General features: G+C 48.1%; 1 long non-coding RNA gene and 1 other non-coding gene across 2 annotated transcripts; both read left to right on the top strand.

The window, feature by feature from the left end:
• Window positions 1–18,246: 18,246 nt before the first annotated feature.
• LOC116658973 lies at window positions 18,247–48,296 on the top strand. The gene is made up of 3 exons (XR_004314206.1): window positions 18,247–18,657; window positions 20,372–20,504; window positions 48,072–48,296. It is a non-coding gene; the product is annotated as an uncharacterized LOC116658973 (long non-coding RNA).
• A 14,343-nt stretch (window positions 48,297–62,639) lies between these two features.
• Window positions 62,640–62,711, top strand: TRNAA-GGC. Its single transcript has one exon. It is a non-coding gene; the product is annotated as a tRNA-Ala (tRNA).
• The last annotated feature ends 9,378 nt before the right edge of the window (window positions 62,712–72,089 follow it).

Below are 72,089 nucleotides of genomic sequence, written 5' to 3'. Positions count from 1 at the left end.
TTCTATTTTATAGACGAGGAAACAGGTTGTGGGGAGGGAACCTGACTGTCCAAGGTCTCAGGACAACTTAAGTGGTGCAGGCTGCTTCTGAAAGCCAGGCTCCTGTTCCTCTAAGTAATTTTGTAACAAAACTTTTGTTGTTGTGGCTATTTCTGTTCGCAACTACCTTCAAAGGAAAATGAAAAGGAAAAAAAAAAAAAGGAAAGAAAAAGAAAAGGAATGGATTCTGTTAAATGAAGCAAGAACTGGATACAAGTGACGTGGATCCTTTTAGATGAAGTGGAAGCTGAAGAGAAGTGAATTATTCCACTTCACGGAGGGAGAAGATTTTCGAGTTTTCAAAGCAGCTCAGGAGGAAAGGAAATGATAGGAGGGTGCGGAAGGTGTGGGGCGGTAAGATGGAGGGGGTGGGGTGGAAAGGATGTCGGCAAGGACCTTGCTCTGTTCCAAGCAGAGCTCCCCATCGTGAATAAAGTCTCCTTTACCCATGAGATAGGTGCTGGTAAATGTTTATTAAATAAATGAATAGATGAACAAACCAACCAAATGATGAACACTTCACAAATGCACATCAAGAAAGATAACTTGAGGGTTAGGCAAATTTCCAGGTGATAAACCTTGAAGGTGTCATTTTCAATAAGTGAGCAAGGGTGGAAACCCATGCAAATGCTATTCCCAAATGTAGATAAATCTTCCTACAGCTGCACCCTAATCCCTTATGCCTCAATAATATGAAGATAGAATGAGAGCAATGGAACTGAAACTGACACCAGGTCCCTCTGCATAGACAGCCACCAGCCGCTGACTTTACTTTGCAGATGGGTTTCTACCTAGAGTGACTACTCTGGAAACTGCGAGTCCCCAGGCGGGAGCAGAGGGGAGGGGCTTGATGCTTAAGGGACGCACCACTGCAGAAGGATAGATGTGTTTCAGGACAGAAATTTATGAAATTCATTCATTCGTTCAACCACAGCAGTGTATAAGATGTTTGTAACCCACACACTCGTGGTGCGTGCAGGCGGTGGGGAAGATGACAAGCAATTATAAGAATAAATGTAAACATTTAAGAATTTACTTTGTAGAAAGAAATGATAAAGGTCTGAAGAAGAATGGAGACAATGTCTGCATTCAGGGGCACCAGCAAGTTTCCTTGAGGGAAACGGACAGGCCCACATTGTGGCTTTATGGGCCCTAGGCACTGCCACCTTCTGGGTCTCTTCCTCCATTAAAAAAAAAAAATACACACACACACACACACACACACACACACACGTACATGCATAGAAATTTTTTATGACTATATTGGTATGTTGGTATAAAAATTGATATAATTCAGAACGGATTGATAATTACATATTCATTTATCATATCCATTTTGTTCTTATTTTAAAATACATTAAAATGAAATCTTTTTTCTCCACAAGTTTATGGTGGACTATTTGACAAATATAATTTTATATATTTGAAGTATACAACGTGATTATTTGATATACATGGTGGAATGGCTACCAAGGTCAAGGTAACTGGCTCATGGGTCACCTCACATAGTTAACTCATTTTTTTTTTTTTTTTTGGTGGTGGTAAGAATGCTTAAGATCTAATCTCAGTAACTTTCAGGAAACAATCCTGTATGATTGACTACAGTCACCACGGTGTACATGAGATCCTTAGAGCTTAAGCTTCTTATAACTGAAAGTTTATACCCTTCGACCTACATCCATCCATTCCACGCCCCCCCACCCAGCCCCTGATAACCATTCTATTGTTTCTAGAAAATTGGTTCATTTTCTTTTGGTCTTTCTGCATCTGGCTTATTTCACTCAGGGTAACGCCATCCAGGTCCCTCAAGGAGGGGTTTGATTTGATGGAGCTGAATCCCACTCCATGATTTAGCCACTGTGTAACCCTGGCTGTGCTATAGGATCCCTGAGAGATCTGGTCTGAGTATTGACCGGCTCGCGGAGCACACGGGGAGAGGAAGGGCGAGAGCTGTAGCAGGAACCCTTCCCAGTTGCCCTCCCGGGCACCGCTCCTCCCCCAGCCCCTTTCCAGCCCCCTCAGAGAGGAGGGGCAGCTGGTCCCTGAGAATCAGGGCCCGCCCTGGAGCTGAGGGGGCCCTGTGCCTCCCAGGTCAGCCCACAGGACACGCGCATCCTGGCTTGAGCCCGTGAGTACCTGCTCCTCTTTCTGCCCACAGGAGGCAGCAAGGGTGCATGTACTTGGGGGCCGGGCTTTCATTTTCTCTGCGATTCAGCCCCAGCTCATGCTGGTCCAAGATTCAGATTTGCAAGTGGGAAATTCTCCAGTTTCTGATGGGGAAGAGGCTTATGAAGGCCTCCCACCTAAGCTGTGTGTTTCAGCCCAGGTTTTGCCAGAAAGCTCTGCTCTCGGGGAGGTGGGTCTTGGGAGCTGTTGGTATCAGACCGCTGCGCGGTTAATTAAGCGCTTCTTGCTTCCAGCTCAGTTCTTGCTGCATGCACACTGCTCTCTTGCTTTAGAACCCTGCGGCGGGGAAGGTGACAGCAGGGCTGGACTGAAGTGTTCCCGGACCTCTGCCCTGAAGCCACCTGGGGGCCAACAGATCATCTCTCACCTCGGGCAGGAACTGCTTCGCTATCGCTACCAGCCTCGTCTGCATCCTCCTCACCTGGACCTCCCTTTGTAGACTGATCTGTCTTAACCACCACCGTCTACACAGGGTCCAGAGCAGAGTAGGTTCTCCAGATGCTGGAGGATGGGCAAGACTCAGGTAGAACTACTCTAGTGAGGGGTGGGGACAAATAGGACCCTGTCCTGGAATGTGACCCCACTGGACTGTTGCAGGGGAGGGGATGGCCTTACACATCATTAAGGAAGGAGGACTCTGAGCTGTGACATCTGTGTATTGGATGGGATTGTGTCTCGGAGCCGGGGTGGACCTGGGCTTCCCTTTGTCTTCCAGGATGAAGTCAGACCCCTTTGTTTCATTATCAAACTGCAGCTCTTGGCGTCTTTTCTGTTCATTGTGAGTTTAATGGACTGAGGGACCCGGGGAGGTCCAGTGAGCCCCAGCGACTCCCGCACGTACTGTAGCTTTATGAAGGAGGACAAGGAGGAAATGGATAAAAGAAGGAAGGATTGGAGCATTTCTGGACTTTGGGCCCTCATTCTCGCTCCTTGGAGGATTCTGAGATCAGTGAGGCTTGATCCACGCTATTGTAACAGTTGTCATTCATTATGGAGACTTCCTGTTTGGCTGGGATGGTTGTGACAAGCTCAGGAATGATGAGACTAGATTGGATGTGCTCCATTTTGCTCCTTGGGTGGGTGGCTCTCAGGGCTGAGAGCAGAGACCAGTAAGACTTGAACTTCTTTTGGAGACTCACAAAGTCTCACTCCTTGGCTCCGGTTGACCTTGAACTAAGAACCCGTATATCCAGTCCTACCCAAATATCCACCTGCTCTTTGAACTTACTATGTGCAGACCTGAATGTCCATCATCCCACCCCCATCATCTTCTCATGGGTTGATGGAATCACCATGTCTGTGGTTGCTCAATTTAGTAACTGGGGAATCTCTGATAGAGATTCTTCTTCCTCATCTTCTGAGGCAGTGGCGATGTTCTGCGTCCCTGCTCCTCCTGGGCACACAGCTTAGATACAGGCTCCCCTGCAACTGGGTATAGTCATGTGACTGACTTCTAGCCAATCGGATGTGATCAGAGTGATGTCATCACTTTCAAGCGTGTCCCAGGGGAACCCTTTCTCATTTTTCCCATTCACCTGCTGGAATAGAAGGACTCTGAGAGCCTTGGAGATGGTGGGAGGGTCTGGGTCCCTGCATGAATGTTATTTCTTAAATACTCTCCAAGTATAATCTGACCCCAAGGCTTTAATTAAGGTAGAGATAAACATTCTTGAATATGTTCTCTCCTTGGGATCCTTTCTAGCACGAGCTCACCTCAGGCGCCAACCCTGCTCACCAAAGTGTTTTACCAGCCACCTGTCTTCCGTCTCCATTCTCTCTCCAAGTCCACCCTGCACCCTGCCTCTGAATTTGATTCTCCTGTGCCCCTCCGCCCCAACTATTAAAACCCTTCGAGGACTCTCTGGCAGGCAGGACAAGGTCCAGACTCCAGGCTGGCTCCAAATGCTTTACACAGTGCAGACCCATCGACCTCTCCAGCATCGTCTCCAAGGACAGTCCTCGAGGCTCCGTCACACTCAATTACCTCCTGCCTCCGCGTCTAGAATGCCTTTTCCTTCTTGTCACCTAGACAAGTATGCATATTTTAAAAACCTGTTTAGAAATCGCTTTTCTCTGATGTCCCAAAATAGAAATAATCACTTACTTTTCCTGCCACTTGTCTCCTTGTCTTAGGACAAGTCCCCCATGCCATATCGTTTTCTGTGCAGGCTTCTCCTCCGTAGACAATGTGCTTCATTTGTATATCCCAGGTGCCCAGCTTGCTGCCTGACATTAGCAGCACTCAGTAGAAATTTGCAAGTGAATGAATAGATGCGTGGGAAACAGAGATTCCAGCCTGGGTTGCCTCCTCGGCTCAGTTTTGGCCAAGCCTGGACATCTCTGTGACACTCACAGGATGAGCGGAACAGACATTCAGTGGCTGGAGATAGCCGCCCAGTCATTTGAGCTAACAACGGAAACAGGGTGGGATGCTGGTACGCTGCCGAGGAAGTGTGCCTTCCAAGGTGTGCTCTTGAGCTCCGTTGTCCTGTAGCTGCTCTTGGGTCTGAATTCTTCTCCCCTTCCCCGAAGTTCATCTAAAGAAAGAATTCGAGGTTCATCCTTTCTGCTGGGATCATATATGGATCATGGTTTCCCAATCAGACAACACTGAACCTATCTTTTCCGGGCTGACAGACTCAAATGTCCACAGAGGCCTCATAGTAACCAGAATGACTGAAGAGGGTCTAGTGTAAGGTAGTAGGGAATGGTGGGGACTGGGGCAAACTGGAGAGGGCAGTATACCCCATTCAAATAGGGGAAGCCACCTCTTAGCTCTCTAGCTAATGGCTGCTGTGAAGAAATACAGGCAGCTGTATTATTAGACTTTCTGATTTCTTCCTTCATTTTGGGGGGGGGTAATTAGGTTTTTATTATTTATTAATTAATGTATTATTTATTATTATTTTTTTAACGGAGATACTGGGGATTGAACCCACGGACCTCAGTGCATGCTAAGCATATGCTCGACCACTGAGCTATATCCTCCCCGCCAGACTTCCTGATTTTTTTGGCTGGAAGCTCAAGAGAGCAATTATTTGAGGGGGGTCAAATACCATACTTCGTCAAATTTAAAACATCATCTATTTTAAGTTGCACTGTCATTTTATATACCACTGAGAAAATGCAATTGGCTAGTTATGCTATGACCCAGGGCTTTCTTATCACTTCAAGATTAATTTTATAGCATACAGAAAGAGCCATTTTAAACTTATTTAGATGCAAAACCTTTATGCCACATCAAGCTTGTGCATATCTGGAAAGGAAATCTCATGCAAAATTAATCAGTTTAAAGTTCCCCTGAAACATCTTCCCGCTTAAAATCTGACTGCTTTGCGTTGCTTCTCCAGCAGCGTGGTTGAAATCTGCGTCTTTCCCACACTGTATCATCCTCTGTGCCTGCTCTGCTGTTGCCTCCAGGATCTTTTGCAAGCTGCTAATACCCATTCTGCAAGCCTTGATAAGCAGACACAGACACTGACGAGTTATGGCTTATGCCTTGCCAGCGGCATCTTTAAGATGCATCTTGATTTCAGGGATGCTAAAATGAGAAAACAGGGAAAAAAAAAAAAAACCCCAAAGAAATACAGTAACTCCAATTAAAAAACAAACAAGCAGAGGCAGTACTGACATTGCGTGGAAAGAAATAACACATCTCTGGGCCAAACTGGCCAGCAGCTGGTCCTTTGGATGCCCTGATTAGCCTTAGAAAGTCTGTGGGTTCTTAATAAAATGGTATCCTGCCTTCATCCAAGGGTTTCTCCAGCCATTATGATTCCCTCTTCAAGGGCAGGCCCCCTGGACTCTCAAGTAGCATCCAAAGATGGCTCGCTGGCAAGGGCAAAGAGCCTACTCTAGGTTGGGGCAAGACAGCCCATCGGGAAGATGGGAAGGTTTGGAATCAGAAACAGCTGCGTCTGTGACCTGGCCCTGCCGCTTACTGGCAAGGCGATCTTAGACCACTGCTTCCTCACGTAGGAAATAGGGAGGAATAAGCGTACGTTCCTTTTAGGTTTATTGTGAGGATTAAATGAAGTCTTGCACGGCAAGCATCTGACATTTACCAGATGCTCAGTAAATGTTAGCCTTGCTCTTCAAACCCAGAAACTAACACAACGTTGTAAATCAACTACACTCCACTAATAAAGCTTTTTTTGTTTGTTTGTTTTTTAAAAAGAATATTTGGCTGAGTAGAGGAGATCCTGGGAGTCAGGATCACATGCGATGGGTCTCGTTTCTTGTCTTCGGCTGCCATGTGCCTCTCTGCCAGGCGTAGGAAACTGAACCCCGTCTCCCCTGATGGTCACGGAATACGCTTTCTCTTTACATCCAAGGGCAGTGTTTCCTTGATATGACAAACCTTGCTCCTGGGGTTACTTTGAGGTCCTTGTCCAGGACAGGGGGTGAAGAACCCATTGGAGACAAAGTATCAGGCAGTGCCAGGTAGCACTGGCTGACACAGGAGGACACCTTGACATCTAAGAAGATTCCTCTGTCCCTCTAGAGACCTGGCCTCACTCTGGGGATGCAGGGGGCTTTGTCCCTGTTCCTGAAGTCCCCTGGCAATCTTCACCCCAATTATAAACCAAGCACCCCATCAGGCGGTAGAATCCCAATGAATGAAACAGGAAGAAATCTGCTCTGTTCAGAGAGGAAGTGGCTCTGTTCTTGGACGAGACCGAACGGGAGTTTGTCTTCTTAACCACAGAAATCTAATTATCTTCTCCCCAGAAAGTGCACGTACAGAGAACACTTTCTCTAATTAATTGGTTCTCCTGCCTGTGCTGGGCCTTTCAAGGGGCCTGAGACGAGGGTTCTGCCTGGGAGGCAGATCAGGGATGTGAGGCTAAGGCCGACCGAGGCCTTGCATCAGCTGCGCTCAGCGAAGCAGTAATCCCAGGTCAGCTTTGCCGGGATGGCCTCCTGCTCTCTGCTCTAAAACATGAGTTGCCAGAAGAAACAACCAAACAACCCAATCTAAAAATGGGCAGAAGACCTAAACAAGCAAGTCTCCAAGGAAGACATACAAGTGATCAATAGGCACATGAAAAAATGCTCAGTATCACTAATTATCAGAGAAATGCAAATCAAAACTACAACGAGGTATCACCTCACACCAGTCAGAATGGCCATCATTCAAAAGTCCACAAATGACAAATGCTGGAGAGGCTGTGGAGAAAAGGGAAACCTCCTTCACTGCTGGTGGGAATGCAGTTTGGTGCAGCCGCTGTGGAAAACAGTATGGAGATTCCTCAAAAGACTAGGAATAGACTTACCATATGACCCAGGAATCCCGCTCCTGGGCATCTATCCAGAAGGAACCCAACTTCAGGATGACACCTGCACCCCAATGTTCATAGCAGCACTATTTACAACAGCCAAGACATGGAGACAGCCTAAACGTCCATCAACGGATGACTGGATAAAGAAGGTGTGGTATATTTATACAATGGAATACTACTCAGCCATAAAAACCGACAACATAACGCCATTTGCAGCAACATGGATGCTCCTGGAGAATGTCATTCTAAGTGAAGTAAGCCAGAAAGAGAAAGAAAAATACCATATGAGATCGCTCATATGTGGAATCTAAAACAAAACAACAAAACAAAACAAAACAAAACACACACACAAACAAAACATAAATATAGAACAGAAATAGACTCATAGACATAGAATACAAACTTGTGGTTGCCAAGGGGGTCGGGGGTAGGAAGGGACAGACTGGGATTTCAAAATTGTAGATACTGACAGGCATACATAGAATAGATAAACAAGATTATACTGTATAGCACAGGGAAATATACACAAGATCTTATGGTAGCTCACAGAGAAAGGAATGTATATATGATCATGTATAACTGCAAAATTGTGCCCTACACTGGAATTTGACACAACATTGTAAAATGGTTATAAATCAGTAAAAAATGTTAAAAAAAAAAAAACCCATAAAACACGAGTTGCCAGGCCTTCGGGGGCAGAGGCCCTGTCTTCCCCTCTTCCCTGACTTTATCCTGAGACCTGGGAAAACGTCTCCACTCTGGAGGTCACAGGCTGGTGGTCAAGGTTAAGTTACTGGCTTGTTACCATTGCCCAGCTCGGAAGTACACTTATCTGTCCCTTCCGCTCCTGCAAGCCCCTCCCCTTAGCCCCTCACCTCTGATTTCAGCCCCTGGATTCCGGAGGTGGGAGATGCCTTGGCAACGATTTCTAGTTACCTCTGTTCCTGGAGGAAGCAGCGCATTCAGAACCTCCAAGCCTCATGTGAGCAGGGCCGGAAGGACTCTGGGGAGACAGGGCTGAGCCCTGTGTTGGCGGGCTTCCTGCTAAGAACCAGGAACCCAGCTGGTCCTGGTCCCCGAGGGCCACACTTAATGGCCAATGAATTGGCTTGATCTCCCATAACACACTTTGGGGACTTTTTCTGAGAACTCGCATGGGGACATCTTACGTTCTCCTGATGTCCCTTACTGCCATTCCTGCTCCCAGCAGAAGTGACCTCCCCCCCATTAGCCTCTCTGCCCGAGGCTGCGGCCCCTCCTCCTCCCCCCAGCCCTCTAATCCTGACTGCGCTGTGTTCACAGGCTTGTTCTGAAGGCTTGGGCCAGGGCAGGGCTGTCATAAAGGAGGACCTTGGAAGAAGACTAGGAACCAGCTCATCCAGTCACCACTCTTGGACCTTCCTCCTGACTGCCTACTTCGAATCTCTCCTGGGGCCATTTTCTCCCTAAAACCCAGCCTGCCCCCACTGTGGCTGGAAACGTCTCTCTCTCTCTCTCTCTCTCTCTCTCTCTCTGGGTTCCTCTTCCCTACCTCCTGGCTGCCCAGGGCAGGCTCCGCGTTCTGATGCAGAAAAAAACGGACGTAGGAGATGAGGAGGGCCGTGTCCCAGGCTTCGGTTGCGCCCCTGGGATGTGCCCCCCCAAGTGTGGGTCCTTGGCTTCGCGCAGTAAAGAATTCAAGTGCGAGCCACCGTTGAGAAAAGGTAGATTTATTTAGAGAGATACACACTGCATAGAGTGTAAGGCAAGAGAAAGGCAAGGAAAGAGGTGTGGGGGTTGGGCGCTCAGGTTAAAGTAAAAGGAGGTACACACTCCATAGACAGAGTGCGGGCAATCTCCAAAGAGGAAGGAGCAGAAAAAAGGGGCCGCTAGGCTCGGTGTTGCCAGGTTTTATGGGCTCAGTAGCTTCACATGCCTACAAGTGGGACCATCCCAAGTGCCCTGGGGAAGGGGCTGGGATTCCCAGGAATTGGGGCCCCGCCCATTCTTTGGCCTTTTGAGGTTAGCCTTGGGGCTGCCATGGCGCCTGCGGGCATGTTATTTATCACGCTGCTACAATGAGCTTAGAATGAAGCTCAAGGTCTACCAGAAGTCAGACCTCTTAATCCTCAAGACCAGCTGGGAGGTGAATCTTCCACCATTTTGCTGTTAAACTGCTGTCATTCCTTGAGTGGCTGTGCCCTGCCCCCTTCCCTCCTGTCTCAGTTCCTGTGACTCGATTATGCAGAGAAACACAGCCTTTCTCCACCTCAGACAAGGCTCTGGGCTGCTTTGACTTCAACTCCAAAATAAAAGTCATTGGCCCTGAGCCTTGGCCTGTAAATTGTGGGAACCGGAAGTCACTTGGAAAGCGTGTTTGCGTTTTATTTCTACCAGTTCAAATTCTTAGACAAGCTCCTCCTTCACCAATCAGACAGAATCCCCCCCAGGGAAGCTGATGGGGCACCACTCCCCCCCCCCCGGAAGTGGGGCTGAGCTGGGTGTAGTGGCCTGAGGCCTGGGGCAGCACCCCCCCCCGGGGGGGGCGCCAGGGTGCCAGGCAGAGGTAGGGGCTTGAGTACAAGCCACAGGGCAGAAGCTGGAGGAGAGAAAGAAGATACAAGGTCAAAGATGGCAGAGCCTAGAGAAAAACATCCCAGAACAGGAGCGAGAAGATAGCTGGGTTTTGCCCCTGAGACAAGCAGAGCAGATCAGAACAGTGGATTACATTTGAACACGGGAGGGGTTCACCTGGGGGACAAGGTGAGGACAGACAAAGGATCAAAGACAAGCCATGTGAAGGCAGAGGGTCTGGAGAAATACGCTTCACAGGAAGGACTGTGTGTGGCTCCACACTGACTCAGCTGTTTGCTGGCCTGGAAAAAATGAATAAAGAGAAAATCCACAGCCGGGCTTTAAAAGCAGTATCAAAATTGAAATCCATTGAAGTCAGGGGCCTTCAGACGCCAGGCAGGTAGGCGGTGCACGACCTGACAGCCCCTGGGAAGGCAACACTGTATCTAACAACCTTCAAAGTCAAAATACTTAAAAACAGTGAGTCATGCAAATAAACACATGGGATTGCAAATTGGAGTCACCGGGCCACAAATACAACCCCAGTTTAAAAGTGCATTTAGTACACGGCGTAGATGACAGCTGTGAGCTGTTTGCTTCATAGGAAATCATCGCTCTGAGCCTCAGAGATTCCGGCTGCAAAGTCATTTTGCTGCAGGGGAGTGCCCGGCTCTGTATTAAACAGGCGGATCCATTCTGATACGCAATTTCTGATTTAAGAATTAATTGTTCAGGAGGATCTATCAGTGTGTGTGTTGATTTGTATTCAAGTAACAATCACCACCACCGAGTTTTCTGCATCCTCCCCTACCCACCTGTCGTTGCCCCGGCAGCCAGCAGCACATTTATGGATATCGACTCAAAGCTGGATCCTAGTGGGGTGGGGGAGGGAGATACTAACTCATCCCCACTTCTCAGAGTGGGCAGCTGCCGTGATGGGGACTAGTGGAATGAGGAGACGGGAGTTTGAATCCCGGATCTGGTACTTACCCTTGGTGTGATGGGCTGATGGGGCACCGGTTGCTTCACCTCTTTGAACCTGGTTTTCTCACCTGTACCGTGTGGGAGCAGTAATGCCAGCTCCCCAGGCTATATAGGCATCAAATATCAGATAAGATAAAGGACCGTCGGTGGCATGCGAAGGTCACAGCTTTGGCTTTCAACGTAAAGGCAAATGAAACATGCTTGAAACTGGTCTCAGACGCTAAGTTCCAACCAGAAGTAACATATTTAAAAGGGCTTCAGTTAAGTCACAGAATCCTGATGTTTAGTTGCTTGGGACAAAAGATGACATGTATCTAGTTGTCTGTATCTTGGAACTAGGCAGGTCATGGGACATGAGTGGCTGATAAACTGAGCCGGGCAGGGAGCCCGTTGCCTCCCGATGCCCCCCACCCCTCATATCTGTTTCCTCCTATTGCCCACTCAGGATATCAAGCTGTAGCTACAGCATCCACCTAGGACCAGGGCGTAATGAGGAGAATAGATGCTACATGCAAGTTTTTAATGACATCACACCAGCTTTGCATACCCACCCCCCCCTTTTTTTATTTGTGAAAGGGGACTGTACGTCTCTCTTTAAAGCCATTTTTTGCTTTTCTGTTATAGCAGCTGATCATCATACTCACTGGTAGTCTGAAGGTGTGTGGTTTCTGCCCCCAACATCCATTCACTCTTCTTGTAACCACCCTGCAGTTTCCCTCTATGGGGCCACTTCCCACTCGACTTTCAGTCCATATGTTTCTGGTGGCATTGACTGGCACAGGACTAAGTAACCAAAATGCCGTTTCCGCTGGCAATGGTGACTGATTGATTGATTCAGGTGTGAGCATGGATCCTAAAGCTTGCAATCAGAATGGACTCTGGAATTTGCTGAGAAGACTGCTCACTGAGGCTCACGTATTTCGGCTGGCTTTGAACTGGAACACACGAGCCCTGGGAGCTCAAATTAATCCTTTGTGACCATAGCTGGAGAGCCTGCAGAGCAAGAAGCCACACTGCAGGAAACAGGGCTGATAAACGAAAAGAGAAGCCCATCCTAGTCACATGATTTTAGCCCTGGATCAAGCCTTGCCTGAAGGCCTCCAGACTGTTTAGTTACGTGAGCTGATAATTTTTAATTTTCACTTACATGCATCTGGGAAGAATTTTTCTGTCACTTGTACCCCCAAAAATCTCCAACTGATGATACTGTAGGGGTGGAAAAATTTTCACTTCTCACTTCTACCTTATTTGGATGGTTTAATGATTAAAACTGACATAACATATTAAGAGGAGAAAAAAGAAATTTAATTTCATACATACTGGAGCCCCATAAAAATTTAAGACTCAAGGAAGTGACCAAAGTAGGAAGCTTCTATACCTTTTAGACAAAGAAGCACTAAATACATTTATGAAGAACTGACAATACAAGGGGTTTGGGCTTGATAGTAAATTGGTAAAGAAGAGACAAGGTGTGTTTATATAGCTTTCTTGGCCCTAAATTCCCTATCTCTGATGATAGAGATGCCTTCTACTCCCCTGGTACAGGGAGGGCACCTCTCACCAGGGATATTTATCCCCTGCTTTCAGGACAATGAAGGAGCCTCAGAGCATCCTTCTTGCACTGGCTGTTTCTCAAATACCTTTAATTAAAAGTAATCAATCCGCAGAGAACGGGGTATAGCTCAGTGGTAGAGTGCATGCCTAGCATGCACAAGGTCCTGGGTTCAATCCCCAGTGCCTCCATTAAATAAACAAACAAACCTGATTACCTCCCACCATGAAAAAAAAATAATAATCAATACGCCAAAGGGGCTGGTGTTTCCTCTTCTCTTTCAATACACTAGTTCAAAAACAAAATAGTGTTCCAGTAAGCCAAATATAAGAATTCCAAAGGAAAAGTGCTGTGGTCCACATGGAACAGCACTGGGAAAAGCAGACCAGTGTGGCCTCCTGCGTCATGGGACAGCTGCAGATGTCTGAACTACAGCTGTGGTGTGGGTCCCAGGGCCTCCCATGATGCACTGTGACCTCGGCAGGAGGGGACAGGTCTCCCTCCAGTTCACCCTTTCAGTGTACACAAACCTCAGCTTACTAGGCAGTATGGGACTTTAAAGATGGTGAGGAGACCGCTCTGCCCAGAGACAACGGGGAGAGTCTGGGTGGGAGGCAGTAGGCTAAGGGAAGAGAATTACCAAGCTCTACAAAACTCCAACCATCGGTTTTCTGGGAGAATTCTCTCCTATGCAGATAACATCACAGTATTCCCCAAAGCTTGGCTTACATAGTACCTGGCTGGTTAATGGGGTGATTTGGGGTGGTACATGAAATCTTTTTAAATTAAGTTTTTGGTTGTGTAATTTAAAAACCGTTTTTTTCCTATTTACAGTAAGACGATAGTCTTTTCTCTTAAAATATATTGATTAAAAGGAAATATTAAGTAATTAATAGCAAAAGAGGTACAGCACTTCGGTAAGATTTGGGATAGCTACGGGCTGGTGATTAAAGTTTGCCAAGGACCTGACATCTTTCAGCCTTTCTGCCAACCTTGCTTTTCTGTCAATATCATGCCCATTTTACAGAAGAGGACAATGAAGCCCAGAGAGATGAGTGGCAGAGCTCATACCGGACTTCAAAACCCTTGATCTTTCCATTAGCACCCAGTTCTAGGACGCAGGACCTCTGTCTGCTACCCCCAGGAGAAGCCTGTCTGTGCAGAGCGCTCCCCTGGGAGCCAGGGATCTGGGCCGGCATCGGACCTCCGAGCCATGCCTGCGAGCGTGTGGGCCTGCACAGAGGTGATAACTTGAACTGCTGCAGAAAAGAATGAAAAAGCTCGACCTTCCTAGAGAAATGTGCAGTCCTTTGTTTGAACAGTTTCCAGGGAAGCCTAATTAATCCCATTGTTGATGCTAATGCGCTCCTTTTTTAAGACTCAGAGTTGATGCTGCAAGCAAATTTCTCTTTGATTTAAGGCTTTGGAAAGAAGACAGAAGTTTTATTAAACGTGCCTGGATTGTGCTCTGGGCTCCACACGCTGAAAAAGAAATGAAGGCCCATTTAGCTGTGACAGGGTAGCCAGCCCCCGTTAAAAACACCGCTTCCTATCCTGGCCACTCTCCAAAGACCTTTCTCTGGCTTTTCTTTGATGCATTTTCACTCTTGTTGACTGGCTGTACAAATATATGAACTAAGAGTCAGGCAACCACACAGATTTTGTACACATGACAGCAAAATCGTTGTTATAATAATAGTCGCCACAATGATAACAATAGCTACCATTTATTTAATTCTTACTGCATGCAAACATTTAAATATTTGGAAGTAGTTGAAACATAAGAATGTTCCCTGAATGTTGATTTTATGCTGGGCATAAAGAAATGATTAGATACAGCGTTTAGGGAAGAATAGATCAGAAAGGAAGGCGAATACATGGCCCCCTGACAAAGTCAAGGAAGGTTTCCCCAAAGCGGGGCTATTTGGATTGGGTACTGAGGCATGACTAGGAGTGTGTTCCATGAAAAATTAGGATAAGGGGCTTCTTCCAAGCTTGGAAGAAGCTTATGCAAAGGATCAGAGAGTAGAAGTGTAAGGTCACATGGCTATTAAGAAATAAAACAGGGATTCAGTTTCAGGTTGGTTTGACTCCAAAGCCCAGGCTGATGAGCAGCTAGTCTACTGAGGTAAGACTGACACAACTTAAGGGGGAGCAGCTGAGAAGGACCGAGATTCCACTTTGGGTGACTGGATGGATGTATAGCAGAAGCTGTACATAATTATCCTAATACACATTCTTTTCCTTTTCTTTAGTAATAAAACCTCCAGTTTTGGGTTGGGCATCTGGAAGAGATGCTGTATTTCCTGTCATGCCAGAACGTAACTAAGTTCTGGACAGTGGGATGTAAGCAGAAGCATCATGTGACAGCTTTTGGAAAATATCCGTAAAATACAGCTGGCCCATTTGTCTCCTTTCCCTCCTTTCACATCCTGCTGTTTGGAATGCAGTTGCGATGGCTGGAACTCCATCTCGGACCAGGAGGCTGAGCACAATTCCTGGGGGATGATGGAGGAGGAAGCTGGAAAACAATCCATGGGCAAGACCCAGGTGCAGCCACCCCACTAGCCCTGGATGGCTTATTCTCTACCCGAGAGAGAGACACAAGTTCTCGGTCAACTCCCAGCTCCCTCTGCTGAGCGGGCATGATAGAGAATCCATCTTTCTAAGTTGCTCTGGCTTTCTTTTTCTCTCACACCCCCTGTGCAAACTGCTGGCTCCACTTTCAAAATATATCCAGAATCCAGTCACTTCCGTCTACCTCCATTGCTATCACCCTGGTCTGAGGCAACATCCCCCTTATCATAGGAGACTCCTAAGCGGGTTTCCTGCCACCACTTCTGACCCCTGCGGTCTATTATCCTTGAAGCCAGTGTAGTCAGATCCTGTCTCTCCTCTGCTCAGATCTCTGCACGGCTCCGCATCCCATTCAGGGTAAAAGTCAAAATTCTTAAGATCTGGCAGCGCCCTACATAATCTCGTCCTGGTCCTCTAAACCCTCTGATTCCTCTTCTGAACTTCCCTTCTCCAAACTCACTCCACTCCAGCCAGAATGGCCTCCCTGATCTTGGTCAAACTTAGCGGACACACGCCTGCCTCGTGGTCTTCACCTTGGTTATTCCCTCTCCCAGGCATGCCCTTCTCCCAGGTATTCGTATGGCCAACTGGCTCATCTATGTCAAGTCTTTGCCACAAATGTCTTTACCACCCAGTTTAAAATTAGAGCCTGCTTCCTCCCCAGCTCCCAGCTTCTCCTGTGGACCTGTGGTCCATTCACAGGTTTTTCTATAGCACTTTTAACATACTATACACGTTGCTTATTTATCATGTTTATTATTCAGATTCTGTCTCCTCCCCACCTGAATATGAGCCAGGAAGGTGGGAATCTGTCTGTTTTGTGGCTAATGTATTTCAGGCAGCTAGAATAGTGCACCGCATCTAGTAGCTGCTAAAAAAATATTTGTTAGTGAATCTTGTGGAAGACATTATTTTTCAAAGTTTTCAAAACTTATAGTATATTTAGAATTTATGCAAGTTAAGTCAACTCCAACATCTCCATCACCCAACTTTGACAGTTGTCAACTGTGAACCATCTTTGGTCATCTAGAACCTCCTCCGTCTTCACCCAAGATGATTTTGAAGTAAATCCCAAACAGCCCATCATTTCACCAGCAAGTATTTCAGTATGTATCTCTAAGAGCAAGAACTCCTGTTTTATTTTGTTATTTTTTTAACCGCTTCATTGAGATAGCATACAAAACTTGTAAATATGTTTAAGGCGAACAACTTGAGGTTTTTATACAGGCATCGTGAAGGATTGCCACAAAATAGCTATTTAGTATCTTTCAAGCACCTCTGCATAATCAACGTTTGTGGGTGAGATTTGATTTAATTTATGATCTATCTTCTTAGCAAATTTCAAGTATGCAACACAGTATTAACAACTGTAGTCCCCACGCTGCACATTTGATCCCTGGAAATTACTCATCTTGCAAAACTGAAACTTTGTACCCTTCGGCCAACATCACGCATTTCCCCCTGTCTCCAGCCTCTGGCAATCACCATCCTACTTTCTGTTTCTATAAGAAAAATTCCTCTTTAAAAATATAATCACAATACCATCATCACAGCTTAAAATAATCAATAACAATTTCTTCATATCATTAAATATCTAGTCAGTGTTTGCACTTCCAATTAGCTCTGTGCATCTATACTCCTCCTGAGTTCTCTGAACATCTTTGCCATCATTACTTTAAACTCTTTCGCAGATAAATTGCCTCTCTGCTCATCACTTATTTCTTCTGGGATTTTATCTTGTGCTTTGACCTGGGAGATATTCCTCTGCCGCCTCATATTGTCTGTCTTTCTGTTTGTATTTTTAGGTAGGTTACTTACATTTCTTGACCTTGGAGAGGTGGCCCTCTTTGGGAGACGTCCTATGTGTCCCAGCAGTACACTCCTCTCTTGTCACCCAAGGGCCAGGGTCCAGACAACCCCAGTGTAGAGTCTGGCTTGTGTTTGTGGATTCCTTCCACAGGCTTTGGGATTGTTTTATTTTGTTTTGGGATTTTCTTATTTCTGGTATCTGCCCCCTGGTGGATGAGGCTGGACTAGAGGCTTCTGCAGGTTTCCTGGCAGGAGGAGCCAGTGCCTGCCCACTGCTGGGTGAAGCGTGGTCCTGGACCTTTTATGTGTAGGAGTCTTTGTGGCTCAGGAAGCCTGCCGATGGGTGGGGCTGTGTTCCCACCCAGTATGCTGTTTGGCCTGAGGCTTCCCTCATGCTGTTGGGTGGGGCCAGGTCTTGATGCTAATGATCCAATCAAGATGTCAGCCTCCAGGAAAGCTCAGGTAGATGAACACTCCCAGAATGTCCACCACCAGCTTTTGTGTCCCCTGAGTGAGCCGCAGCCGTCCCCTACCTCCCCAAGAGGCCCTCCAAAACCAGAAGGCAGGTCTGGCCCAGGTTCCTGTGAAATCACTGCCTCTGCCCTTGGACCTGGAGCATGTGAGATTCTGCTGCGCTCTTCCCAAGAGAACGAAGTCTGCGTTTCCCCCAGTCCTGTGGGGCTCCTGGAGCTAAGCCCCATTGGCCTTCAAAACCAGATATCTTGGGGTCTCCTCCTCCTTCCAATGCCAGAACCCCAGGCTGGGGAGCCTGATGTGGGGCTCAGAACTCTCACTCCTGTGGGAGGGCCTCTGTGACTTAATTATTCTTCTGCTTGGGGTCCCATTATATCGGGAACATGCCCCTCCTACCATTCCTCTGTGGTTACCTCTTTATGTTTCCATTTGAAGACTTTATTTTTTTTCCCCTTCAAGATTCCAGTCTTTTTTCCCCTCGATGGCTGTTTGGCAGTCAGTGGTTGTTCTGTTGTGGCTGCGAGGAGAGAGGTGGGCTTGTGGTCCTACCACTCCGCCATCTTGATCTAAAATCTATACTTCTGATTGCCTAACAGATTATTTGTTTGAATTGAGACCTTGTGATCAGTGAATGCGTCTCCTAAGACTTTTTTTTTATCTCTAAATTCTTTCTTCATCATCTTGCAGTTTGTTGATGTTACTGAAGGAAATGAGTCATTGGTCCTCGAAGTTTTCCACAGTCTGGACTTCACTGATTGCATCCCCCTGGCAGCTCTGACTGCGCTCCTTTGTCCTCTGTATTTCCTGCAGGTGGGTTCTGGGCTCCGGAAGCTTCTCTGTCTGGCTTGGCGGCTGTGCCAGTCCCACTGCGCATGCAGTGCTGGGCGCAGGAAGCAGCTGAGACGGGACTGTCTCTTTTCTCCTGAGGTTAACGTCCTTCCATCGTCAATGCCAAAATTCAGTATTTCATTAGGGGTTGCAAAACGGCGACCACCGGAGATACCTTCCTTCTTCAACAAGATAGAAAGAGGGACTTCCTCTTATCAGCTGTGGGGCAGTATGTGCAGAACTTCTTAGGACTTTTGCTCCTGTCCCAGCCCGAGCTAATCATCCAGATGGCGCGACCACTACACACACTGTGAGAGGAGCGAAGTGAGGATGGGGGCCGCAAGGTGATGACTTCAGGGTTGTGTGTCACAGGTAAGTGTGGGCTCATTTCAATGTGGAGCTGGGTAAGGCCAGGGCGAGAGGCAGTGCAGCTATGTCCTCAGTTTCTGGTTGGCAGAAGCCAAGGAAGTGGCATTGTCCAGTCCAGAGCAGGTATCCTCTGTTGACAAGGGGTGGGACAGATGGGTGGATGGATGGATCGAGGGGTGGGTGGATATAATTGGGGATCACTGTCATGCACAATGTGGTTATAATCAAGAGATTGTCTGGGGAGAGAGTGATTAGATAAAGTTATCCACATTCAAACTCTAATGCTCTTTAAAACAACTTAGCAGAATAATAGCAATGACCTTTTGGTGTAGGATTTTTCCACTCAGAAACTCAATATTCTTTATCTTATTTTTTCACTTGGAGGAAAATCATCTGTAACATTTCCCTTTCAAGGGGCTGTTTAAATTCCCAAGGCCATGAATGCTGCCTTGACCGGCAGGGGGGCTCCCGGCTTGGCCGCAGCCCCCTCCCTCTTTGGAGCTCCTGATCCTGTGGTGATGGGAGAGCAGACGCTGGCCGGAAGCCTCTGCAGAGTCCCCGCTAAGTAGTAACAGCTTGCTCGCTTTGGGGAACACTTGGCAGATTTGCAGCCTGCCCGATCTGGAGGGAGGCAGAGAGAGAGAGAGAGAGAGAGATTTGGGCTCAAGTGATGAGCAGGAGGTCAAAGTATCCTAGTCATCTCTCTGCTGAGGGACAGCCCGGCCCACGCTGGGCCTGGAGGGAGTGTCTTTCCAGTACCTGCTCCTGGGGGTGGGAGCTGACTAGCACATGCCGAGAGGTGGTGACAGCGAGAAGTGCCTGCTGTGATCTGGCAGTGGGCCAGGTATATCGACGTGCATTGGGAAGCCACGAAGCCCGGTGGATAAAAAATCTGAACTCTGGATTCAGATTCTCCCTTGCAAGGACCTACTGTATAGCACAGGGAACTATATTCAATTTTTATAATAAGCTATAATGGAGAAGAATCTGAAAAAATATATATATATATGTATGTGTATGTATAACTGAATCACTTTGCTGTGCCCCTGAAACGAACATTGTAGATCAACTACACTTCAATAAAAAATAAAATAGGAAAAAAATTTTTCCTTGAACTTCCCCACGTTGTGTGAGTTTGGACCAAGCACTTAATCTCCCCGAGACTGGTATTCTCATCTGTAAAGCTGAGGAAGTAACTCCCACGTTACAGCGTTTTGGGGAAACTCAAATAAGAAAATGCAAGTTGAACGCCTAACATGTATTCAGTAAATAGAAGCTGTTTCTGTGCCTAAATTGTACATGTCAAACGGGGCTGCTCAGGTGCCCACAATAGGATTCTGATGGCGTTTTTTGAGGCTATCCACATTTGTAGGATAAAGCTCCTTCCTGGAGCTTTGGTTTCTGTTTAAAATTGTGTTTAGGGAAATTTTCAATGATTAAAACAAGTGTGATGTATTACGGAGGGGGACGCGGACGCAGCTCAGTGGTAGAGCACGTGCTTAGCATGCACGAGGTCCTGGGTTCAATCCCCAGTACCTCCATTAAAATAATTAATTAATTAAAATAAAACCTAATTACCCCCCCCAAAAAGAAAAAAAATGATGTGTTATGAACTGGAATGCACATTGTGCACATTTATGTTCATTTTTAATAATAGCTTGGGTTTCAAGGAGAGTTCGTATATATATGGCTGTAAACTGTGCCCCCGACTTTTCAGAATTGCACATGCATCCTTCCCTGCCTACTGCTCCCAGGAAAGCTTGAAAAATGGCCTCACCCCAATCCGATGCTTGCGGATACCACAATTGTCCCCATGCTGCAGGTGACGGAGGCGTCTCAGATTTGAGGAGGTAGGAGCCAGGATTCAAAACGGGATCTTTTTCACCACACAGTCTATGCTGTTTCCCCATCTACCATTGCATCCAAGCTGAGACAGAGGATAATTAAATGTGACGTGCATTGGCCAGGGTTCTCCAGAGAGACAGAAGTAATAGGATATATAGAGAGGGATAGAAAGAGACTTATTTTGAGGGATTAGCTCATGCGATTACAGGGGCCAAGAAGACCCAAGTTCTGCTGCCTGCAAACTGGAGGCCAGGAACGCTCGTGGTGCAGTTCCAGTCCGAGTCTGAAGGTCTGAGAACCATAGTTACCAATAGTATAAAGTCCTGGTCTGAGTCCAAATGCCTGAGAACCAGGGGGCACTGATGGTCAAGGGCAGGAGAAGATGGATTCCCCAGCCCAAGCAGAGAGAAACTTGCCCTTCCTCCACCCTTTTGGTCTATTCAGCCCCTCTATGAGATCAGTGATGCCCACCCAAACAGGTGAGGGCAGTCTTTACTCAGCCTTCCAATTTAAATGCTAACCTCTTCCAGAAATAGTCTCCCCGACACACCCAAAAATAATGCTTCACCAGCTCTCTGGGCATCCTTTAGTCCAGTGAAGCTGACACATTAAATTAACCATCACATGAAGCTGTCCTGATCGAGGCCCCCCCTGCCTCTGGGCTGATTCACTTGGCTTGTGTCTCAGCTGGCATGGCCCCAGCAACACCTAGCACTCTTTTCACTGGCCGATGGCTCAGCCTCTAAGCTGCTTATGGTCTCTGCCTCCCTCCATCACGCCCTCCATGGTGCCCATTGTGGGGGGAGCACCCAGGTGCTAGCGGTCCGGACTCACGCAGGCTGCCAAGGCCAGGTGGTACCACCTAGAAGAGGAGAGTTAGAGCCCAGTGAGGGATGGAGATGGACAGTTGAACTGGGTCTCTCTCCCAACACTGATGGAAGCTTCTGAGACACAGTGGTCCCACACTGCCTTTCTGGAATGCTCCAAGTGACCAAGCCACGGGCTTGCTCTCCTGCCAAGCCGTGGGCTGCTGGGTGGTCGTGAACCAAGTGAACCAACCAGCTTTGCCTCTCCCTCCTTCGCTGTTTCCCTTCCATTTACCCCTCATGGTACCTCTTTGATACTGCAGCCTCCCGCCTGATACAGGAAAAATGGGGCAAGAGGATGCTATGTCCCAGGTCTTGGATGAGTCCCCGGGATGTGCCCCGCCAAGTGAGGGTTGTTGGATTCACGCAGGAAGAATTCAAGAATGAGCTATAGTAGAGTGAAGGTAGATTTATTCAGAAAGATGCACACCCCACAGACAGAGTGGGGGCTGTCTCAGAAGGTCAGAGAAAGTCCAGGAGGTGCGGGGTGGTTAGCTTTTATGGGCTCGGTAACTTCACATGCTAACAAGTGGGAGGATTATGCAAACGACTTTGGGGAAGGGGCTGGGGTTCCCAGGAATTGGGCCATCACCTGCTTTTTGACCTTTTATGGTCAGCCTTGAAACTGTCCTGGCGCCTGTGGGAGGACCATTTAGCACACTCTTGTATTTCAGTGAGCGTATATTGAAGCTCAAGGTCTACTGGCACTTGCGTCTTCCCCATCTTGGTGTTAATTGCTGTGTCATTCTTTTAACGGCCGTGCCCTGCCCCCTCCCCTCCTGTCTCACCCCCACCGCACTCCCCGAATGTTAGCACAGAGCTTTGCCTCCAGCTCCGTTTTCTAGGAGACCTTTTGTTCACTACTGAAAATTGAACCTTTCTTTTCTAACTCACATCCTCAGGCTGGTTGAAGTCACCTCTAGATTGTTGATGCTTTACATACTTTTTGTGATATTTGAACATAGTAAAATATGCATGATTACGGAAAGAACAGAGTGTTGTGGGAGCTGGGGATCGATCTTGTCCTTCTGCCGTTTACTAGCTGCACGACCTTGAGCAATTGTCTCTTTTGGTTTCCTCAACTATGGGGGGAGATAGATGCAGGTTAGAATCCTGGTTTCTTCACCTTCTAGCTGTGGCAGTTGAGCAGGTTACTTAATGACTCTGATCCTCAGTTTCCCCTTTTATTAAAAAAAAAAAAGATAACCAACCAGCCTCTGAGGTTGCTGAGAGGATTCTATGAGACTGTGCATGTAAAAGCCTGAACAAACACTGGAGAAATAAAGGGGTTGGGTGGCATGAGTGGTTTTGAACGCTCCATCAAGAACCCCTTCCATTTTGTTTTTCCAACTTATTTTGAAAGATTCTGCCTGCAAAAGATATCTACTAAACAGGAGTAATCATTACCGCATTTATTCATTTTTAAACACGGATGCTCTTTGGAGCTTCTGGTTGGCATGAGATTATCAATGTGACATCACAGAGAACATAGGCTATTTCTAAGCCACAGCAGGAGTATCTCCCTCCCTCTGTCTCCCAGATATCGTTGAGCAGCTGCTCTGTGCTGGCCCTGTGCTGGACGCTCAAGATGCAGGGATGAACGGAAGCAGACGTGGTCCATGTTATCATGGAGTTTACCATCTAGAGCAGAGTTAGATTTTCATCAAATGATTCAGAAACCAGACTGTCACAAGTCCTGCAGAGAAGGGGGCATAGGGGCCAAGAGGGACTGGAATCCTGAGACCTGATTAAGAGTGCCACATGTAACAGAGCATGAGCTGGGCTCCCAAGGATGAGTAGGAGTTGACTAGACAAAGAAAGGAAGGAAGAGCATTCCGGGCAGAAGGAACAACATTGGCAAAGGTGGAAGGGATCCTGATGCTTATGGGGAATTGATGAAAAGCCAGAATGGCTGGGACACAGGGAGCAGGGGGTGAGAAGCGAGGCTGGAGCCTGGTCTTGTAAAGCTTTGCACCCTGGTGAGCTTTGGGTTCCTTATTGTGAGATATGAAAACAGTAATGTGATTTTAGGGGAGGTGAGGTGTGGTCAGAATTGTCTTGCCAAAAGTCTACTTCAGCTGCAGCGTGGGGAGGAGATCGGAGCAGACGAGGGGGAACAGAAGCAGAGACTAGGTAGGAAACTTTACAGTTGCCTCTTCAAGTGATTCTTGGCGTGGAGTGGTCATCAGAGGAGCTGGAGAGAGCGAACGGCTTATGAAGACGTTAAGAAGGGAGAATTGACAAAGAAAGGGAGAGAGCATTGTCGAGGGTGATTTGTAAGGCTCTGTTATATGCAGCTCAATAGAGAAAATTGCCTTGTGTTGCTTGAGATGGGAATGCCAAAAAGGAATTCATTTGTGGGGCCAGGGAGGAGATTATATTTTTGGGTTTGTACCTGCTAAGGCTGAGATGCCTTGAGAATCGCAAGAGGGGATGTGGTTTGCACAAGTGTTGATTCAGATCTGGATTCTGGAAAAGGGGTCTGTGCTGGAGGGACAAGGTGGTGAGTCACCTCTGTGGAGGTGGCAGATGAAGCTGGGGTGGGGGTGGATGAGATCACTGCCTGACCTTTCGGGGAGCATTCAGTACGTGGAGATGCTCTACTAAGCTTTGTGAAATATTTAAAAATAGCTTCTGTTTCACCACCTCCTTTACCTGCATCACTTCAAGAACTTAGAAAGATCTCGGAAGGTCAGATCTGAAACCAACAACATATTTGGTTTTCCAACTTACTTTGGCTGTGTGATCTTTTATTCATATGAATACGCCAAATAAATAATAAAGCCCACAAGGTAAAAATGAAACAGGTCTGGTTAAAGCACAGCTTTAAGGGCAGGATCCCTGCCAATCAGACTTTTCCTGCCCTTAGGTACCTCTGTGGACCCCCAGGGTTCCAAAGAAGTCAGCTTAAAATCCACTGGCTTATACAATTTCCCGATCGCTTTCATCTCTAAAGCTTTCCAAGTCTCTGATGGTCTGATGGGGGTGCCGAACATTATCAATACATCCATGATGGTGCACAAGGGAGCCAGCATCTCATCCAAACTCTGGGTCAACTTAGCAACCTTCAATTATCCCTGAATTTCAGACACTTCGAAGACTTCCTGCTGACAGAACTCCAAACAAGCCAGCTTTTTACGAAGGATGCAATTTAAAAACCCAGTTTTTGTCAGTTGAGAGTTTCCTTGACAATGAAGCCTGTTGGGTTTCCCCAGTGGCACTCTCGTTAAGGAAATGCAATTTGACTGTCAGCGGAACTAAGGGCATGAGTTGGATCCCGCTGAGCGGCATTTATTCCGCAATGACAAAGACATGGAGGATGCCAAGAGAGGCTTGTGGGTCTGGGAAGAGGAGGGGAAGGGTGGCATTTGGGGAGTGTGCGAGTGCTAAATGGCTCCATCTGTTGCATTAATAACCAATCAGTCCGGGGGTGGGGAGGAGTGCTGGGAAAATGGGTAATTGAAGCATACGGTACCTATTAGGACCTATCTGCACATATGTAACTGCTCATTTCATCTGTACAAACGACTGCTTACTTATGCAAATGGCAGGTCTGAATGCCCACACTGGGAAATTCTGCTGCACAGGCATTTCCTTCAGAAAGGCTTTATTCAAACCCTCAAGATGCTGAAAACTCTAGGAGCAATAATGTCATGGTGACGTAAGAGAAGGAGCTATAAGCAAGGTAGGAAGGGAAGAGTTCTGTTGGAAGGCTGAGAACTGGAAGGCTATGATTTTCCAAAAGGGGCTGGTGAATGTGGTTTGCACTGGCCACAGAGTGACGAAGACTAACTTAAAGTAACAGTGCTCAAAACAAGAATCACTGATGGAATGGGGGTCCAAATTTTGGAAGAGTTTAAGTCAGATAGCCCAGCTTAATTTGTGGCACAGAAACAGATGTTAGAAATAGTACTGTAACTAGACATGCAACCCAGATATAACCTGGGGCTCCCTACTGCTCAGGCACCAAAATTAAGTCTAATGAGAATCAAATGTCTCTGTTTGATTTGAGGGTAAACTCATGGGGAATTACTTGTTGTGGGTCTTTCTGTTGTCATACGCTTGCTTTTTCGTTTGCTGTAATTGCACCCTCTAACCTCCTAGAGACCAAAATCAGCTCTGTCCCTGGTTACTACAAGTGGTCCGCTTTCATTAGCATTTTGTGATTTTTGTGCACTGAACTAGACTGGGGAGACGTGGGGGGCTGCGGGGGGGGGGTGTCCAGCAGAAGCCATGACACCATGTGGCTCCTAGCTCTCTGCCACCTCCTGGCTCCCTTCCCTCTTTTCCCCTCTTACGCCACCACTTCACACATCCCAAGCAACAAATGATGTCCTCGCCTCCGTTCTGCTCAAGTTCAAATGCTCTGCATTCTCTCTGACCTCAAACACATATCAAACTATTTTCCCCACGAAGACAGCTATCACTTTCTAAGAGGAGATTGGGTGAATTCAATTTTCTCCAACTTGTTATGTAAAAATGGACTCTGATCCAAACTCTAAATAAGCTTCTACGTACAATATGAGTGTTTTGTTTTTTGGTTTTTTTTTTTTACTGTTGCTGGAAGGAAAAGTGGTTTTGGCTAAGCATTATCAGGTCTCAGACAGGAGGTGAATTAGGATAATTTTGGCTCTAGTTCAAGCAATAAGGAAATGTATTATTTCACATCCTAAGAACTCTGGAAGTGAGGCAGCTTTCTTTGGGTTGGCTAATTCAGTAGGTCAGGTATCTAATTAAAGACCCGTATTTTTCCACCCTCCCCTCTTCAGTAATGAACTTTGTTCTTTTGTCGGCTCCCTCCCGGGAGAAGGTCTCACTCTCATCTCCTGCACAGCTGTCACATTTGTTAACTGAATTCTCACAGCAATCTTCCTAGGATGGATATGCCCATTTTACAGCTGGGGACACTGAGGTACAGAGAACTAAATAGCTTGTGCAAATCCATGCAACAACTCAGTCCGTGTCCAGGGCAAGCCTGAAACCCAGAACCCAGTCTTCTTCTGGTCTGGGGCCTTTTCTGGAGTCGACGCTGCTTTTCTCTGAGGAACCATGTGGCTGGAGGAGAGGAGGCCATCGGAACAGAAACACGGTGGCACAAGGCAGGTGCCAGAGATGGAGAAGCTGACACCATGTCTGCTCCTGGATTTCCCAACTGAGTTAACGCTCTCCAGATCAAGACCAGTTAGAAATGAGGGAAGATGCTGAGATAACAATCTGCGGTTTGTCCTGCCTTCGTATCACTTTCTGCCACTGAAGAGCTAGAGGTTTCTGATTACATGATGTGTAAGTTACTTGACTAATTAGCTTTTCCATTTCCCTCCCATCTCCCAGCCATCAGGAAACTCCCAGCTAAATGAGTGCGTGGGGGCCCATGAAATGCACCTTCCTGCTTCCTCCCTATTCTTGACTTTCTCACGTGATGTATATTTTCTTTGGCCCTGATTTTTTTATTTATAGCCGCGGCTTTACTGAAAGCATTCTTGTAAGCTGCGTCTATTCCACTGTGGATTAAAACAAGGTAGCAAGAAATCAAATATTATCTTTTTCCAGAAAAAGGACCTTTTGGAAAATGAAAGTCCTTTTTTTTTTTCTTTTTTTTTTTTTGATGATAGAAACGGAAGATAACGACAGAAAGATTATCCAATGTCACAGGCTTTGTGCTCTGGGGTATACAGGACTATGATGCTTGATAATAAATGCATGGGCTACAATATAAATTTCTACAATTGAAGTAATTGTACTGATGGCTTTCTCATCTCTATGACCACTTCTATATATTATGATGGGGGGGGGGGGAGAAGAGCAGGATCTGAATGCTTCCAGTCCTTTTGTTCAAAGTTACGTTTACTGAGATATAATTTACAAACAGTAAAATATATCCTTCTTAGGTGTACAATTCAATGCACTTTGATAAAGTTTAGAACTATGTAATCATGACCATAGTCCAGATACAGAACATTTCCATCACCCTAGAAAGTTTTCCCACGTTGTCAGTGCCCTCCCCTCCCCTCCTCCCAGCCCATTCAGCTGATTTCTGTCCCTCGGGTTTCGGTTTTTCTCTCCAGATTATCATACAAATAAAATTGTACTGTGTGTAGCCTTTTGTGTCTGGCTTCTTTCTTTTTCTAAAAATAAACTTTATTCTTTTAGAGCAGTTTCAGGTTCACAGCAGAACTGAGCAGAAAATACAGAGTTTGCATATAACCCTCCCCACCAACACATATATACTCCCCTCCCTCAACACCCCTCATCAGTGTGGCGTATTTGGTACAATCGATGAACCCACATGGGCACATTATTATCAACCAAAGTCCATAGTTTACATTAGGGTTCACTCTTGATGTTGTATGTTCTATGGGTTTTGACAAATGCATAATGACATGTAGCCACCACTACAGTATCCTACAGGAATAATTTCATTGCCCTAAAAATCCCTTGTGCTCCATCTGTTCATTCCTGCCTCCCTCCCTCTCTCCAAACCCCTGAAAACCACTATCTTTCTACTGTTTCTGTAGCTGTGCCTTTTTCACAATGTCATTTGGTTGGAATCATACAGTTAGTAGCCTTTTCAGACTGGCTGCTTTCACTTAGTAATATGTCTTTTAAGTTTCTTCTATATCTTTCATGGTTTCACAGATCTTTTTTTTTTTTTACTGCACATGTATTTTTAAATTTACATGTATGTACTGTTCATTGTTTTTAAGAACGTTTAGAGCTTTAGCTTTTTAAACTTATACAGTTAGCCAAGGCATAAAGAGTGTCTGGCTTCTTTCAATTAACTTAATGTCTTTGAGAATCATCCATGTTGTTGTATATATCAGTAGCTGATCTGTTTTTAGTAGTGTTGCATTGTATAGATGTACAATTTATACAACAGTTGAAGAATATTTAGGTTGTTTCTAGTTTCTGATGAATAAAGCTGCTATGAACATTTGCAGATCGGTCTTTTGTTGACACGTGTATCTTTATTTCCTTTGGCTAAATATCTAGAGTAAGATTGCTGGGTCACATAGTAGACATGTAACTATATAAAAAAAAAAATCACCAAACTGTTCTTCCATCATGGCTGGATGTAGCACTTTGCATTTCTGCCAACACTGTCTGAGAGTTCCCGTGGTTCTGCATCCTTTTCAGCGCTTGGTATTTGTCTCGTCTGTTCAGGCTGTTATAACAAAGTATCGCAAACTTGGTGGCTCGTAGACAACAAAAATTTATGGCTCACAGTTCTGGAGGCTGGAAGGTGGTCAGGTGAGGACCTTCTCCCAGTTAGCAGACTTCTCATTGTGCCTTGAATGGCAGAAAGGATGAGGAAGCTCTTTTTTGGGGGGGAGGGGGGGTTCTAATTTTAAGGGCACTAATCCTGTTCAAGAGGGCTCCACCCTCATGACCTAATTACCTCCCACAGGCACCACCTCCTGAGACCACCACCTTTGGAAGTTAAGGTTTCAACATAGCGGTGTTGATGGTTTCTGTTTGTTTGCTTTTACCATTGCAGTAGGGCGTGCAGAAGTATCTCATTGTGGTTTAAATTTGGATTGACCAAATCGCTGGTGATAGTGAGCATTTTTTCATGTGCTTATTTTCCATCTGTATCTTTACTTTGAGTAAATTTCTGTTTACTAGGGATTGAATCCAGGACCTTGTGTGTGCTAAGCAGTGCACTCTACTGCTTGAACTATCCCCTCCCCCTCAAGAAGATGTTTACTTTGAATGAAGTCCATTTTATCCATTTTTCTCTTTTGTGGCTTTGGCTTTTTGTGTGCTGTCTGTAAAAATTTTTGCCTAAATCAAGGGCACAGATATTTTCTTCAGTTTTCTTCTAGGTGTTTTATAGTTTTGGATTTTACACTGAAATCTATGACCTGTTTTGAGTTGATTTTTGTATATAATGCAAAATGAGTGTTGAAATTAATTTTTTGCATGTGGACATCCAGCTGTTCCAGCACCGTTTTTTTGGAACCGTCTCCTCTTTCTCCTTTGAATTTCCCTGGTGCCTTTGTGAATTCTCTCATTCTCGACTTGGAATGAGATGCTACCATTTCCATTCCCCCTCGCTTTCCAAGTCTCAGCCTGGCATTAAGCCTAGATGGAGATTTTTATTGCAATAGGTAACCATCTGTAAAGGGGAAAATGTTTGCTGTAAGTGACTAATAAAAAAAGCCTCCTAAAGCCTGATGGATTGGCCTCAGCGTCTAAGTGCTTCCCCCAGGTTTTAAAAGAGAAAGCTGAAAGACATCCAGTCTCACCTGCTCAAACGAAATTCAACTTCCTCTGATTGGATGGCCATAAAATCTGCTTTTATCTGCCGCCCCAGCCTTTTCTGAAAGCAATCCAATTTAGCAAGTGGAATATAAAGCCATTCCAGCTGATAAATACAGCTGGTGGCAAGGTGTGGAGAGCCCCTCTGCTTTGGCACCTGCAGACCGACTGAGATGAAGGCAGAGTACCTGAGGAACCTGAGCCCACTGTGGGCCATTCCTGAGACCAGTGTGGCCACCATGAGCCATGGACCATGGGACCCTCAGTGTCCAGGGAAAAGGCAGGGGGGCTTGAGAGTCGTCCCGTTCTGTTATGAATGCATTCTCTGATCTCAGGTAAATCACTTCCCCTTTGCAGACCTCAGTTTCCTCACCTCTAAACTGCAAGGGAAGTGCCCATGTGTCAGGGTGAAGAGAGGCGGTGATACCAACGAGGTAACATGAGCACCAGTCCAGCCCTCAGCCCTGGGGAAATTCCCCATGGTGATAACCTGGCAAAAGGAAAAATCAGGTGGACTTGAGAGAGAGGGACCAAGGTTCAAATCCTTGAGATATGACTTACTAAGTGTATGACAACGGGGGACTCTCTTCTCTAAAGTCTCCTCTGTAGGGTGGCTGAGCGGATGAGAAACAATCCCAGCCTGTGTTTTCTCAGCAGTGGGAGGGTTTGATTAAGGGAAATACTGTTTTGTTATTATCATTTGTCATGGGCTGAATAATGCTCCCCTCAAGTGTCCGCATCCTAATTCCCGGAACCTCTGAATATGTTGGCTTACATGGCAAGTGGGACTTTGCAGATATGATCTGTTAAGGATCTTGGTGAGGAGATTGTCCTGGATTAGCTGGGTGGGGTCTAAATGTAACCAAAGGGTTCTTATAAGAAGGAGGCAAGAAGGTCATGGCCAGAAAAGGTGATGTGATGATGAAAGCAGAGAGAGAGAGACTGGAAGGTAAAACATTGTGAGTTTTAAAGATGGAGGATGGGACCACGAGCCAAGGAATACAGACAGCTTCTAGATGCTGAAAAAGGCAAGGAAATGGGTGCTTTCCCCAAACCTTCAGGAAGAACACACCTCTACTGACAGCTTGATTTTTAGGACTTCTGACCTTCAGAACTGTATGAGAATAACTTTGCCTTGTTTTAAGTCCCTCAGTTTGTGCTAATTTGTTACAACAGCAATAGAAAACTATTATTATTACTAACTATCCAACTAGTTACAAACCTACTTCTGTATGTGACATTTCTACAGCATTCTCTCTGCCTTGGAATATTGTATGGTCATATGTCTTCAAAGGCCACTTTTTTGTTGTTGTTTGTTTTAAATCCCTCATACTCCGGGCTTCACACTTTGAACTTGTGGGTCATTGTACAAATGTACTGGTAGCTTGGTACAGACGGGCTGTGAGTGGAACTTGGAAATGGCCCTTTAGTGCTAGAAATGATTCCAAGGTGGACTGCGTTGTAGTGGATGCCTTGACTAACCTCACCCAAGCAGTGTTTCTCCAACCAACATCCCCAGGGGGCGGGGGTGGCATGGAAGAGGGAGGGCATGTTGCAGAATAAAAAGAGCTTGGATGTTGGAGTCAGACTTGGGTCTGATTCTTCCTGCACCAGCATAGCCTGCATGAGATAGTTTCTCTGAGCCTCAGGTTCTTCCTCTGTCCTTTGGGGGAGTGAGTCTGACTTCTCAGGGGAGTGTGATGGTTACCCCAAGACAGCATCTCTGGCTGCTGGTGCAGAGGGGCGTCGGGGTAGGTCAGCATGCAGACTCGTCCTCCAGCATCCCCATGCACTGCAGCGTCTGCCCTGTACGGTCAGGTCTTCCAGACCCTGCTCTGGGGGATTTCACCACTTGTTTGCTGTGACCGTGCCTTCTGCTCGCTCATAGCTTGAGATCAGTGCTCACACTCGGGGACTATTGGTCTAGGTCTTCCACTGGGAAAGCTCCCTCAATGAGCGAAATGCCCAAAACTCTAGCACAGACAGAGCCGTGAAGGCAGGGATCTCTCAGAGCATGGCGAGCGCAACTGAGAAACTGAATTCTTACTTTTGTTTCATTTTCATCAATTTAAATTTAAATGGTGGCATCTCAAGGCAGGTGAAGAATGGGAAAAAAATCATAAAGGTGTGCTTGGGTAAATCACTGAGGAAAGGAGAGGATTTTCGTTGTGGTTTTGTTTTGTTTTGTTTTGTTTTTTAACCAAATCAGCTGGACAGCTGCATGTAAAAAAAAAAAAAAAAACGGTTAACAAAATTTAACTTTTCATCAATTAAAATGAAACCCAACCGAACATTCAGTTGCTCACGTCCACTGGCTGCATTTCAAGGGCCCAGTGGCCACCGAGTTGGACAGCGCTCATCAGGACTGTCCCATCGTCACGAGGGTTCTGTTGGATGGCGCTGTGCAATGGAAGCCCTGTCCCAGGTTTTACAGGTTTGTGGTTTTCCTACGTGCTGACTTGGATTTTTGGGTCTTGGCTGCTGGTGGACCCTACTGAGAAGGGTTGGAGTTGAGTTTTGAGTTAGAGTCTGGGCTGGGCAGGAAGGAGGACCTGGACAGACTAGGAAAACCCACCCTGGGCATGGAGAGAAGAGTGACGGCCAGAGCATCTGGTGTTTGTGCAGCCTGCTGCAGGATCCAGGGCTCTCTGAGTGCTCAGCTCATTCCTTTCTCCCTGGCTGAGTCGCTGAGTGTTCCGAGTCCCAGCTCTCGGTGTCAACCAGAGCCACCGGGCTCCCCACCAGGGACTCTCCTCACGCTGGTCTCTGCCTCCAGCACTTGCTAGTCGGTCCACTTCTGAAACCCACCTCGCACCCAGGATTGCCAATCCACCCCACCCTGGAAAATCTTCTCCAGGCAAATATTTCTGCTTAGGAAGGTCTGAGTGTCTTCTCGGTTACTCATCAGAGTGGAAGATGCTCCCTGCACCCTCTAGGGACCACAAAGCTTAGAGCGCTTGGATGTTTCCAAATCACACAGCTGCTCTGGGCTCTGCTTGTAAAATTCCACTCGGGCTTTGCTTAATGCTGAAGGCCCCCATGAAATGCTTCCTGCACACTGAGCTCGCAGCCCAGGATGCCAGAACTTCAGCTGACTTCTCTTCCTCCCTTCCCTCCTTCCTTCCTTCCTTTCATTAGCATCCATCGACCACATATTATGCAATAGGGAGCCCCTTATGATACATTTTCTCCTTAGATGAAGAAATGCTTCCGTGATACTGAGTGGGGGAGACAAGACGCCATCTGGGACCCTTTCAGGACACACTGCACCACGCTGGCTGGTTCTCTCACTCGATGATTGAATGGGCACAGCCGTTCCTGAGGAACTCAGGGTCCCGTCGCAGAGGCAGAATGGGAAAACTGCTCCTGGCCATGTGATGTGGCTGCTGTCTCTGTGTTACAAATGGCTTTCCAAAGTGATCACCCCAGACCAGCAGCCTCAGGGTTAGTTCGGAAACTGTTAGAAATGGGGATACCTGCCCTCATCCCAGGGCAGAACTCCTGAAGCTGAAACCCTGGGGTGGGCCAGGCAGCCTGTGTTTTAACAAGCCCTCCAGGCGACTCTGATGCTCATTAATATTTGAGAACCGCTTTGATGGTCTGTGGGATGATGTGGTGGGGAGCAACTTACCCTTCCAGAAGAAGGGGGAGGCTTTTCAAATGTTCCAGCAGGGTCTGAATGGCAGGACAGGGGCAAAAAGCATTTTCTGGGCAAGGGGAGGCATAGGCTGGGCTGCTCTGCTGGGCTGTAGAGGACATGCAGGATTCTGGGTGGCTCATTACCCGGTGTAAGGTGGGAAATGGGTCGGGAGAGGAGGGAGCAAATGAATTTGAAAAAGTAAACAAGCGCCTGACCTTGGAGGACATTGTATGTGGAGCCAGGAAAGTGGGGACTTGACTGGATAAACAACAGGGCGCCCCTGGTGATTTTTAAGCAGGCATCCGGCAGCTTAAGTTTAATGTTTGAATTTAAGAAGCATCACTTACGAGGGCTGGCTTGAAGGAAGAGACAGGAGGCAAATAAGCCTAGGAATCAAACCATAAGTCAGTGGCAAAAAAGGGCGAGAGAGAAACAGAGAATAGAAATATGAGTCTAATTAGCTAATTGGGAGCATCTTCCTCTTGAATTGGGATTTTGTTCCCAAGAAACAGGCCGCTATCTGTAAGGAGACGTAGAGATGGACGCGTGGGTACCATGCCTAGACCTACCGGCTGCGTCCATATGTAAGTAAAGAGCCCGTGGTGAACGGAAAAAAATCAATAAATTTAATGCATTTCTGATGTCTTGTGGAGATCTTAAGAATTGGTGTACATACAAACCACTCTTGCTAAACTCTTGTTTAACCCTTGTTAAGCTGTAGTTGGTGTGTGGATGGGCCCAAGAATTTACATTTCTAATGAGCTCTCAGGCGAAGTGAAAGCTTCTGGTCTGGAAGCCACGTTGTGACTAGGGAAAGCCGTCAGCGTATGAACATACACCCATGGGTACCGTTATCTCCCCACTCCATTCCCCCTACATGGGCAGAAACAGAGGTAGCATTTGCTATGTGAATGTGTGTCTTAAAACAAGACAGGGTCCAACAGACCAAGGTTTAAATCTCAGTTCTGCCAGTTAAGGGCTGTGTGACCTTGAGTAAGTCATGCACACTCCCTGCGTCTTCCATCTTTATTGGATGGAAGATGAAATAATAACTAAAGATGAAATGGGAGTCAGAGGTGGAAATCCTGTCCATGCTCATCAGGTGACATGTGGGGGGGCCGTGTGAAATGTGGGGTAACCTGGGTTTGGGTGTAGCCCTAAGTTCCTCTCCCACAGAACAGACCAGACTTCTGGCTGCTTCTCCGAGCTGGGAGGTATGAATTAGAAAGAATTCTGTGTCATGCAGGCCCCCAGGGAAGGGCACACTCTGCACAGCAGAAACTTTTTTCCCAAAGCCCTAAAGCTGCAAGATAAGCATTCTGCTTGGTTGGCCAAAGCATCCTGAAGAGATAAGAGCGACAGACAACAGACCCCCAAAGCAAGATTCTCTGAGGCGACTAACCGGTAAGTAATTTAGGGCAGCCTGAACGTGGGATGTGCTTTTCGTAGCAGAGAAGCGAATTGCCTGCCTATCCATCAATTCTCGTTCCACTCTTCAATTGCTGAGCACGTGGACAGAATGGGAGAGGAAAAAAAAATAAAATAAAATCTTGTAATCTTTTCCAAGGAGGCGGCACAGTGCAGTGCCCGACGCACTGATAGGACTTTGGATTTTGGCTCAAATACTGGCCGGGCAAACTTGGGTGAGCTAGTTCATTTCTCCAAGTCTTGTTTCATTATCTGTGAAGCGGAGATAACACCAGCTCCCAGAGTTGCTGAGAAGTGAGACTGCCCAGGCGAAGCGGTGCCAGGCTCAAGGAATACCCCTGCCAAATGGGCTTTTGGAGTCAAAGACTTCACGTTACGAGGTCGACAGTAAACTTGTCGGGGGCAGCAATGGTCTTATTTATTTTTCCAGCCCAATGCCTTAAACATAGTAAGTGCTCAATAAATGCCTTTTAAACTAAATTGGATGCATCTGTGTCCTTTGTGATTGAAAATAAAATGTTTTAGGACTGGGGAAAGCTGGTATTTTGTTTTTTTTACTGTCTCGAGATCAGAGTAATTTTCCTTAAGCACGAATGTGAGCCTGGCAGCGGGGTATGAATGTCTCCCCAGCCTGCGGCAGGGGTGTCCAACAGTTCCCATCTTGATGGTTCATCTCTGATTGATTGGCTGTGGCTGCCTGGAGTGCTGTGTCAGGAAGGGCTCTGGGTTTCCTGGGGATGATTCTGGGGTCGCTCCCTGATGTCAGGCGTCGTCGGTGTGGCTGGGGAAATTGATGGTGCCTGTACTGGACTCTGACGTCCTTGGTCTGCAAAATAAAAGCCATGAACATTTAGAACTGAAAAACAAACTTCTTAATAACTCATGACTTAAAAGACAAATTCATGAAGAAAATTTTTAAGATACTTAGCACCGAGTGATAATAAAAATGCTGTTACAAGATGTGGGATGCAATTAAATTGCTTTTCAGAACGAATTTTATAGCCTTAAATGATTGTATTAGAAAAGAAAGGAAAATGAGATGGGGAAAAATGAGCTAAGCATCCAATTTAAGCATCCAAATAAATGCAAAGCAATTAGAAAAAAATAGAATATAAAAATAAAAGCTAAAATAAGATAAAATAAGAGAGGAAACAAAGATAGATATAATAAAACCTAAAGCTGGTTTTTTGAAGCTCTAAAAAAATTAACAGACTTCTAGCAATATTGACTTGTCTCAAATAAGACAGAAGACTCACATTTAAAAAAATCTTTTTAAATAGGAAAATAGACATAGATTCAGTAGAGATTTTAAAAATAAAAGAGATTCTATGAATAATTTTATTTTAGTAAATTTAAAAGCAGGCATAATGGACAAATACTAGAAAAATATAAATTATTAAGACTCAAGGAAATTAGAAAATCTGAATGTCCCATTATCTATTTTGAGGGTAAAATTAAATTTAAAAAAAATAATCGATTAATTAAAATGTTCTGTCATAAATAAAACACAAAATTCTCCTTAATACTGAAGAAACAGATCATTTCATACTTTGCACAAATTCAGAGAAAAGAAGAGGAAACACACCCCAATTCACTTTCTGAAGTCATTACTAACTTGGCATCTAACCAGGCAAGGACAGTATTAAAAAGCAAATGCAGACCAATCTTATTCAAGAATATAATTACAAAATTCTTAAACCAAATGTAGATGCTTTACCTATCAAAGTGCCAACATGTGACAATGAATATATATATATATACGTTCATGTATAATTGAAAAATTGTGCTCTACACTGGAATTTGGCACAACATTGTAAAATGATTATAAATCAATAAAAATTGTTAGAAAACAAAACAAAACAGAACAAAACAAACAAACAAACAAAAAACCAAAGTGCCAACATAATTTTTCGTGGTTGTTGACAGGATGGTTCTAAAATGAAACCGCAAAGGGCCCAATGAGCTACATAACTTCTGAAGGAGAAGACCGAGATGGAGGGACCGCCAATCAGATGGCAAGACAGTCTGCTGTGAGGAAAGGATAGAAAATAGACCAGTGGAAATGAACAGAGGGACCCGGATACCCACAGGCAACCTACACACACGACAACCTGACACCTGACAGAGACGCCATCGGAGAAGAATTCAGTAACTAGCGATGGGACAATTTGTTATCTGTACAAGAAGAATAAAATCAGGTACCTTCCTCATGGAAAAATCAGTTTGGGATGGATTAAAGATTTAAATGTGAAAGGAAAAGTGTAAAACTTCTAGAATAAATTTGTAACTAAGAGGAGGGAAATTGTTCTTTTTTTTGGCGGGGTGGGGGGGAAGCCAGAATGCTATAAATTTAACTTGATTAAATGAAGAAGCCATAATGAGTGGAGACAAATCACAAACAGGACAAATTTATTTGAAGCCTAAAACAATTTAGTGTGCAGCGTTTATGAAGCACTTGTAGGCACGAAGCAGAAAAACCACCACCACCGCCTGCAAGCAGTTTAGTAGAACAAGAAACAAAAAAATCTGAAAGTGCAATTTAGAAATGAGAAAGACACAAAAATGGTCAAAAAGCATGTGAAAAGGTGAATAATCCTTTAAGCAGTCAGTGAAATGCAAAATAAAACCATAATGAGATACCATTCAATACCCAAACATTTGCAAAAACTAAAAAAAAATGTTATTAAATACTGGACAGCACATAGCACAACAGAGAAACTTATATTGGTATAATAGTAAGAGTATTAAGCACTGCTCCGTAATTCTTAAAGTTGATTACCTTTCTCAGCCTCAGTTTCCTCATCTGTAAAATGGCACTTCACCTCCCTGAGTCTATTTCCTTACCATTATCTCTGTCTCACAGTGTCATGAGAGTAAATGAGAAAATATGCCCATGTCATACAGCATAGCGGTTGTCAAAAACTTAAACATAGAATTACCATGTGGTCCAGCATTTCCACTTCTGGGCATATACCACCCCCCAAATTGAAAGCAGAGTCTGGAAGAGATGCTTATCCACCCATGGTCATAGTAGCATTGCTCCCAATAACCCATAGGCAGAAGCCACCCGAGCATCCACTGGTAGATGATAGATAAACAAAAATGTGTATTTACATCCAGCGGAGTATTCGTCAGCCTTGAAGCGGAAAGAAAGTCTGACACGCGCTACAACACGGAGGAATCTTGGGAATATGACGCTAAATGAAATAAGCCAGTCTCAAGAAGACAAGCATTTATGATTTCACTTATATGAGGTACCTAGAGTGGTCAAATTCCTAGAGACAGAAAACAGAATGGTAGTTGCCAGGGGCTGGGGGACGGAGAATGGGAGTTGCTGCTTAATGGGTTCACATTTCAGTTTCGAAAGATGAAAAGAATTCTAGAGATTGGTTGCACACCGATGTGAATGCAAATGCATTTAACCCTACTGAGCTGCACACACAAAACATGGGAAGAGGGTAAGTTTTATGTTATGTGGATTTTACTGCAATTAAGAAATGCATATATTTCTATGTGCATGTTGTCACAGTGCTTAGTGCATAGTAAGAATGCATTAAGATCTATAATTCTATTTTTCTTGTTGCCGTCCTTAGCCACTTACTTCCTTTTCATGTTATAAACTGGAACCCACTCTATTGGGAAGACCAGATGGTCAGTCTTACTTTAGAAGTGCCATTCGCAGATGACCTAACTCCTCCACTGGTGATTTCAACGTAAACAGAGGCATTTATATAAAGTGATGCTGAAACATTTCTCCCCAAACCGGCTGCCCCATCACTGGCTGAGCCTGGGAAACTGTTCGTGCCTCTTCTGAAGTCTGTTTCAGGGCTTGCCACCCGCCAGCTCTCAGGCTGGTGCCGGTATCTCTTCATAATTGACCAGGCTGAGAGTGAAATTCAGAATTAATTCAAAATGCTTTCAAGGGAAATGGAGCTCATGTTTTCATCTCTTACCGCTGTTCGGCATGTTCCAGGCGCCTGTTGATTCCTGGCTTCAGAACCTCTCAGAGGTCATGTTCACTTGACCCCTCCTCATCCTCCCCGGTTTGCTCTCACACTTAGAGGAAGATAGGGAGAGAATTTTCACAAAGCACATCTGATTACACTTAGGAACGGCTTCCCTTCAGAGTGCCTTTTAAAAAATGGATCGGAAGCCAAGCATGATTCTTTAATACATGCTGAGATGCCCAAATAGCCATGCTGTTCCCCAACAGTTCATGCCCTCTGTGTGATGCTGAATGCAAATGTTCCAGGACAAGTAGGAGCCCCCAATCCTTTTTCCCACCTCCCTCTTTGCTCCCATCCAAGAAGGATAGCTAGTGGGATTACCCAGCGCTGGAGTGCCCCAACCGGAGGGCAGGAGAGGCCGTGCAAACTCTCCCTCACTCAAACTTCCCAGCTCTGCTGGTCCAGTCTCTTGCTGTTTCCCCACTTCGCGTGGTCAGTTACCCCGCTCGCGCACTCTCTATATCTACACCTGAGCACGATGGCCATCGCCACGGTCTTGTACCAAGTGATTCACGTGATAACAACAATATTGTAAAATTTATTTAGGGCTTAGGGAGAAATACAAGTCCCTTATTAGGCCTTGTGGCTGAAGCCATGAGTCCCTGACAGCTTTACCAGGGGGGCAAGCCATGATGAAGTGGAACTTTGGTTCTCCGCTGGTTCTCACGGGATAACCACACCTGCAGCCCTGCGGGAGGTGGAGAGGTGGTCCAGGCCCCCTCTGAGCACCCCTGGATAATTCAGTCAGTTACCATCAACCTCGACCTGAACCTCTCATCAAAAATACAGACTATTCCAAATTATCCCCGAAGAGAAAGCGCTCCACGTTCGGTTTACTGTTTAGTTCAAGGATCGAGGAGGTGGCGGGGCAAAGTGGGAAAAGCAGTGCTGAACTCGGACAGCTGAGTGCAAACCTGGACTCTGCTTCCACCTGACGAACCTTAGTTAAATCACTTCATCTTTCTGACCTGAGTTTTATTAGGTGGCAAGTAGGAGAAATAATAAAATGTACCTCCAAAGTTGCTGGGTATATTAAATGAAATAAAGCATGGGGGAAGTTTATTAGGAGCTCATTCTTGCCTGCGACTAATGTCACCATTGTAATTGGGATCCAGGGTGGAAAGACTGAATCGATGCTCTTGCCAGTGGCACACCTTGGCTTGTCTGATGACCAATGAGGGAGAGTGTCCCTGCTTCCAAGATGAGTTCCAAGTGGGAGGGCTTCTTGCTGACCAACCTGCTTGTTTTTCTCTTCCAAGAAGAACTGGTTTACGGAGACCTTGTGCTTGCATTGATCAGAGAGTCCCCTGAGCCATTTCATCTCCATTTGTCTAAAACAAATGACTTTGCGGAAAGGGAGATGGCTGACCTCATTCTGCTCAAACCCTCACATTATTCCTGCATCTGTCTCCTCTTAGCGAAGTGCTGCTTTAGAGTGTGTCTCTGCTTTTCGGGGGAGAAAGGGAATTTTGGTATTATTTGCTTTGTTAAAATGAGGCTTCTGGTTAAAGTGAAAAATAAACCACAGGCTCAGACTCTGGAAGAGGATGTTTTTCTTTGGAAGTTTTTTTCTTTCTTTTAGTATTATCCATATCCAGGTACAAATATTCATTAAGGAAAAATAAATTAAAAATGGAGAAAGATGAAAAAATTAAAACACATGCATTCCTACCACTCAGAAACACCAGTGGTTAATATTTTGGTACAATCCTTCCAGGTATTTTTGCTATCCATCCATCCCTCCCTCCATCCACCCATCCATCCATCCCTCCATCCATCCATCTACCCACCCATCCATCCACCCATTCATCCACCCATCCATCCACCCATCCATCCATCCATCCCTCCATCCATCCATCTACCCACCCATCCATCCACCCATCCATCTATCCATCCATCCTTTGAGGAAAAAATAAAAAAAAAAACCAGTTGCTTCTATGTAAGCCATTGTGTCTCTTTTTATTTTTTACTTAAAATGATCATTTCCCCCACAGAAATAGATCTAGATAACAATGATTTACTGTGACTGCAAGACATTCCATTTGGGGGATGCATCATACTTTATTTAACTGGCCTAAAATTGTTGCATATTGTAATGGACACTTGTTGGTTATTTACTCAAAATTCACAAATAATCACTGAAATGGAGGTGATGAAAAAAAAGATTGGGATTCCAAGGCAAGTCGAGGGAAATTTAAACATGAGCATTTTTCTCTGCCTTTTGGCCTCCTCTCTCCCCTCTGCTGTGGTTTGTGGATCTACATTACACAGTGACCAAAGCTCCCCATCGGCAGAAATATCTGCCTCACCTTGAAGAGCAACAATCTTCTAGCATCAGTAAGACAACTCCTTAGGAGATAACCCCTCTTCTTGGTCTTGTAAGGGGCCAGGATGCTTCATTACCCACTGCTCGCCTCATATGTGTACATCTGGATTGGATAAACTGTCCATAATTCATCATTTAAAGTACAGTCCTTTGTTTCAAAAACTTCCACGACTGTGCTTTGACTTCTAATGGGCAGAACAGTTCTCAGAGCTATTGGAGGGGCTGTTCCCAGGGTATAATCCTCAATTTGGCTTGAATAAAATATTCCATTTCTTTCTTTGATCAACTGATTAACTTTTTGATCGCTGGGGGAAAAATGAAAACAAAACAAAACAACAAAAGGACGAGGGCAGAGAGAACAGATGTGTGCAGTGGACCACATTTCTTTCTGACTCTCTGGGCTCTTGAGAAAGAGGGGACCTGCAGCAGTGTCTCCCTTGGATGCTCTGACACTCCAGTGAGACTATTTGGATGAACCAACAAACATCTGGCTGCTGGAGAAACTTCTGGAGATGCCAAGACAATCGCCAGATAATTTGAAAGAAACCAGAGCCTCTGATAAAATTCCCGAGGCAAAGGCTCTCTTGGCTGTTTGCCGGTAGGACTTGAAACCTGCCCAGACTCCACAGAAAGGCTCATTATCGCCAAGGTGGCACTCGGTAGTTAAGAAGGTATGACGGAATGGTCCACGGCTGGTCTGCAGATAATGCTGGACCTGGGGGCTGGCTCTGATGGCTGCTCTAGGAAGTTTTGCTTATCAGATTAGAAGCACAAGGGCTTCTGAGAGGGGGAACTGAAATGGCCGGGAAACCTGAAACTGTCAAAGTCCCTGACACAAGACAGCCTTCTCACCACTGTATCTTTAAGAGGAAGGCTGTCAATGAATCCATATTCTGACTTCCCCCTGAAAAAGGAGAACTGTCACAAACTGCTACTTAATAGTTACCCAAAACTCTTATTCTCAAGGCCACTTTTTGTAGCCTTAATGCTGTAGCCATTACCTTGGAGGCTGGAGCCATCTACTATGCAAAGAAGCAAATGACGGTTCAAACAAATCAGCCACAGTCCATCCATCTATCTGCCCACCCACCCATCCTGCTTAATCACCCCTCATTCAAAAAGTATATCCATCCATCTCTCATCCATCAGTCATTTTATTCACCTATAAATGTATAATGCACTCACTGATTGAAAAATTCATTCATTCATCCATCCAATCATCTATTCACCCGCCATCCACCCACTTACTCATTCACCAGCTACTCATCTATTCACTTGACTAAACATTCATCCACCCTTTTATTCAACTAGCATTTACTCAGATTAATAACCCTGATAAATATTTGTTTAGCTCTTAGCAGTGTGCTAAGTACTTTACACAGACTGCTTCATTTAATTTTTAAAACAAGACCCTAAAGTAGATGTTACCATCTGCATTTTAAAGATAAGGAAACCGAGTCTCAGAGAGATGGAGTTATTTTCCCAAGGGCACACAGCTGGTTAGTGGCCGGGCCCAGCTCCCTTCTCCCCACTTGCTATCCAGTTAGTGGCAGGTCCTGGGCTGCGCCTGGGGAGACATGGGTGTGGCACAAACCAGAATACAATTCTTGAGATGCTCACAGCCCAGGGAGCTGGCAAACACAATAGCATCAATATATACAGTAGCCAAGACATGAAAACAACCTAAATGTTCATCGACAGATAACTGGATAAAGAAGCTGTGGTATATTTATACAGTGGAATACTATTCAGCCATAAAAAAGAACAAAATAATGCCATTTGCAGCAACATGGACAGACCTGGATATTGTCATTCTAAGTGAAATAAGCCAGAAAGAGAAAGAAAAATACCATATGGTGTCACTCATATGTGGAATCTATGAAAGAAAGAAAGAGAGAAAGAGAGAAAGAAAGAAAGAGAGAAAGAACGAAAGAACGAAAAAGAAAGAAAGAAAGAAAAAGAAAGAAAAGAAAGAAAGAAAGAAAGAAAGAAAGAAAGAAAGAAAGAAAGAAAGAAAGAAAGAAAGAAAGAAAGAACACTAATAAACTCACCTACAAAACAGAAACAGACTCGTGAACATAGTAAACAATCATCACTGGGGGAAGGGAGTGGGAAGGGATAAATTTGAGAGTTTGAGATTTGGACATGTTAACCACTATACATAAAAACAGATAACAAAACAAATTTCTTTTGTAGCACAGGGGACTATATTCAATATCTTGTAATAACCTTTAATGAAAATGAATATATATATATATGTATATATGCATGACTGGGACATTATGCAGTACACCAGAAATGGATACATTGTAACTGATTATACGTCATTTAAAAAAAAATAAAAAGTAAAAAAAAAGAGAAAATTAAAACACAAAGGTCTGTTGCCTGTTTTTGACCAAGGAGGACCTGACTTCAGGTTGACTTTCCCCGACTCACAAGGAAGGGGCAAAGCTGGAATTCATACTCAGGGCTGCATTATCCCAAAGCCACCTTTCAACTCAGCCAGGGTTACCTAGTCTTCATTTAGTTGGACCTTGCCGACGTTTTGCTGTTTCTTATACCTTCACGTTCTATTATTTGTTTAACATTTTTCTTCAGCTCAAAACCTGAAGCCGCCCCCTGAGCAGCAGCCTCCATGAGCTTGCATGTTGATGTGCCAATTACCCAGCTTCTCCTGGTACACACTGCGCTCTCCTAGGGCTGCTGTGAAAAACACTGCAGGCTGGGGGAGCTTAAACAACAGAGATTGATTTGCTCAGCGTTCTGGAGGCAGTAAGTCCAAGATCAAGGTGCCACCAGGGTTGGTTTCTGGTGAGACCTCTTTTCCTGGCTTGTAGACAGCCCCCTTCTGGCCACGTGCACCTCTGTATCTCTTCTTCTTACAAGGACACCAGTCCTATCGGATGAGAACCCCATAATTATGACTTCATTTAACCTTAATTACTTCCTTAAAGGCTTCATCTCTAAATACAGTCGCCGTGAAGGTTGGGGCTTTGACGTATGAATTGTGGTGGTGGCGGTGGGTAGGTGGGAGGCACAATTCAGTCTTTAACACACGTTAAAATAAGTTCGAGTCTGAAAATGTTCAACCAGGCGCCCTCTAAAATAATCCTGCGTGTCGTCAACAGAATGCTAAGGGGAACACTGCACTACCCAACGCTGACATTCACAAAACAGCAGTTGGAAGGGCTTGGTGGCTAGAGACGTAAACCCAGGTGCAGGGAGAGGGTCGGGGTAAGGAGCCAGAAGAGTCCCCGGTGTGGTTGCAAAGTCCTAACTCCAAGTTGCCCCCCAGGGGCACTGATTAGCCGGAGATGATGGAGCAAAACAGGTGTCTGGGTAGATGGGACCCAAGGAAGGAACCATATTCGGTTCTCCTAGAAATGGACTCACTGTCTACGAATTAGATGCCAGCCAGGCTGGAGCCGTGTCCCATCTGCTGCAAAATGAGGGGTGGCCTTTGCTGCGACCCTGTTGTGTCTGCGGTGGTTGCCTCCCTGCTGTGACCCGCTGGCCGGGGGTCTGGGTGGGACAAGCACTGGCTGCCCCACAGTGAAGTCATTGCCAGTAGTCCCTCCCTTTGTGGCCACTTGTCACTGCAGGAGGCTTCTTGGCTGTTTCACCTGCGTCCGTGATGCTGGAATGAAAACCCGAGAGATCATCACGTCCTCAGGAGCATAAGAAAGGATTCACATCCTAAGGAAAGTCTAACCCAGATCAGAGAAGCAAACTGGGGGATAATAATAAAGGCCGTTGTTATTGTTACCCTGAGTCCTTGTGGGTGGAGGGCTTATGATGTGTCAAGCACTGGGCTGGTGCTCATATGAGTCAGGGGTCTCACGTGCAGGTGACTGCAGGGACCACCCTGCTAACGGGATTGAATGAAGACAGCCAGGTGATGTGAACGGGTGAGAATGCGCCCCATCCGAATGGGACTCCCGCTGCGCAGCTCCGGGCCAACGCGTGGACCATGTTGGGATGTGGGCCCCTGTGGCTAGAACTTTTTGATTTTTCAAAAGAGATCTGAAATCTGCATTTTTCTTCGAGAGCAACTTTTTAAAAAAAAAAGTATATTGGCGATATGACATTTTTTAAACATGAAAACAGGGTCCAAATAAAATACAGCCGTGGGTCGTGTCTGCTCCTTGGGGGCTCTCCAGAATCCTAAGGCTGACTGATGCCTGACTCCCGCCCCAGATCGGCACCTCCTGCTCCACCTGGCACTGACTCGTTTATTTCTTTGTCCTTCCTTGTAGGCTGGGAGCAGCCCGAGGGCTAAGACCGCACCTTTGTCCCCTGCGCGTTCTCTGTGCCGCTTGGACCTGGCACAGAAGGCACGCCGAGGGACTGCTGGGCATTTAGCTGAATTAAAGCCCAGAGCTCAGCTGCAGAAGGGCTGAGTCACCCAGGCTCTCTTTGGCTCTGGGAGATTTCTAGAAATGGTCATCCTTCCTTTAAGCCAATCTTTATCTTGCCTGGGGCTGGGTCGGCCAGGTGGGGGGTTACACGGGGTCTCTATGCTTCCCTGCCCACTCACTGCCAGCTTAGATCACCTTGTTGCCTCAGACTCTGAGCCTTTGCAACAAATGCTAGTCCTTTGGCTGGAATCACCCTTCCTACACATTTCTTTGCTTGGCCAACTCCTAGTCTCTCTTCAGACCTCAGCTTAGGCAGACCTCCTTTCAGAAGCTTTATCTCCCATCTGACAAAACGAATCCAAATCTCTGCTACAGGGAAGGCTACCGTGTGTTATTATTGTCACCCTTCAAGTCTCTATCTATCCAGTCAACGGTAAGTTCCTCCAGGGCAATGACTCCAGCATCCTCCTCACATCTAGTGTGATCTCTGTCATCGACCTGTTTTTAAAGGCAAATCTGTGAGTTTTCTGCCTCCAAAGGTGTCAGACCCAAGTTGGAGAGCTCTGGGGGGCCAGGATTGGAGGGCAACTTGACCTGCCCATCGAGGACTTGGGGATGGACAGCTCCCACTGTAGAGGGTGGTCCTTGCGTCTGTCCAGCGTGTGTCTGTGACTGACTCCAGCCTCATTGCCCATGGCGACCACTCTCTCTCCTTCTCTAATGTCATCTTCCCCTGACAGCAGTCTCAGAGGTCCCCGGCCAGGCCGGGCTGTGTCAGATGGAGGGAAGTGGTGCTCTGCTGCCTCGGGTTACTGCCCGAGCCCCTTGGGACGGAGACCACACTTCATCACCTCGATTCCTCCAGTGCCAAAGGGAGATCTTGGCTTAGCTTCTTTGGCTTAATTTACCAAATTCAATCAAATGGCTTCTAAAATCCAATAATCTCATTTCCCCTCACCCCCACCCCCGTTTGACCAAACAAGTGAAAACAAAGGCTGACACTTCTGTCTTAGATTTTCTTCTTACCCCTCTTACCAGTTTTCCCCGAGACTGTGCACAAGTGACATATGGGATGCAAAACAGAGCATGAGAAAATTTTGAAAAAATCCAGTTGGGCTAATTTTGACCCTGCCTTTTATAGCTCATTATCTTGCACAGCCTGCAAATTAACTGTAGTTAAGCTTTATGCACAACATAAAGTTACCGGGTATATTTCTGCCAATAATATCATTGCGTGTCCAGATGTCCCGCCTCGACCATGTTCTGTGAAGAGCCCGAGACCTGCAGGGACGTCACCATCTAGACAGGTTTAAGACACTCTGCCCCAAAAGCTTTTTCCATTCATTCTTTGATCTGTGTGAACATCTGTGTCGAGAAATATGATTGGCTTTTCTGATAAGATCAGAAGCTTCTGTAGACGTTGGGAAGCTTGCAGGCCTGAGAGATGCAGCTCTGCTGAGGGACACTGGGACTCTGGCCAAGTCAGTGCATAACATGATCAGATCCATAAAATATGTGGTTGCCCTGAACGATCTTTACATTTTCCTGCAGGAGCCTGGGATTCACTGAAACATGACATCACCTCACGTACTTTTGCTCAGTAAGCGTTCAGTGTTCATACATCCCAGGCCCCAACACAGACGCGTAAGAGGCAAACCTCTTCTATTTGGCCTGAAACTCACCTTAATGCCTATTTCCAGCCTCCATTCTCCAGTCCATTCTGGATGATCTCAGCTGACTCCAGGTGATCTTGATCAACTTAGGGTCTCTTCAACCAAGTCAGGGGCTGCCTCACTCCCCCTTCTCCCCTACTGTATCTACATTCTCAGAGGCTTACGCAGGGCCATGGCATGCTGGGGATGGGTCCTCTGTTCCTGGGTGGCCCTTTGTCCAAGCCGGTGTGATCTGAGCGTCCACCACTTGATGCCATCCTAGGTTGTGCTTCCCCACACATGTCTGGCGTCCTCACTCACTCCTGACTCTTCACTCTCTCCAGGTCCTGTCCCAGTGTCTACCTCTGTCCCTCTCATGGGAATAGGGACAGTTCTGGCCACAGGAGATGCTGAGTGCCGGTTTCCATCCTTCATATCTCTTTATCTAGATATGACATGTCACCATTTTTACTCCACTGAGCCTGAGGGACAAAAAGCTAAACATGCTTGCCACCTCCCTTGTCCTCATCTAGAAAGCAAGAAACAGATCCTGTCCACTCCCAGATCACCCCCAAATTTACCCGGGATTTCCACACCCTGTGGTCTGTTCACTCCCCCAGGGCTCAGCTTTGAGGGAAGGGCAGGTGCTGGGTGCCTTCCTCAAGCATCACCCACATTTTTGTCTGTGATCCTTCCTCTACCCATCCTAGTCCTTGTTTCACATTCTTATCGAGAATCCCATTTCGGACTCCAGAAGAAGGCATGAAGTCCTGGTTTGGCCTGAGCACGTGTTCAGCGATCACCAGGACTTCTTTAGAAAAATCTAAAGATTTGACTCCTTTGTTCATGGTTCCATTGTGTCAGCCTTCTCTTGAGGCCCTAGGGGCCCACAGCCTGAATGAGGAAATCTTTGGAAAAATACGTATCTGCAAATCTATCAAAATATCACCCCACTGGGGTTTTATCTGAGGGACAGTGGCTGGAGTAAAAAGAGTCTGGATCTGATGGTTTCCTCTTGTCTCACTCACCTTTCCAGGTTCCTAAGCGGCTGTGAAATCTGCAGAAGGTTTGCAAGAGGGTACTGCGCGATTCAAACCTGGCACGGTTGAGCCGGAGCTGAAACCATGGGAGGAGGAGGGGAAAGAGAGTGCGTTTTCTCCCTTCCATACCCGAGGCTGTGTTGCCACGCCATCTGGAGCCAGAAGGGGAGAATGGGGCTGAATAAATATAAGGTGGAAACGCACAGAGCGTAAATGCATGAAATTGGCAATGACTAATTCATCATCCCACAAATCTGTCTTTACAAATTGAAATAAAAATCAAGCCGGTTTGAGCAATATGGAAGGAGTGCAGCTCTTCCAAGAATAGCGAATGAAAGGGGGGAGGGGGATGAGGAACTGATTGGAAAATATGCAGATTGATGGAATTGGCAGAGTCAGAGGACACTTCAGAGTGACTAGTGTGCTGATTGGGGTGCTTTGGGAAGCACTAAGGCAGAGTCAGGTTGTTTTCTTTTTAAAAAATAATCATGAAGCCGACTCAAAGAGCCCAGCGCTTCCTAACTGGAGGCCCGGGTCTGCAGTGTCAGCTGCGCCTTTGTGAATGGTGACAAGTGCCTTGCGCCAGTACGCCCTACGCTGTCTTAGATGCGAGCCTGGCATCAGCTATTTTAGTTACTTACTCATGCATTCTACAAAGATTTGGGATCAGCTACTCTGTACCAAGCACAGTGGTGGGTGTTTGGGACACAAAGAGGAATCAGGTACATTCCCTGACCTTGAAGACCTGGGGGGTCTAATAAGAGTGAGAATGTATGTTGGGTTCCATGGAATAATCACTACAATATGGGGGCATTCAGCCGAGTGATGCTGCAACACAGCAGAAGGACAGATGCATTATCACAACAGAACAAATCGGTGGGGATGGGGCTTCATAAAGAAGGCTGACATTTGAGCTGAATTTGAAAGATGCAGAGAATTTTTCCAGATGGAGAACTAGGCAAAGGGTATTTGAGGCAGAAGTAACAGCATAAGCAAAGGCGTGGAGGCGCGAAAGTATTTAACACAGTTTCTGGGAACGACAGGATGCCCGGTAAATAGCTCTTCCTGAGCCTGCCCACCTGAGAGTAATTGCTGGGTGGGCTTGGGAGGCAGGAAGCTTGGGTTTCCAAAGCTCAGTAGCAGTGGTGGCGGGAATGTTCATGATGGTGGTAGAGTGTGGGACGCATCGGTACTGATCACATTTCTCAGCTTTTTGGATATCCGGGTTCCTGGGGAATGATGACAACTGCCCTAGATTTTAACCTCCCCACATCTTCTAAGCTACAGACCAAAACAAAACACCCCAGTCTGTAATGACAGCTAGAAAGAAGACCTCACATTCCATCTTGCATGTGAGTCAAGAAACAGACACTTTACTTTGTCAAAGCTGGAGCCAAACCCAGACCCATGCAGGGAGAACCACGGGGGCTGCGTAGAAGGACAGAGTGTGAAGAAGGGACCTCGCAGTGACAGAACCCAGATCACACTGACAAGGTTCAGCCAGGAGAGAGACCCCCCCACCGTCAGTGTGGAATTACTGACAGCAGGTTTGAAATGTGATGGGAGAGCAAATAGGAGGGGCTTGGAAGGAAAGAGGACCAGAGGGACGGTCATGGGAATGCACAGGATTTGTAGACACTAATATATACATAAAATAGATAAACAACACAATTATCTTGTAGAGCACAGGGGACTATATGCAATATCTTGCAGTAACTGAAAAAGAATATGAAAATGAATATATGTATGTTCGTGTGTGACTGAAGCATTGTGCTGTACACCAGAAATTGACACAACATTGTAAACTGACTATATTCTTCAATTATATATATATATATATATATATATATACATAAAAAAGAAGAAAAAGAAAAAAAAATCCCAGATGGAGGAAGTGCCAAAAGTTGTGCCCCATCCTCCTTTCCGTGCCCTTGATGAGTAACTTCCCGGATAAACGGAGGCCTCCAGCTGGGAAGAGGACCCCCTCCGGGGAAGTCTGTCCGTCTGACAGCTGTTGTCACTCGTCAGTCATCCATGCCGTGCACAAGGCTGAGGAGAGGGGAATGAAGGAAGCCGCCTTTGCTGGGACACTAAACAGGGACATGATATCAAAGTCCCAGCAAGGAGACCCTCTGGAACAGAAATGCAGTCAAGAAGAAGAGGTCTAAAGAAACCTCAGTTTGTATCAAGATAATAAGAAAAAAAGACAACAGCCCAAAATGAGTCTTCATGTTAAGACTGGGAGCCTCTGGGATGTAGCCTCATGGTACCATTTTCTTCCAGCTCCTAATGGTCGTGGAGGTGTAGGCACAGCCAGGTCCCTTCTGAAACATGCCCACAGCACTGCAGAAGCCCTGTGCGCCTCCTTCACAGTCAAGGTGACCAAGGTGAGGAAACTGACCCAGAGCCACGGAGATACAGGGACCGAGGGTGAGGAATGGCATTTCAGTCTTGGGTGCCCAATACTGGCTTCCTTACACGACCTTTCTACCAGCCAGGTGTTGGATTTGTTCTCCAGGGCTTCTGTATTAACAGAGTGCCACATACGGGGTGACCTAAAATAACAGGAATTCATTCTTTCTCAGTTCCGAAAGCTGGAAGTCTGAAATGAAGGTGTCAGCAGGGCCATGTTCCACGTGAGACTCTGGGTGGAATCCTTCCTTGCCTCTTCCTGGCTTCCCATGGAGGCTGGCAATCTTCGGCATGCCTTGACATCCAGCTGCATCACTTGAATCTCTGTGCCCTCTCCTGCATCTTAACATCATCTCAGAAGGGCACCAGCTGTCTGGGATTAGGGGCCCACCCTACTCCACTACAACTTCATCCTGACCAATGGTCTCAGCAATGACCCCATTTCCAAATAAGATCATGGTCTAAGATACTAGGGGTTAGGATTTCAACATGTCTTTGGTGGGGGTGGGGGGCACAATTCAATATCTAGCAGGTCTCTTTCCTTTGCAAAGAACAGAAACCGACCCAGATCCACCTCAGTAAAAATGGAATTGGTTGGCTTCAGTGACCAACAAGTCTAAGGTTGAAATCTGGCCAGAAATGCATGCATCTGAATGTTTGGGTGGTATTATGGGAACTCTGCCTGCCTCTCCTTCTCCCTTTCTCTCTTTCTAGTCTGTTTCTCTCTGTGTCCCTCCACCCCTTTCCTTTAGGGAGGCTATCTTGATATGGTGGCCCTAAGCAATCTCACACTTACATTCTATTAGTACTACTTTTTTTTTTCTCTTTCCTAGTAGGTCCAGTAGGATCCCAGGACAAAACATCACTCGATGGCTTGGGTGCCCATCTGGAGGCAAACACTGGTACAGCCTAGGGAGGAATTAGGTGTCCTCAAAGAAAAATTATCATTAGACCTTAAAAAAAAAAAAAAAGAAGACCTCATTAGATACCTTGGGAGCATGATTTGTCTTATGAGTTCATGTATAACATTGCTGGGAAGCCAGTGGAGCCAGCTTTCTTGGAACTCTTTATCTGTAGAACTCTCCACAGTGTTTTATATGTGAGCAAACTCTCAGGCACCATGGCTGGGTCTGTTTACTGAGATCCAGGCAAAGCTTTTCTATTAGTCACCTTTTCCCTTATTTCTATGGCAACTGTGAGAACGGGGGCCTTGTTTCTACGTGGGTTGTGCTGTTTTTAATCTGGAACCACGTTAGAGCTATTCAGCTGGGGTTGAATTTGGGTGGCAACTAAATTCATGGGATGAGGAGGAAATTCAGGACCAGCAAAATCACAGTAGAAGAAAAAACCCTGTTCACTTCATTTTCAGTCTCTCAGTGCCTCCCAAACTAAAGAGAAGAAGAACATTTCTCCACCCTCTTTTCCTTAATTTTCTGAGATTTGGAGACAGGAATGAGCTATAGGAAGTAAGATATTTAGAAATCACTTCCGATCTTAGAGGTGTCTCTCAGTTGCTCTTGAGAGATACCTGGAGAAGTGGTTTTGGAGTCAAATAAAAAATAATGTCCATTTTATAAGCATTTAGTGCAAGCACTGTGCTAAGGAATTATGTATTAGTTAGCTACTGCTGCATAACAAGTCATTTCAAAACATAATGAGTTAACAAGCACAATTTATTATGTCAGTTTTTGTGTTCAGGAATCTGGTCATGGCTTAGCTTAGTCTCTGTATCAGGGTCTCTCACCTGGGTGATCAAGGTGTCACCCAGGGCTGTAGACATCGCCAGGCTCAACTGGAGAAGGCTTTACTTCTGAGATCACTCCTGTATTATTGACAGGATTCAGGACCTCATGAGTTATTGGACTGAGAAACTCAGTTCTTCACTAGCTGTTGACTGGAGGTCACCCTTAGTTCCTTGACACATAACACTTGTATAATCAAGATAAGCATGAGAAAAGAGCCAGCAGAAGAGAGAGAGAAAAGTCCCAGTCTTGTGTAATCTTACCTAAGAGGTGACATTCCATCACTTTTGATGGGATGAGATTACACCAAGGTGTAACCACCAGGAAGTGGAGATCATGGAGGCTGTGCCAGAAATGCCTCCCACACCCAGGCTTATGTTACTAGCATCTTCTACTACCCATGGTCCCATAGTCCATACCCATCCCCCTCCTCAGACAGATCTGGATGTAGACATGAACCTCTCTGGGCCGTGAAAACTAACCCCCCATCCCGAAATGTCAGTAGGAATTAAAAAGGAACACTGATTCCCCACCTGTATCACTTCCCTGTGGAGAGACATCAGCAGGGCACCCTTGGCCTTCTCCCCAGTTTTACCCTCTCCTCCAGGTGGGAGGTTGGGGAGGTGATGCTGGCTCAGACCCAGCCCCTCTCTCTCCTTCACATCTGCCTTCAGGAAGAGATTATTTTGGTCTCCTTGCTTGGCCATCTTAGCAGAGCTCTGCCTGAAGTTTGGGTGAGTAAATTCAACTCAGGGGTGTTGTAACAGATCCTTTGTTACACCTAAGCCATGCCCTCAGTGGAGATTTTTCAGTAATAAAGCAACCCTTTGATCTCCACGTCTCTGATTCCCGTTTCTGTGACATGCAGAAGGTGGATGGTGCTACCTACCAAGAGTGACACAGTCTGACCTAGGTTTTCAAAGGGCCCCTCATCTTCCCTGTTGGGAACAGTGTGCAGGGGCAAGGGCAGAGTCAGGGAAGCCTGAGGGAGGCTTTTGCAATCATCCAGGTGAGCGAGGATGGTGGCTGGTCCAGGCTGGTGAGGCGTGAGGAGACTGTGAGTCGATGCTAAGAGTAGAGCCTGACAGGAGGAGCTGATAGATTAGGGATGGGGAGGGTGAGAAAGAGGTAAGCCAGGTCCCTGTGACTCGCACAACTGAAGGATGGATTTGCCACCAGCTCAGATGGGGGTGGTTGCAGATGGAGCCAATTTGTAGGGGGGTAGGTGGGGAGAGAAGGAGTTCAGATATGAACTAGTCAAGCTTGAGATGCCTGTTAGACAATGTGGCAGGCAGAATAATGGCCCCTAAAGATGTCCACAACCTAATTCCAGAACCTGTGAGTAGGTTACCTTACATGGCAAAGTGGAATTAAGGCTGCAGTTGGAAATAAGTTGACAAATCAGCTGAGCTGACCTAAAAATAGGAGATAGTCCTGGCTCATCCAGATGAGCCCTATGTCACCACATGGACCCTTAAAAGTGGAAGGAGGAAGAAGAGTCAGTGTCAGAGCGATGCCGTGTGAGACTCAACTGACCATCGCTGGCTTTCATGATGGAGGAAGGACCACAAGCCAAACAGAGCAGGAGGCTCCTAGAAGCTGGAAAAGGCAAGGACAAGGATTCTCCTCTAGAGCCTCCAGAGGAAGGAAGCCCTGCCAACATCTTGACTGTAGCCCAGTAAGACCCATTCTGGACCTCTGGCCTCCAGGACTGTAAGAATAGATCTGTATTGTTTTCAGTGAACAAGTTTGGGGCAATTTGTTACAGCATCAATTGGAAACTGATACAGACATCTCAGTGGCTGCCTCGTGCTGGTGGATAAATACATAAATAATAGAAAGTAATCAGGCAGTGAGAACCAGAAGGAGAGATGAAAGATAGAGAGGCAGAGAGAGAAACAGAGAGACAGAGAGACAGAGACAGAGAGCTGGAGAGTTGGAGGTAGGACATTGGCTCCTGTACCCCCTCCTTCAAAAGCTAACCCATTATTATTCTCCAACTATGTTTGTAATAAATTCTTTTTCTGCTTAATCTAGTTTGGGTCAGTTTTCCTTAAGTCACCACCAAATTAGTCCTGACGCACACCACGACTGTGGCGAGGTTTGGATGAGACACCATCTGTGAAGTGCTCCGCTGATGCTCAGAGCTTTCTGGAGGCTGTAGGTCATTAGAAGTCGTTTATACTGTTCAGAGCCGACACCACTTTTCTCCTCTCTCCTCTGCTTTCCTTGTCACCAGCCAGGCTGGAGGCCTGGGGGACTTGGGATTGGGGAGAGGATGTAAGTCTGCTCTTTGATTCCTTCTCCCTGCCCTGATCTGGTTGGACAGTGAGCTCTTGCCATCTGTCTCTGAGACACTTCCTGTCTGCTCCCTCTTCTGGGGACAAGAAAAAGGAGAGAGAGAGAGAAGAGGACAGATATCTCAAGGCACTGTCTTCTCTTGTTCTCCTTGATCTTTTGATTGTCACTGCTTCTCTGGCCAACATTGATGGGGCTTTGATGGCCTCTGTGTGGAAGGTGCTGGAACATGGAAGGTGCTCACATGGGCATGCATTTGGGTCCTGGAGGAGGAGAGGGATGAAGCCCCTGCACTCTGCATTCAGATGATGGCTCAGAATTCCAAAGAGCGCCTCTTCTTTGCCCTCTTATCTTCTGCTTATGCAGACCTGGAGGCATGGGATAAGCTTGGGGTGGTTTTACGGTGCCCTGGCTTCCTTTATTATGATCCCTCAAGGGCAGTCTAACCTTGTCATCTGAGGGCCCTGGTAGATCGGCCTTTTGTGACCCTCCCGGACCCTGAGCTCTGAGATGACAGGGAACTCGCCCACTTCATTTCCATGCCACATGGCATGAAACAGATGCCAGTGTGCACCTGTTGAATGAATAAATGAGGGCACTCGGTGATTTTACAAAGGAGAGAAGTCAGAATAAAATGAGCTGGGTTGGATCCAGGGAAAGGGAATACAGAAGAATCCATCACCTGCTCGAGTTGTTGACAAAGGATGGAAAAGCAAGTTTCAGTGATGCACAGCTGAAAGCAGGGATGGGAGAGAAGCTACAGCTTCCTGTTTCTACCCGCACTGAGTTAGGAATATACAAGAAAACATCACAGGGCATTCCTTATTTCCTGTAATCCTTGCAACCACCCTCTGGGAGCAGGCATCGTTGACTTGTTGTGCCAATATGAAAATGGACTTGAGGGGAGAAGTGCCTGCCCCAGGACACGCAGATGGTGGGTCTGGTGTGCAGACTCACAGCTGCCCCTGGACCTTCCATGGCCCCACTGACGGCAAGAATCACCAGAGTCACTTAACTTAGAAAGAAGACTCAAGCTGGCAGCTCTTCTCAGCTATTCTAGGAAGTGAGACGAGGCCAGGGCAGCTGCGTCAGAAAATATCTCTGCCTCGAGGTTTGAAGATCCAGGAGTTCTCTGACCTCAAACCTTCAGAGCCTCTGAAATGACTTAAAGAGACAGCTACAAGCTTCTCCAGCAGAGAGAAGATGTTTCTTAAAAGCTCCTTTTTTCTTGTTAATCTTGAATCCTGGTTGGCTGTTTCCCTAGTCCCCCTCCACCGCCACTCAATTTTTTTCTTACAAGTTGGTCTTAAGAATGACAGGAAAGTGGTGGTGAACCAGATGATGGGCACATGGGAAATCACTGTAAATGTGTCTACTTTTACCAGTGTGGGAACATTTTCACGGATTGAAGTTCTCTAACCAGATGGATTTGTGTCCTGTGATGGAGGACAGCTTGGCTGTCAGATTCTCATGCACTCAGGGAAATATTATTTCTCAAGTCTGTTTAGATCAGGAGTCAGCAATCTACAGCCTGCCTATTTTTGTAAATAAAATTTCATGGGAGCACGGCCAACTCATTCATTACATACCGTCTGAATACCAAGCAAGGCTTCAACGACAGAGTTGAGTAGTTGAGATAGAGACCAAATGGCAAACCAGTCCTAAGATATTTACAATCTGGTCCTTTTAGAATATGATGGTGGTGGTGGTGATGATGATAATGATGATGATGGCAATGGTGATGGCAATGGTGATGGCAATGGCGATGATGATGATGGTGACAATGATGATGGTGATGATGACGATGATGGTGATGATGACGATGATGATGATGATGATGATGATGATGATGATGATGATGATGATGGCAATGATGATGGTGATGGTGACAATGATGGTGATAGTGATGATGATGATGATAGTAATGGTGATGGTGATGATGATGATGGTGGTGGTGTTGATAATGATGATGGCAATGATGATGGTGATGGTGATGGTGATGATGTGATGATGGTGATGATGATGATGATGGTGATAGTGATGATGATGATGATGTAACTGACTTATCTCAAGGTGAGCCAAGGAGACACGAGTGTTTCCTTGGACCAGATGTGGCCTCAGGAGCAGAGAAGGCTAGCTAAGAGTGGCTTTACATTCTGCTGAGAGGATCCCCTGGGAAGGGCAGCTGGCACTGAATAGAAGGGAGGCCAAGGAAACAGGGCCTGAGGAGAGAGAAGTCATCTAAATCAGAGGCAGTGCCATCATCGCACTTACAGCCAGAGGGTTCCCTTAGGACCAGCCCCTCCTTCTGCCTCGTGTCTTCCTCTCCTCCCCCCTGGCTACCTCCTCCTCCACTTTGAAGCCTCCTTGACCACCCAATGTACTGTTGCCACTTCCCTCGTCTCAACGACCCCTTGCATGGCCCAGATCACCAGCCAGTGTCGTTGCCAGGCCTTCATATGTGTTCCCCACCCATCTCCCTGGGCCTCTGTCCTTTTCCCACTGTACTCCCAGCACTTAACTCAGGTCTTGGCATGATGCTGTCTCTTTCCACAAAAGCTTGTAGTTTCAGTGTTTTCACCATATAGGTTCACAATTTTTGAAAGCAGTGCAGCCAAACAAAACTCATCTCTAAACTGAATTCATTGTACAGCTGCTTGTTTTGGGTAGATGTTCTAGGAAACTTTCTGAATTCCTAAACGGAGGGCAAAGACCCACAGCATCCAGAGCTCGAGAAGCCACAGGGAAAGGCCCAGAGGAGGAGAGAAGGCGGCAGACGGAGAGAAACGGAGTTTCTGTGGAATGAGGAGGGCTGCACGTCCAAGGCTCTTTGCTGGATGGCCCCTGTCTCAACAGCCTCTGTCCAAGGGCACAAACTCCGCCGTCACCAAGGGCAACGGACTCCCAGACTCCGCTGTACCTGAGGCCCAGAAAGAATTCTGCCTGTGAACGCAGAACATGAGCCCACCAGGTTAGGGATGCATGGCCAGGGCCCAAAATAGCACCCACGCGCCCTCCCTTGCCCCACTGGGAGGCTCCAAGGCTGAGTTCCAATATTTTGGTGTCACTGCCTGCAGGCTGCTCTGACTTCAACTTTCCTTCTCCGTCGTGTCCCTCCCCCGGCTCACTCTCAGCAGGAAAGCTGTGAACTCAATTCTTAATTAAGTTCCATGGTGCCAAAAATAACTACACACACACATACACACACGCATGCACACAGACACACACACACAGGCTCCGCTGGTCTTTTTCTCTGTGTATCTGACAAGGCTGACAGTGAAGGAGAGAGAATTGGTCCAGATGCCATAATCTGCCCGCTTTCCATCCCGCATCTTAACTCAGCCACAGTCCAGGGCCACGGAATGGAAGAGTTTTGGATGGTGACAAACTATGCAGGTTCATACCAGCCTCTGCCACATTCCTGCTGTGTGTCCCTGGGCAAGTCACTTCACCTCTCTGAGCTTTAGTTTCCTCATCTATAGTAAGGAGGATTTTACCCACATGACATTAAGTAGTCACCCAGTTAAATGGTTAATGTCCTGTTGACTCCCACTTTACAGAGGAGATTGAATTGGCGTAATGCAATGACTTGACCACAGACACATGGTGTGTTAGGGGTTCCAGCCAGGATTGCATGTACCCAGTTGGGTTAAAACCTGATCATGTCACTCAGCTGTTTAAACATCTTCATTGTTTCCTGTTGTTTTAGGGCCAGAGACCAAAATCATCGCCCATCCTCTCAGGCCCTGTGTGGCTTGATTCTTCCTCCCTGACCATCTTCCCTGGACCCCCATCTCCCACCTCCCTCTTTTATCACTTTCTCCGCTCCAGATACATTGCTTTTCTCTTCTGGAATGCACCATGTTCGTTCCTGCCTCAGGGCCTTTGCACATGCCGTTCTTGCTACCCAGCTCGTATTCCTCCATAGCCACTGCCCTTCCTCCACTCTTCACCCAATGCCTTCTCATCTCTCAGCTCTTGGTCCAAACTCCCCTTTGAAGCTGGCCTTACAGGGCCCCAGAGGTTCTTCTCATGTCTCCTACTTCCTGACCTTTGTAATGAAATATTTTTTGTGGGCTAATAATGACTGTCACTCACATCAGCCTGTGAGCTCCTCGGGAGCAGAAGTCTCACAGATCTTGTCCACCATATGATGCCTGGGCCTAGAACTGCATTGGTTGGAGGGGGATGGGCTTCACATATAGCTGTCACTATATAGAGATGGATGATGGAGTGGAACCATGGATGTATCCTCATGCTCTCTGAAAGGAATCGGCATGGCTTTGAAGACCCCATCCTCTTTGGTGTCAGCAGCTCCCCACTCCATGCGATGGCTCAGAGCCCTTGTCACGTGCTCCAGCGCCTTGCAGGTGAGCTCACCTGGCAAGTCCAAGGAATAACGAATTAATAAGCAACAGGCACTCTGGAAAAATACAGCTTGTTGTGCAAATGCAGCACCTCCACGGTGGAGCCCGGCGCGACTTCTGCTCTGTCACCCATCCCGTCCCCAGTCCCCATGCCAGTGTGTCTCCAGCCCCCACCCCTCCTGAACAGGGTCCCGGGCTCCAGCGGTGGTGGGGGTGGGGGGGCTCTGACGTCAGCACACAAGATAAAGATGTTTCCTTTTGTCCTTTGGCTGACAAGCCAGCCCCAGCAGGTTCTGCTGGCCCCGGAGGTGTCTCCAGCAGGGCTGCGGCTCCAGCAGTGCGGACTCCGGGAAGGGAAGGGGGTCTGGGCAGCAGAAGCCACAGCGCAGGTGGAGGGGTGGAGCGAGCTGTGTGCTGGGGCTTCGGGTTTCCTGGCTTTCCAGTCTTTGCGACTTTTAGGAGCAGGGAGGGAGGGTCTCTCTGCGTCTTTTCCCCATCAAACAAAACAAAACCAAACCAGAAAAACAAACAGAACGTCAAGGAAATTTTGGAAAACAGATGGAAAAAAAAAAATCTCCACCAATCTCGCAGCTGGAGGGTGCAACCTGGCACATTGTGTCGGCTTTGTCCACAGGCAGCTCTGTTTTTGCACAGCTCGGGCAGAATCGGTTTTGCTTCCACATTGTTCCTTCATCTGAGGTTGTGTGGAAGCATTTCCCAGGTGGCTCCATGCTGCTTCTAATCAGCAGTGTCAACGCCAGCAGGAGGCAGCTTCCCCCTTGCTGGCAGTGCCCTGGCTCAACTTCCAGCCCTCCTCCCCATCCCCCGCACCCCCGCCACGCCCCAAGTCCCTGCATGCCAGGCCCGTTATGGCCAGAATCAGGGGGACTGGGTAACCTTTCTCAGCCTCCCTGTCCTCATGTCTAAACTGGAGGACAAGCGCGTCCCTCCTGGGTGGGGCTGCCATGAGGCGGGACAGAGGATGTTCCTGCTCTAAGGCTGCCGGAACAAATTCCTGCAAACTGGGTGGCTTCACACCACAGAAATGTTGTTCTCGCCCAGATCAGGAGCCCAGATGTTCTTCAGGTGTTGGCTCCTTCTGGAACCACGCCTCTCTCCTGGATCCTGGTGGCTGCCGGGTGGGTGCAGCTGGCGATCCTCGGCGTTCTTTACAGACGCATCATTCCAGTTTCTACCTCCATCCTCAAGTCACCTTCTTCTCTGTGTCTCTCTGTGCCCGCTTCTCTTCTCCTAAGGACACTAATCACTAAGCCTGAATTGAACCTGGATGATTTCATCTTGACGTCTTTAGCTAATTACGTCTGCAAGGACCCCATTTCCAAGTAAGACCACATTCTGAGGTTCTGAGAGGATCTCAGGTTTTGGAGGACACCATGGAACCCACTGTACCATGACAACACAAGAGACATTGTTAGCACCAACTAATCCATCGCTACCAGCGATGGTAGATGCTCCATAAACACCAAATGAGTTAAAAGGCTGACTCACACACTGGGCACAGTTGGAGTGGCTGAAACCTCATCCCCTGGGCTGACATCAGAGCCCAGGACCCTGTGCAGGTGGGGGTCGGGGTGGGAGATGACATGCAGTGTGGGGAGATGGGGAGTAAGTAGTCTTAAGGGTCCACAAAAACATTTCAATTTATTTTAAAACAAGAAGCAAAAAATGAACATCATCGAGCCTGAATTATCTTTATACCAATTGCATAAAGTTTTAATCTTTTTTTAAGAGGAAGGGGTCATGCAGGCATGAATGCTTGGGATCCATGGATGTCCTGGTGGAGTCTTAACTCCTACGGGCAGGGCCCTGCGAGGGGCTTTCCGCTGTTGTCTCGTTTTATCCTAACAGCTTGGCAGGTATCACCATACCCGTCTTGGAGGCGCGAGGGAACTAGGGTTATGTGAAGTTGATCTGCACTAACCACAAGCCGGGGGCGGCTTTGGAGACCTCTGACTGATCTGGCCCCCAGGAAATGGCCCGATGAAAGCAGGGCACCTTAGGCTGCACTGAGCTGGGTCAGAGCTGAGTCTCCAGCCTGGCTCTCCTGACTCCAGATCTCCCACTCCCTGCACTCATGCCTCTCTCACCTGGAAGGCACGTGTTTCCACAAACACAAAACGGCATGGGGACTGGTTTCTCTGTCAACCCGCTACCTGATCTATAGACAGGCAATGTCCTGGCTGAGCCCCAGGAACCTTCCCGGGGGGAAGGCAACCTTCACAAGGCCAGTGACGCTCATAGCTGTTCAGCGGGAGCCCGAGGAGGGCTGTCCGAGGGCCCGCACCATCAGAGGAGCTGGCCCGTCCTGCGGGGCCCAGTGGGTCTGACCCTACACACAGACTCAGCCTCACCCTGCCCCCAGCCTGGATGGGTGCCGTGTGATCCCTGCCTCCGGGAGCACCCAGTCACGTGGCGACCCCAGGGGCTGATGGTCTGGGTGAGTCCTGAGCAATGGGCAGGTGAAGACAGTACATGTGTGTGTGGACAGGGTAGGTGGGAGCACACGTGTGGAAGGCGGGTAGGCACAGAACATCCCAGAGAAGGACCAGCAACTGTAGACTCTGGGGCAGGAAGACGAGGCCAATGAGATGAGGGAGCGAGGACAAGAAAAAAGCCAGGAAGGTGGGGGAGACAAGATGACATCAGGCCTTGAGGGCCTTTAGAGGAGCTTGGAGTTTATTCTGTGTACAGTGGAAGCTGCTGTAAGATATAAGCAGGGGAGTGACATACTTTGACTGTGGTTTTTCTGCAGTAACTCTGGCTGCTGCCGTGGAGATGAGATTGGAGGAGGTGAGAGAGGTGGAGGGAAAGCGGGGAGACCAGGTTTGGGGCTGCTGTCATCAGCTGGGTGGTGGGTACTATAGGCTCAGGCCACAATACCTGCAAAGGAAACGCCAAGAAGGATTTGGGACGTCTGGTAGAGGAGAAAGAGTAAGCGACTCTTCTGGGGAGACGGAGCTCAGAGGGCACGTCAGGGACAAACCACCCAAGGAGAGATGATGAGTAGGGTTTTGAAGACTGAATAGAAGTTTGCTCAGAAAGTGAAGGCTAAGGGGTTTCTCCCAACTATGAGACCCACGTGGGCCAAATCACAGAAGGGAAACCCTCAATGGCTGGATGAGGCTGGAATACAGAGAGTACAGGGGGGCCCGGCAGGAGGGGAAAGTGTTGGCAAGTCAGGGCCTCAAAGAGCCTCGAATGCCGTGTTGAATTTGGACTTGGTCCTAGAGAAGTAGGGAGCTGCAGGAGCCACATGCTTAGTTCACAGCTTGGATTCCAATGAAAGGACTAGGAACCGTTTTCCCAGGCAGAAGCCATGAATGAATTACTCAAATGCGCAGGAAAATCCATTTTAAAAAATCAAGAGTTGATAAAGACGCCTGGAGGAGCAATCCTGGCTTCTCCTGACTCCTCTCCTCACCGTCTGCAGATCCCCAGGGCAGAGGGACTAAAGCGGGGAGAAACGTCCGGGGGAGAAGCAGCGAGGATGGGCGGTCTCGCTGCCCTCTAGCCTCAGCCCAGCCGGAAGCGGGGATCCCACCCAACGCGAGAGCTGGTGGGATGATTTCCCATCCTCACCCTGATAAGCTTTTAAATTTTTCAGAGACACTTTTTTCTTAACCTGTGGGGGGGAAAAAAAAAAAAAGAATTAGCTCATGAGAGCCACTGTTTTACATCTAATGTTCCTAAGATGGAGCTAGATATATAAGAAAATGAGTCAGGGGAGGGTATAGCTCAGTGGTAGAGTGCATGCCTGGCACCCATGAGGTCCTGGGTTCAATCCCCAGTACCTCCATTAAAAATAAATAGGTAAACCTAATTACCCCCTCAAAATAAATAATTAAAAAGATATAACTTTTTAAAAACAGAAAACAAGTCAATTTAAAGACAAACCTTATGCAAATGGTAGTAGAAGATACCGATTGTAGTGTCAGGACTTGGATGTTGCGGGACACCGAGTTCTTTAAATTTTGGCGGGGGGTGGGGTGCCGGGGATGTGGTGGCTGTAAGTCTGGCGTGTGGGGCTTGGCGATCTGAGGTTTGCAAATACAGCTTTATAAAGGGACAGGGTGGGACCCCGGCAGAGTAAGGTGGTGATGGGGATGCAGGGTACGCGGACTTGCTCTCTGTGGAAGCTCCCTAGCTGTGTTCCTGCACGAGGCTCTGCGCTCACTGCCCTTCAAACACGCCCCGAGACAGCAGACTGCGGGGCTCAGGCCCTAAGTCCCATCACTGGTTGACACAGAAGCCCTTTCTACAGAAAGGACCGGCACGGGGCGCAGAGGGATGGAGAAACACCTTCCCTCTCACACAGTGAGACAGTGGTGATGCCAAGAACAAGGAGCATGAAATAACCAGCTTATTCCGTGCCAGGTCCTGCTGTGGGCACTTTACATGAAATTCATTGCCTGCTCCTCCCCCCAGCCCGTGAGCTTGGCAGTTCGTATCTCTTTTCCAGGTGAAGAAACTGATGCTCAGAGTGATCGGGCGAGTTGCCGAGGTGATCTGGCTGCGGCCGAGCCGGGATTCCAGCCCAAATCTGGCTGATTGACACCAAAGCCCGGAGTTGAAGTGAACGAGCCGAAGGCAGCGACGCCGCAGTCCGGAGGCCAGGCTGGGCTGCAGATGTGTTTGGTTTGGCTTGCTCCGAGCTTAATTCTTTTCTAATTGGTTGGCAACATGGAAGGACTGAGAGACTTCATATGAATACCCATCGTCCTGACTGCTCTAAGCAGAGCCGCTGATCTGGCCAAGCTGGGCCCACTTCTGCACCTGGCAGCACAGTGCCTTGACCTTGGACTTCCAGCCTCCAGAACCACAGGGCTGCCCCTGTGGCCAAAGTCTCTGCTCTGGGCTTTTCCACAGACCCCACCGGTCCCTATCACCCCCTCACCTGCCCACCTCACTCCTTTCTGGGGTCCGAGAGGCAGGAATCTGAGATCAGAATGTCCAATTTGCCTTGTCCCCAGTGGACACACGGAGAGCCCAGGCCGCCCTGAGAAGACCTGCTCCGTCTCCACTCAGCCTTGGCCCCCACTCACTGCCTGGAGCTTCTTTGTGTCCACAGTCACCCAGAGTGGGGAAGGCATGCATTCATTTCCTCCCACTGCTGCAACAATTTATCATGAATTCACTGCCTCAAAACAATACGTATTTATTCTCCTACAGATCTGGAGGTCAGGAGCCCAAAATACATTCCGCTGGTTAAAACCAAGGTATCAGCAGGGCTGTGTTCCTTCTTGAGTTCCCAAGAGGCTGTCTGGGTTTGTTCAGGCTGCAGATGGGGTGGCTCCTAAAGCACAGAAATTTATTTCTCACGGTTCTGGAGGCTGGAAGTCCAAGGTCAAGGCACCAGCCTAGCAGGGCGAGCCCCTCTTCCAGGTGACAGGCTTCTCACTGTGTCCTCACAAGGGGGGAGGGGCAAGGGAGCTCGGTGGGGCCTCTTTTATAAGAGTGCAAATCCCACTCATAAGAGTGGAGTGACCCTTTCTCCTCCCACCTCCTAATCCCACTGCATTGGGGGCTAGGATTTCAACAGATGAATTTGGGATGCACACTTTCAGACCATAGCAGAAGCTGTTTCACGGCCTTTCCCAGCATTTAGAGGCTGCCCACCCACATCCCTTGGCTTGTGGCTCCCTCTTGACCTTCAAAGCCAGCAGCGCAGCGTTTTCAGATCTCTCTCCCTGTTATAAAGACCCTTGTGGTTACACGGGGCCACCTGGGTCCTCAAGGGTCATCTCCCCAGCTCAACACCCGTCACTCACTCACACGTGCAAAGTCCCTTTACCAGGTCAAGTGCATATTCATAGCTTCTGGGGGTGAGGATGCTGACATCTTTGGGATGGTGACTCAGGCTCCCCCAGGGGACGGGTTCAAGGTTCGATATGAGCGCTCGGAAAAGCAGAGAGTGAAACTCATGGCTGTGTCGTTCTCAGCGCCCTTTTCCGACACCGTGCAGCCTCCTTGACAAGAAAACGTTTAAATCCTGATGTTTCATTGGCAGTGGGCAGAGAAGGGCAGGGTGAGGATTTGGGTAAAAGCTGAGTGAGGAAGCCCCCAAGCGCAGGGATCCTGGGGCTGCGGGGCTTCACTGGAGAAACACGGTGGGGTCCGTAACAGGAACACAAATGGGAGCGGGGCAGCTCTTGGGTCCTTGGCTGGGCCCCTCCCTGTGTTCACCAGCCCCACCCATCGCCATGGGGGGCTTCTGGCCCTCTCCCCGAAGGCCTCTCCAGTCTCTCCCCGCTCATCCACACTCCACAGAACTTTCCTAAAATGCAAGTCTGAGTGCTTCCCTCCAGACCTGCCATGGCTCCCAGGAGAAAATCCAAGCTCAGTGTCCAGCATCCCGAGGCCCATGATTTGGTCCCACTACCGTCTCATCCCTTTTGATCTGGAGAGAGCGCTGGGCAGGGGGCTGGGAGCTCAGAGCCTCCTGTGCCCTGATTGCATCAGACACATTCACATTCTGCATGTGAGTGGTTGCCCCTGCTTTATAAATGAGAAAAAAGTGCCCAGAGAGGTTGAGTGGTTTTCCCAAGATCACACAGCTAGGAAGAGGCAGACCTGAGGTTTGAATCCCGCTCCTTCAACTTCCCTGAGGCCTGACTCTGGGCCTGACAAAAGTGTGCAGGAGTGAGGACCACTGTGGGCTCTCGTCAGCATCTTCCAGCTCTGACTGTAGCTGGTGACGTGGGGAGATGTACATCCAGCAGAGGGTAAGGTTTGCAGCCTCGGAGACAGCCTGCCTGGGCCGGGATGCTGGCTCTGTTGACTGCCAAGTAATCTTCCCCAGGTGGGGCTCACTTTGGGTTCGTAAGACCCTGTCTGTCAGGAAGCATCGTAAATGGAAAGCCAGTGAGGTCGTCAGCCCCAGACGGGGTCCCTGATGCTGGAGGGATGATTCGTGGCACATGACTGGGACTTAAGACAAAAGCCTGCTGGGATGAGGCTCCACGGGGCACCTTGTCCCGCCCTGCCCTGCCCTGGGATGCAGTTCACAACCCTGGTGGCAGCAGTGACAGTCCTCTCTCTGCCAGCATCACAGCAAAGCCGAGGCACGCTGCCCTTTCTCTGGGCTGACCCCTCCTCTGCAGCTTCCTCTCACTCAAAAATGGGGGCAAGCCAGACAGGAGGGGTAACCCAGGCTCACCGCGACATGACAGCACCCTAGGGCTCCAAACCCATCAGTCAGTGCGGTCATTTCGTTAGCGGACCATGAGCAACCGCAAGTTCCCTGCATACCCCACACCGGGTGCAGCTGGCAGGACCACAGCTGGCCCGGCCCCACTGTTCACTTTATCCTGCCTGTGACTAGTATTACTATTTTCATCACCTCATTGGCAGGAGGAGCGGGGCCGGTGACCAGGGCGCGGTGCCTGGACGCTGCGGCCTCAGCCCGGGCCTCTGCTCCACTTGGTCAGGCCGAAGCTGCGCTCTCCGCTCTCCCCACTGACGGGCACACAGCAGCATCACGGTGACTCCAAAGCCCCCTTTCTCCATCACTTAAGTCTCCACACAGTTCAACTTTCTACTAAGTCAACTGTCTTAGTCCATCCTATTTCTGTTGTTAAAACATGCAAAGGATTTTCAAAACACAGACATGTCATTTCATGTGTATCAACTCCTTAACCAAATGCACTTTAATTGAAGTCTTGATGCGCGTAGATCAGAAACGTTCCTTCTTTTCTGAGCCTGGGATTCCGTGGCATGGGGGTGATGGGGATGGTGGGGGTGATGCCACATACTCCCTAAGGTTGTTTTGAATTTTCATTCATTCATTCAACATGTTGATTGAACACCGGCTATGTGTCAAGCAGATTGCTCTGTGTGCGGAATAGCTTGGTGAACAAAATTCACACAGTCCCTGCTCGTCAGAGCTCAGCACTGAGAAAGGGAGACAGGAAGTAACAGTCACCTGAGAAAGTAGAGAATGACACGTGTGTCGGACCAGTGGAAGACAGAGGATGGGGAGCCACAAGAGAGAGCAGTGATATACTTGAGAACTGAACACCAAGGCAGGAGGAATGCGGTGGGCAGGTCCCAGGAGGAACAGCTCTGCAAGGGCTTCCAGGTGGAGGCAGAGCTTGCAGGTCCCTCCCCTGGTCACAGCCTCAGTTTCCTCATCTGTGGAATGGGTGAGGCATTTCTATCCTGCAAGGCTGACTGAGGGCGACATGGGGAGATGCACATCCCGCAGAGGGTGAATGTTCAGTGCAGAGCGAGTCAGAGAGATTGCGGTGTCTGTGTGTGGGGAGGGGAGGGGTGGGGGTGCTCCGATCCAGAGCATCTTTGGAGACAGCCTGCCAGGGTTGGGACGCTAGCTTTGTTAATTACCAAGTAATCTTCCCCAGGGTGGGGCTCACTTGGAGTCTGTAAATGACTCCCTGCAGAGGCACCCCCACACCAGGAGAACTGCCAGCTGCAGGAGGGTGAGCACGCCTGTGGGGGTGGGGGCTCCAGGCACCAGGGAACCCCAGGACCCCACACAGGGTTTGCCCAGCAGGCACCAAGCTGGGCCTGGGGACACTGGAGTGACTCAGAGGTGGTCCTGGCCCAAGGTCTCTGTCCCTAAACAGACACGCCCTGTGTGATCAGCAGGGACAGGGACACAGACCCTGGTTACCCTCACAGCCCAGGAGGCGCCGGCGGCCCCCAGATTTCCTCAGGGTTCGCTTTGGACCGAAGGGGCATGCTGGGATCCCCATTTGCACCACACGGCTCCGAGGAAGGTGCAGACTGGGGCTCATGTCGGAGAGCCGGGCGGCGGCTGCGGAGCATCAGTAGATGCGGGCAGGAGATGAAGGAAGTCTCCCTGGAAAGGAGAAAGAATGAAAAGATCTTTGAGCCAGGCCCTGACGATGAAAAGGAATCCAGCTCGCCTGTAAGAGAGGAAGGCGGGCAGGGCGATGCGGAGGATGGTCTGGGGGAGCGCAGGGCGGGCTGTGGCGGGCGTAAGGGCCCTGCCTGGTGCGCGGGGTCCGCCCGCGGGCATGGGGGGGGGGGGTGCCGAGGGCTGGCGACGGCGCGCGCGGGAACGGGCCTACCCCGGACAAAGGCAGCCCCGGGAGGCGTCCGCGAGCGCGTGCTGTCCCCTGGCGGCGAGCCGCTCCCCGCGCCGCGAGCCCGGAGCTGCCTTTGTTTTCCGGTTCCAGCTCCCGCCGGGGTGGGCTGGGAAGTCTGGAAGCCCGGGATCCAGGCCCCCTGCGCGGCCGACCGCGATGCCAGGGCCGTGCGCCGGAGCCAGTTCGATCCCTGGCACTGAAGCTCGCGGCCTGCCCGCCCTCTCAGAGCCTCAGTCTCCCCCAGTGTAAAATGGGGAGAAGGAGGACTCGGACCCACGGGATTGTGGGGGGATTGGCGGTGCTTCTGCTCCAAGTAGCAAGAGATGCTGGTTGAGGCTTTCGGCCCCCCAGCCCCACTCCCCGTGAGAATTTGGGTACCGAGAGGAGGCCGGTGCGTATGAGCGTCTGACACATCCTTTGATTCTGAACTGACCCCGTAGAGCTACCGACTGGGGCTGAGCAGAGAATGAAACCAAGTCTCTGCCTTGGCCGAGCTCGCACACGAGAGAGGGACCCAGTCAGTACATGAACACAAAGTTCGACCTAGAAGAATCCAATTGACCGCGCAGCATCCCGGACTCGCTCTGTCTGTCCCCTCCAGAGGCAGCCTGGTTGAGAGAAAATTAAAGACTCTAAAGGAACAATCCTGGGCTCAAATCCAAATCTTCTTTCTCCCATCTGTATGACTCGGGCATAACCAATCACTTGTCTGTGCCTCAGTTTCCCCCTATATATAATGGGCACAACCCCAACCACCACGGGGCAGTGAGAACTATAAGGAACAAGACCGTAGGATAAAGGGAGGGTAGGCCTACAGGAGGTGGGGAGGATAGCACCCCTGTGATGCGGAAGGAAGGGGCAGCTCTGTCACGGGGTCCACAGAGCCCGGAAGTGGCTATCTGGGGAAGGGCATGCTAAGCAGAGGGAACAGAAGGTGCAAAGTGTTTGGGGAGTGGATAAGACGCGGATACCTGGGGGTGGGGGAGGGGGATATTGGAGAGAATAATACTGGGGGGCAGATGGTGAGTCCCTTGTAGGTCTAGGTAAGTGCTTTGGGTTTTATTCCGAGTGAGATGGAAGCCACTGGAAAGTCCTTGCCAGAGGAAGGCAGGATCTGACTTTAATTTTAAAAGGACCACTTCGGCCCCTAGGAAGCCGGAAGTAGCTGAAATGTCCCAGGCTTTCACAGGGAGGTTGTGGTGTGGGGTGAGCAGGGATCAGGCTGGAGTCTGAGCCATTGCATTGCTGACTGACGGGATGGGGAGCAGGGGAGAGAGAGTCAAGGGTTGAGCCCCAGCACCCGACAGGATGGAGATGGGGGGAGGGATGTGGGAGACACAGTCTGGTCCAGTCTTTGCGCTGCCAGTCTTGGTCTCTCATCAGTCGCCAGGACAGCACCACGGCGGGGCGGGGGGGGGGGGTCCCTAACACCCGTTAAGGATGCAACACTGCAGAGGAGAGGCAATCCCCAGCTTGGAGTGGGAGCTGTGAGCTGAGGCGTGAAGATCAGCCGTGGGGACGTCAGCATCGGCTCTCCCCGCAGCGTTCCCTCCCGCGGGCTCAGTGCTCTGCCTGCCGAGCCTCCGCCAGGCTTCCCCCGCGCCGGGGTGCAGGGACTGGCGCTGCAGGTGAGAAAGCCAAGATGGGAACCTGGACGCGGCCGCCTGACTGTGAACCTCTGAGCTGGGTGGCCTTTCTGGGCAGGCAGAATGGGCCGCCCAGGGCTTGGGTCGCGCACGCCAACCTCCTAAGTCTGAGTGCGGCTCCGGCGAGCCTTCCTCTCAGTGGCCCTGCGGGTGCTGGCTGTGGGGATGTGCTTGTCACGCTGAACTGCTCCAGGTTGACGGGCACCCTCCTCTGTTGCTCAGTAACAGGAAAGGCATTGCCCCACAAATGAGGACCTGACACTTTCTGTGTGGGTGTGCGTGTGCACACATGTGCGCATATGTGTGCACCTGTGCATGTGTACATGTGTGTACGTATGTGCACTAGCGTGCATGTGTGTACGCATGTGGGTCTGCGCATTCATGTGTGGGTGTGAGCATGGGATGGGGAGCATGGAAGGAGAGGGATGTTGCCAGGTGCCTTGCCCACCCCTCAGTACCTGACCCTGCCTGATAGCCACGCTTGTGCCCAGAGGAGGAACTGAGATCAATCCACCCTCCCTCCCCAGATCACGAGCACTTTAGGGCAAAGCCAAGGGGTTCACTCCACACTACTGGGGGGCCTTGTGTGCCTTTGGAGCACAGGTGAGTTGAATGAAGAGATAAAGGGATGGCTTCTTTGTTACGCAGTGCCCTGCGCTCATGTCCCTGAATCTCACACTGACTCTGTGACTGTGACTGCAAGTCTCATTTCACAAGGGAGGAGTCATGCTCAGAGAGGACAATGCTGGGTCTCAGGAAGCAGGGACAGGGGCAGGGGATGGAGGGGGCTGGCTCAGGCCAGAGCAGCCTGCAGACCCTCTTCTCCCTCCATCACCTCTGCTGTGCTGAGTCGGGGAGGAAAGCCTTGTTGGTGTCATCCAGACCAGATCAAGTCCTGGCTAATCTCCGCTCCCTGGGCAGCCTTGCGTCAGTCGCTGCCCTTCTATGTCACGCAGTGTTTTACTCTGCAAAATGGAAGATTATAGTACGTACCCCGGAGGATGGGCTGGAGAACAGGATGAGACCATCAATGCACGGCGTGCCCTGGAATAATGATTGAAACTGATGTCACTGAAGGCTTGCCATGTGCCAAACACCATTCTGAGCTCTTTAGATTTCATATCATTTAAGCATCGCAGAGCCCTCTGAAGTCAATACTGTTATCCTCCTCGTTTTACGGATGGGGAAACTGAGGCTCACAGTAGAGCAGGGGCTGTCACATCCTGGTAAGTGAAACCACATGGCTTAGATGGTGACACCTTGAGTGGCTGTTACTATTATTCCCCACTCTTGAAATTAGCATTCTTTGGGTTGAAGGACGCTAAAGTTTGAGTCCTCTCCCCTCTCCCCTCCTCCACCCCCAGGGAAGGGTCCCAGGGCCCTAAGGGGCTGAGGAGCTGCGGGCTTCATGCAGAGGTCGGGAGCCCCCTCCAGGCTCCGCCAGGCTGCGCAGGTGACCTGGCTGTGGCTACACTGCCCTCCAGTGGCGGGGACGCAGCATCGCCCCTGGTGCAGTGCCTCGGGCTGCCCAGACCACAGCCTCCTCCGGGAACAACGCTGTTCCTTGGATGGAGCCCAGCTGGGTCTCCCGCGTGCTCTAAAATCAATCCGTGTTCATGCATTTTCCGGCGCGAGAACTAAGCAAGTCTTCGAGTAGGAGCTTCTGGAGACAGCACCTGTCCCCCTTTTCTGCGCCTTGTGTCAGTGACATGCTGGTAAAAGTTTAACAAGTGTCTTCCAGGGCATAAAACCGGAATGTGCAGCATTTGCCAGTTTCCCTGGTGCAAATGTTACCAGCACGGCCGTCCCTGAGCGGGAAGCGCTCAGAGGAGACGCATACACTCACGTCCGTCTTTGGCGGCTTTTTGTTTGACCAAAAATGAAATAATGCCTCATACGTTTCTCTTTGACTTGCTGTTTTCACTGAAGGATGGTGGCCATCTCCCCAGGTCATCTGCTCTGTAGTGGGTGCATGGCGATCCCCTGGAGGGATTACCTCAGTTTATTCATCTCCCTGAAACCCCCTCAGGAGCCCTCCTCAACCCTGATCATTCATTGACACACACATCTGGCCTTCTGCAGTTTGCTGGGTCCGTGAGTCGGAGTCCTTGGGGCATGTTCAGAGCCCCCTGTATTGGGAAGGAAGATGCTCTCCCTCGCTCTGTGCCCACCCTGGACCTCTGGATGGAACTGGAGGCGCGTGCCCTGGACTCCGCAGAGTCACAAGCAAGTGGAGACCCTGGTCTGGCTTCCCCAGCAGCCCTGGGGACCAGCAGCCTCCTCTGCCTCCCAGCACCTGTCTGCCTCAGATGCCCCTTACATACGACCCCCATGGGACTTACCGAAACCTCACGCTTTTGGTTTAAATGGACCAACCCGGCCTTTACCCTGGAACCCCACTCGCAGACCCTCATAAAGGCGTCCTGCCTCCCTGTCCACACTCTGCCTCGCCCTCCCCAG

Source organism: Camelus ferus, chromosome 22 (assembly GCF_009834535.1).
Source record: "Camelus ferus isolate YT-003-E chromosome 22, BCGSAC_Cfer_1.0, whole genome shotgun sequence".
In the NCBI taxonomy this organism is placed as follows: domain Eukaryota; kingdom Metazoa; phylum Chordata; class Mammalia; order Artiodactyla; family Camelidae; genus Camelus; species Camelus ferus.
This window is presented reverse-complemented; position numbering and strand designations above follow the sequence as displayed.